Below are 70,391 nucleotides of genomic sequence, written 5' to 3' on the forward strand. Positions count from 1 at the left end.
TGCGACCTCGGGCAAGTCGCTTTTTCACAGTCTCGCCTTTCCAAAGATCCTGGGCCCCGAAAAAGGACTAGACAGGAGGATTCATGACAGCCATGAATCACAGCTGATGCAGGGACTTCTGCTTCTGACCACAATGGAGTAACGGGATCTGGATTTACCCCCCCTCCCCCGCCTGAAATGAACAAAAAATGGACATAACATACAAAATAACAGTTTTTAAGACGCTGGACATGAAGCGTGGAAGAAGAGTGATCTCCAAGAGTCAGAAAACCAATGTGGCCAAGATTACCGCCTTGAGGAAGTTCCTGGGCCACAGTGCAGGACACAGGGAGGGGAGGGAATGAGGCAGACCCCCAAGGCTTCTCTGAGTTAAAGGGCTGGATTGAGGATCCAGGCAGGCTAACGTGGTTAGCGATTCCTAAACAGAGTATTGGACTGGAGAGAGTTGCATAGAGAGAGAGAGAGAGCGTGCGTGTGCTCCCAGGAAACTCAGAGGGCCCCCTTTGAGTATTCGGCCCCATACTCACCAGTGCACACATGTGCGCAAACTATCTGAGCTAGAGAAAGAACCACCTGGAAGGATTAGACACAGCAGTGCTTGATGCCCACGCAGGGCCAGGAAAAGTGCCTCTTCTCACCAGCCAGACTGGAAAGCTCATGATTCACAGAGCATCAGGTAGGATACGCAGAAGGCTCGTAGCCTCTGTAGTGGAAAATAACTAGCCCCAATGAATTAATAATCCTATGCATTGCTTCAGTCTAGCCTAACACACCTTGAAAGCAGGACTCAAAAGGATTTAACTGTTTCTTAAAAATTTTTTAATGTTTGTTTATTGTTGAGAGAGGAAGAGAGAGACAGAGCATGAGTGGGGGAGGGGCAGAGAGAGAGGGAGACACAGAATCCAAAGCAGGCTCCAGGCCATCTCCACGGAGTCCAACGCGGTGCTTGAACCCACGAACTGTGAGATCATGACCTGAGCCGAAGTCGGGTGCTTAACTGACCGAGCCACCCAGGCACCTCTGGATTTAACTGTGTCTAAGTAACTTAATTTCACCCTAGAACACAGGAATACAAAAATATCCAGTCCCCGACAAGGTAAAATTCACGATCTCTGGCATCCAATCAAAAATTTCCAGGCATCCAGAGAGGCAAGAAAAGAGGACTCATAATAAGGAGAAAAAGCAGTCAGTGAAAGCTGACCCAGAACTGACACGGATGTTAGAATTAGCAGACAAGGACATTAAAACAGTTATTTTCACTGCATTCCATATGTTCAAAAAGTGGACTGGATACTTGGAAGACAGAAGACAAATTTCTAGAAATGAAGACTACAATGTACGAGAAGCCATGCGGGGTGGGGTTAATGGCAGATGATTAATAAATGTATGGCTGCACCAGTAGACACTACCCAAAAGGAAACACAAAGGGAAGAGACTTAGAAAAAGAAAGTGAGCATTAGTGAGCTGTGGGACAGCTTCAAGCAGCTTAATAGATGTGTGATTCTGTAGGACAGAAAAGTGTTTGAAGAAATAATGGCTCCAAATTTCCCAGCCCACGGATCTAATAATAGCTAATGCTACCAGGTTGTTTGCTGCGTGCCACGTGCTATTCCAAGAGCTTATGCATATCAAATCATCTACTTCTGATAATTCCTGTAAAAGCTCTAGAACTCTCCACGTAGCCCCATTTTGAAATGAAGAGACAGAGACACAGAGAGTTCACTGATTGCCCAAGGTCACACAGCTAAGGGGCTGAGACAGGAGTGCAATTCAGGGATTTTGTAGACTGTTTCAAACTTGGCTCTGCCGTTTGTGAGCGTTTCCAACGCCGGTGAACAGCATCCAAATTCATCTTAGTGGTTGCGTACTATTCCATTGCTGGAGTGGATTTAACAAATTCCCTGTGGTTGAACTGTGGCCTCTAGCTTTTCGCCATGACGGCAAATGCTGCTTGGACTTGCATAGAGCTGAATTGTTGAGACTCTCATCTGATTATAATCCTCAGGGTCTAAAGTTGAGCAACTAGGTCAAAAGTAGGCACGTGTTGAGGCCTTTTGCTGCATATTCTCACGTTGTCTGAAGGAAGTTTTTTCCTTTTTTTTTTTTTAATGTTTTATTTATTTCTAGGAGAGAGATAGAGACAGCATGAGCAGGGGAGGGTCAGAGAGAGAGGGAATCACAGACTCTGAAACAGGCTCTAGGCTCTGAGCTGGCTGTCAGCACAGAGCCCGACGCGGGGCTCGAACCCACGAACCGCGAGATCATGACCCAAGCGAAAGTCGGACGTTTAACCGACTAAGCCACCCAGGCGCCCCGCGTTTTTTTCCTTTTTTTTAAAAAAATGTCTTTTTAAATTTCTTTTTGAGAGAGAAAGCACGACAGGGGAAGGGCAGAGAGAGAGAGAGAGAGAGAGAGAGAAAGGGAGACACAGGATGTGAAGCAGGCTCCAGGCTCTGAGCTGTCAGCACACAGCCCGATGCGGGGCTTGAACTCACGAACTATGAGATCATGACCCGAGCCAAAGTCAGAGGCTTAACTGACTGAGCCACCAGGCGCCCCTGTATGAAGGAAGTTTGTACGTCTCCTTCAGAGGCCTCACCACCAACTTCCTGTGCTGCCTTGGGCCAGTCACTTCACCTCTCTGAGCCTCAGTGTCCTCACCTGTGAAAGAGGTACACTATTCCTTATCTCTCAAGGCTTTTGTGAGGATTAAGTGAGACGTCGCCCGGCCATGTTGAGCATGTCACATTGTGTGGCATGAAGTAGGTGCTCCCTCTGTGTGACATGCATGGTGCAGCGGGAGGGGGCCAGTGCTTCCTGTAGAGCTGAATCATGCTGAGGGTGTGGGAGGAGCACAGAGGGGTGCACAGCTTTGAGGCCAGCCCCCACGAGTCTCCCTCAGAGAACCGAGGGCTCCTTTGCGTGTCTCCAGCTGGAACCTTCCCCCTCCTGATCCGCCCGCTGACTCACGGTCTCACTCAAGCTGTGGAAAAACAACCCCTCATTGTTTTCTCTGTGTGTGGGTCCCTCCCCTGCTTTTCTACCGGCTTCGTTCAGGTAGAGGAGGTTTACACTTCATACATGTAACAGCCCCCAGACACATCCCCCACCCCTGCTCTTCCCCCACAGGGACCCATTATGACCAAAGAGCTATTTTTCCAGAGACTGAGCACAGTTAATGCAAAGGGGTGATGCTAACAACCAAGCTGTAGGCCCAGTGGGCACACTCTCTGGGTCCCTGTGCCCCGAGCTGCACGAGCTGGCCCTGGTCCACTGGCCACTCCCATCATGCCTTCTCCACAGTTGATACTCCTGGGTCCCAAACAAGAATCTCCTAACTCCAACACTGCTGCTCGTGAAATCAAATTCACAAAGAAAAGCCTTCCCTTCCCTTCCTTCCTTCTCTCCACTCAAGTACACAGGTTTTCAAAATACAGTGTTGGTGTGGTTTTTAAAGCCTGCTAGCCAATGCAAAGAGAGCTAAACACGTTCTCCCGATGCACTGACTACATTACACATTTATTGGCAGTGTGATGGGAATGAACATTTATCAAGCACCTACTGCATGCCAGGCGTGGGGCCTGACATTCTGCCGCTAATCACTCACTTCAACCTCCAACAAGGCAGAGGGCAGCTATGGTTATTTCCCAGACGAGGGATCTGAGGCCTTGAGAGGCCAAGAGACTTGCTCAGGCCACCCAGCCCAGTTTTGTGTGGGCCAAGCAAGTGCATCCAGACCTCTCTGACTCAGACATGGGGAAGGTTCCCCTGCTTTGGGGGGTGATAGGAAGCCAATGTCGGCCTCTCCCCATCCTTGCCGTACCCATCCACCCATCCACACCCCCCTGCTCTTCTCAGCTCTGTGCACACAGTAGGTCCTTCTTTCCTAATGACTTCTGTGCTTTGGCCATCCTTTCCTTTGGCCAGGCAGCCAGCATTTATTGAGCACCTACTATGTGCTGGCCCTGTGCCAGGAGGCAGGAACACAGTAGTGAACAGATTACCATTATGGCTGCTGCCTGCATGAGCTCACAGACTAGGAGAAAAGGCAACAGCTAAATGCTGTGAATGAATGCACCCTTGCACCCTCGAGAGGTGCCACAAAGGGAAAGTGGCACCCATGAGCCCACAGCAAGGTGAGAGAGAGGAAGGGTAAAGGCAAGGCTTCCCTGAGGCTTGAGGGATGTACGTAGGGAAGGGGGTGGTGGTGGAAATCATTCCGAAGGCAAAGGAAACAGAATGGAAGCAGAGCAGGTGCCTGGAGGGAGCAGGCTCATGGGTGGAACCAAGAGGAGTGAGATAAAGTCAGAAGGTGGCAGGGCTCAGGCTCAGTGGCCCGCAGAGGGGAACTTGGGTTGGATCCCCAGAGGACAGGAAACCAGTGAAGAGTTCTAAGGGGGAGTGTGGCACGATCCGAGTCGTGTAGAAGAGACTCTAGCTGTATTGGAAAGAGGTTATTGCAGGCGAAAGCTTTAGTGTGCACACGGTTATCGCTAAGTTTGAAGGTATAGCTTTGATCAGGCTGGATGGGAAGGCAGAAGGGCGGGGGCAACGACCACACAGTACAGTCTTGTGGAAAATCAGCCTCCTTCTCAAATGTCCCTCTTGCTCTGTCTGCACCTCCTACCCATTGACAGACTGGGTAGAAACGTCTGCTCCTCTCATTCTTTCTACGAGCGGGCCCTCTGGCACAGTCCCTGCCCCTAATCCATACAGGACACTTCCTTCACGTTCCAGGCATGGCCACATATCCGTTTCTTCCTCAGACGAAGACTGGGAGGTAGGTTTTCTTCTGGCGCCCATTTTGTAGAGGGAGGAATTGGGGTTTGAAGCAGAGAATCAGATTGTCCAAGGTCATTGGCCTCTAAGAGGGGAAAGAAGAGTGGAGGGAGTTCTAGAGGGCAGAGTCTTTTAGCCTCACCGTCAGCTATAAAATGAGTTGATGTTTCCTGCGAGAGTATGAAGGAACTGCCTGCTACCTGTCCGTGAGCAGCTGGGCTGTGGGGTCCGTGAGGGCAGGGACCTCCCTTATTCACCAGGAGGCATCCCGCAAATGGGGGATGGGTGAGTATCGCAACAGCCTCCTCACTAGGGTACGTGTCCCCAAACTCTCTGTCCTCCAACCCATCTGCCACTTATTCAGAATCCCTCTGGCTCCCATTACCCTCAGACGATGGCCAACCCTTCGGGCCTGGGGCTCTCATCGGCCAGGCTCCCACTCACCACTCCGGCCTCGTGTTTGGGTAAGTGATGTTGGAGAAGCTGTAGGAAGATCGAGTGACTCCCCGGGGGCCATCCTGCTGTTCAAGATGACCTCGGACTAAAGCCTAGAGCAGGGTTTGCAAAGTCTCCCACAACAGAATCACGGGGTGGGGTTGTCAGAGTGCGGATTCTGGGGTCTCACCCGGACCCGTCAAATCAGGAACTCCAAGGGCGAGGCCAGGGCTCTGTATTTCAAGCACGCTGCTCCTCGCGATTCTTGTGCCCATTGCCGTCTGAGGGTCCCAGACACAGAGGAAAGAATCAGCCTCAGGCGGTTCTGTCCTGTCGCTGCTGACAGACGGGAGGGAACAAGACTCAGTCATGGCCCACGAAGATGTGAAAAACCCCTTTTCACAAGCTGCCAACCAGAGGCTGGTCCCCAGAGTGCAGAGGCCACAGAGGGCCAAAGAGCGGGTCACGTCTGGGCTGGGCAGGGCCAAGGTGGACGGGAGCTCACCAGGGTGACGTGGGGCCAGTGACAGGGAAGGGCACTCCAGGCAGAAGCAGCAAGCCAGCAAGAAAGGCTTGGTGACGGGAAGCCCCGTGGAGAGGGTGAGGACTGGAGAAAGGCGGCTGGGAGGGCCACCGTCAGGGACCGTCGTGGCTCCTCTCTGAGCCCGAGTGTCTTTGTAAGACGAAGAGAATTCCAGGTTTCACGGATTCCATGAGGCGTATTTGTTCCCGCTTTGGTGCGTCTGCAATCAGAAGGCATCTTACGGTGGATGGCGTCCTAGGTGGGACATACGCAGCAGCCCCTGCCTCCCACAGGGAGGCTGTAAGGAGAGCACCTAGTGTGGCACTTGACACACAGTAGGAGCCCGGTAAGCGTGAGCTCCTTTCTCTCTGAACTGGTGAAAGATTTGGGGAGTCAGCACGAAAATTTCTAAAAAGGTTCCTCCCTCTCATCATCATCCCAAGGCCCTTTACAGTGACAGTCACGTCCTTTAATATCCTGACTTTATGACAACAAGCTGACCTGAACGGCACAACGGTCTTGTGGGTACAGGTGCTGCCTTGTCACCCGTGGGCTGTGGTCCAAGGCCTGCCCTCCCTGCACGGCACCCCGGCACTGGTTGACCTAAGCAAGCTTTGCTCAGCCTTACATCTCATGCCCCTCAAGTTTTATTCACGGAGGAGTAGGCTCAGTGCCGGAGTCCGCACCCCAGACCCACCAGGAGGACCCCCACATACAGATTGTGTGACCTTGGGCAAGTCTTTCGGGCCTTGCCTTTGACCCAGCAATAGCCTCTCCGGGTCTCGGTTTTCTCACCTTTAAAGTTGGAGAAATAGCAATAGCATTGCTGGGGGCTGTTGTGAGAACTCATTCATTCATTCACTTACCAGATGTTTGCTAAGCACCTACTATGTGCACATGAACTCTGAAGATGCAGCGGTGAACAAGGCAGACGGGATTCTCGCGGTCATGGTGCAGACCTTCCAGTGGGAAGGAAGACAATAAATGAGTAGCCCTATCAGGATAGTTTCAGAAAGTCTTTGAAAAAAAGAAAACAGAACGCTAACTTGTGCCTGAGGAACACGAAAGTTAAGTCCAGTTATTTAGGGTGGGGAGGATCTAGAGAGTCTCTCTGAGGAGGTGACACTTGAGCCGAGATCTGAGTGATGAGGTGAAGCCAGGCACCTAAAGGAAAAATCATTCCAGGCAGGTAAACAGCATGTGCAAAGGCCCTGAGGCTCGACGAAGTTCAGTGTGCTTAAAAAGCAGACGGTGGCTAGTGTGGTGGGGACCGTGATAAGCACAGCCCTGACTGGTGGGAAGGGGGGTGGCAATGGTCCATAGGAGTCACATCAGGGTAAGCCTTGTGGGCATCAGAAGTGGGCTCCTATCCTCTGGAGGGGATACCACTGGAGGGGTTCAGCCACGGTCAGAGTAAGACTCGGTGCTGTGAGCAGAATGGATGTTGGAAGCCCAGCTTCATAGCTGGTAGAGCTCACTGTGATTACTGGCCTTTCCCTGCAGCATCGGGGGTGGGGGGGCAGATCCCTCCCACAGAGCCCCAGGACTGAGCACCAGAACCCCCCACAGCCACCGAGCCCGCCAATGTGCTCTTGTTATCCTGACGCCCCAAACGGTGACTCAGGTAGTAAGAGGGTCAACAGCTGATGCACTTGGCTTAAAATTATGCAGACCACATGTGACATTAAAAATCCAAGGAGCGTATATTTCAAGCACAGGGGATGCCAAAATGCAGCAATTTTATTTAAGGAATTATTTGGTGGGTGTGAGCGGATGTTTATCCGAGATTTTGTTCCCAGTGTGTGTGAGGGGGAGGGAGGAACAGGTACGTGCAGCTTGGTTGCTAAAAATAGGGGAATCCTCAGCCTGTTTTCATGTGATGGGTCCTGAAATACTGCCCCCCACCCCCCGCCCTTCCCCTCCCTCCTTCAGGCTGAGGATCCAAGCAGACTCTCAGAAATCTGGCCGTGATGGGCTCTGCCTGGGAAAGGAGCTACTGCCGCAGAGGCCCTGCCCCAGGGGACAAGTACATGCCTTCGGGTCTCGGGAGTCTGAATTCTGGGCTTGACTAGCTCTGGGCCCCTGTGTAACCTTGTGCTGGGAGCTGGAACCGGAGCCGGAGCCGGAGCCGGAGCCGGAGCCGGGTGGCTGCTTCTGCGGCCCCTACAAGTCAGGGACCGTGACACCCACCCAGAGGGTTGGGGAGAGGCTGGCAGAGCAGGCCCTCAGGGCCGGGATCGGCCCTCCACCCCCCACCTCGGGGCTCCCCTCTTGTGTGCGGAGGCTTTCAGGTGGGGTCGGCAGCTCTCTGAGCCAGAGGGCAGGAGAGGCGTTCGCGGCCCACAGAGGCCACAATGGGTCCATTTCACACAGGGTGCGTCGGCCTGAGAGGCGGGTGTGTGTGTGTATGTGTGTGTGTGTGTGTGTGTGTGTGTGTGTGTGTAAAGGAGCCCCACCCAAGTCTGACCCTTTGCAGCACCCCCCTCTTCCACCTCCTCCCAGAGCCTGGCAGCCCACACTCCCCGTGTCGCCTGTCTTCTTGGCCATCCTTTCATTCAGACGGCCACCCTCTTTCATTCATTCATTCACTCGTCAGGACTCGGCAACTGCTCTTGGACCGTCTCAGGCCCCGGTTCAAGTCCTCAACTACAGGGTCTGAGGCCAGAGAGCGGCCTCTGCTGGCAGGAGGCCAGGCTGGGGAGGGCTTCACCCCCTCAACTGTCTGAGGGACCCCAGCAGGGCTGGGCAGGAACCCCGCTCTCTGACAGAGTCACCCCACCCCCAGCCTCCCAAGGAGGGGAGCAGCACTTTCCCCTTTCCTTGCCGAGAAGAGCATCAGACAGGCGTCCAGCTGCAGAAACCTCAGGGTCAAGAACTTTGGGGTCAGAAAGATGCGGCTTGAGACCTCTCAGCTCAGCTACTCACCAACTAGGTAGCCTTGAACCAGTGTCTTTGCTTTTGTCCCTCTGAGCCGCCCTTTGCTCGGGTAAGACCGTTGTCATGTGCAGTACAGGGAGCTGCCTCCCAGCTCACACAGCCACGCAGTCCCTTTGCCTGGTGCACCTTCCCCAGCCATTCACCTGGCTTCCGTCCTGTCTCCCTCCTCCCAGACTCCTCCTCAGAAAGGCCTCCCCCCAGTCACACACTGCTGATTTGTTTTCCCTCGTTCCACGCATCACCCCGACATTATGCTAGACATCTGGTTTCCTGTCTGTCTGTCTCGCCCACCAGGCTGGACCTTCCTCAGGGCAGGGACCTCAGCTGCCTCTGAGTGTGTGTGTGTGAGTGTGTGTGTGTGTGTGTGTGCGTGTGTGAGTGTGTGTGTGTGCGTGTGTGTGTGCGTGTGTATGTGTTGGGGGATGGTGACGCGGGAGGACAGTCCTAAGAGTGTCCTGCTTTCTTCCCAAGGTGGGGACCTACCCACCCTCTTCAAATTTGGTGGAGGCACAATGGGTGAAGGCAACGCACTGCCCTTGCGTCAGTACTCTAGGATGGGTAGCAGTCCTACCCTCTATAGCAGACAGAGCAGCAAGGCTCAGATAAGTAAAGAACTTGCCTGAGGTCACACAGCAGCGACGGGTCTAGGATGCAGCCCGCTGGCTGACCCTGAAGCCCTGGTGGTTTTCCCTCGGGGAGTATTTGACAAGAGGCACCAAGAGGACCCGAACACACAGCAAACTGCCTACGGTGGAGACCGACAGACAGAGCGATTTCACTCTGATCTTTCTGCCACTTTGGCACCATTTGAAACTTTCATCTTTGTGATAGCTCCTATCTTTGGGATCGACAATGTTCCTGAGAGAGATGCAAAGGATAAGGCGGCCCCCAGGAATCTCTGTCCCCAGGCAGAGGGCTAGGTGGCAGGGGGGCCTTCCACCTCCTTCCCCACCCCCCATCTGGTGAGGACGGATCCAATGTTGCCGGGAAACCCTGGCAATGGTGGGGGGTGCGAGCTGGCGGCAGACTGGTGGGCACAAGGCCTTTTCAAAGCAGCTGCTGGAATAGAGGGCCTGCTTTGTTGGGTCTTTTCAGGAGCTATGGCCACACACCATGGGGGGGGGGATCAAAGATGCCCCCCTTTCTTTGCTTTCTTCTTTTACACCTGCTCTACCACCTGTTCCTCAGAAGGCTCCCAGCCCCTCGCTTTTTCTTCGCCAGCCCCAGTGGGCTCCACCTCCCCAGTTCCCGGGCCCCTTCCCCTCCCCTTTCCAGGGCTCCCTGGCAGGCCAGATACCCATTCTCCTTCCTCCCCTGTATCCTTCCCAGCAGAGACTGGCTTCCAGGCCTTTTCCTGCACTCTTCATCCCCCGTAGGGCCCTCCTTGCCTCTCTCTACCTGACAGTCCACTCAGAACATCTATGAAAGCAGGGGGTCTTCAAATTTGGGGCTCACATAGCCCCTACAAGAACTTTGAAAACTACACACAACGCACATTTTTTTTCATTGGCATCGAAATGTGTTTCTATCGTAAATGTAAACAGTTGCAAAGGATGTAATTGCCAGCATGCCATATCCTGAACGAGAGCTTTAAAAAAAAGTCACCAAAACCTTGGAGCTGTAGATGCCGTTCATTCATTTTCCAGAAAACCCCATCATGCGAACTGAATAGCAAAGCCAACCCTCCCTGCCAAAGCACAAAGCCAGAGCAGCCCAACTTTTAGTCAATAAGCTGTATGAATTTATTTTTCAATTTGTAAACATGCTAATGCACGCATGACCCCTCTCTTTTAAATCCTATTTCTATTCTAAAATGGAGAAGGCATGGGACTCCTGGATAAAATAAGACTTTGGGGGCACCTAGGTGGCTCAGTCGGTTGAGCGTCCGACTTCGGCTCAGGTCATGATCTCATGGTTAGTGGGTACGAGCCCCGCGTTGGGCTCTGTGCTGACGGCCAGCTCAGAGCCTGGAGCCTGTTTCCGATTCTGTGTCTCCCTCTCTCTTTGACCCTCCCCTGCTCACACTGTCTCTCTCTCTCTCTCAGAAATAAATAAAACATTAAAAAAGTTTAAAAAAAAAAATAAGGCTTTGGTGGCTTCTTGTTTCTGACTAACACCATCTTGCTCCCCTGACTCAGGCGTGCTCCCTCAGGAGCCAGACTCTTTCAAATTGCCTTCCCTTTGGTGCCCTGGAAGGCTTTTTTTTTTTTTTTTTTTAACTTTCAACCTTTTTCTTGTGAACTATAACACAGAGAGAGAACTCATGGTGTGTGGCTAAAGCTCACATCAAAACTAAAACATGCAGTTCAGAAACGTTCCAAAAGCAAACACTTCGGTAAAGAAATAGAACATCTGTAGCTTCTCAGAAGCCCTGGGTCCGTCCTGATTCATATCCATATTTCCTATTCGAAAGGGGACCTCTCTCTTGAATTTTAGGGTGGTCATTCCTTGCTTTTCTACAATTTTATCACCCACAACACATGTCTGTGTTTGAGCGGCATATGAATGGAGTAAGATAGTAGGGGCTCTCTGGTGCCTGGCTTCTTTCCTGGATTCGGTTGGTGAGTCATCCGGGTGGGTGCGTGAAGGTCCGTCTTGTTCATTCTCATTACCGTATGGTGGTCCATTATATGAGTATATCCCAATGTACTGATCCATCCTACGGTTGGTGGACATTTGGAGTGTTCTCAGTTTGGGGCGATGTACAAAACTGCTCTGAACAATCACTGCAGACAGTATCTAAGTTCATGTAAATAGGCATTTCTTCTGGTGTATATTTAGAAGTGGTTTTGCTGGATCATGGGGATAGATAGATAGATGTTTAACCATAAAAGACGCTGCCAAACACTTTCCCAATGTGGCCGTAGCACACCGTATTCCCACCAGCACTACCTGCTCCACATCCTTGCTACTTGTTGGTATGGTCAAATTTTTAATTTTAGCTGGTCTGGCTGGGGTGCCATGTTGTCTCATTGGGACTTTGCTTTTTCATTTCTTTGATTATCAATGGGATTCAGTGCCCTTTTATATATTATTTGGTCATCGGAACATTCTCACTGTGAAGTCCCTGTTCTTCGCTCATTTTTATATTGAGTGGTTAGTCTTTTTCACATCAATTTGTAGTGTTTGTCCTGGAAACAAATAAGTCCTTTGTGGGGATGTGTGTGATAGATCTTTGACCACTCTGCAACTTCCTTTTTTATTGTCCTAGGAGTGTCTTTCGAGAAAAATTTTAATCTAGTGATTTTATTGATCTTTTTAATAGTCAGCACTTTGTGTATCTTGTTCACTTTGTGTATCTTGTTAAAGAAACTTTCTCCCACTCTGAGGTCATGAAGATATTCTCTTATGTTACTTTCTAGAAGTTTAATATTTTGCCTTTAACATTTAGATCTATAGTCCCCCTAAAATCGATTCTGTGAATGATGTGAGGTAGGAATCAAGTTTTATGTCTGTCCTATATAGATTTCCAATTGTCCTATATAGATTTCCAATTGATTTCATTGAAAAGGCCATCCTTCCCCCATTGCTTGGCGATGTCACATTTGTCATAAAACATGTGTCCATATATGTCTGGCATTTCTCTTCTAGTCCATTGGTCTATTTGTCTATCCTTGCAAAAATACCATGCTGTCTTGCTTACCAAGCTTTATAGTAAGTATTGGTGTCCAGTAAAGTAAATGCTACCACTTTGTTCTTTTTTAAAAAAAAAATTGCTATCCTTCATCCATTGCATTTCCACAAAGATTTTATAATCTGTTTTCTAAGTTATACTCACACACATGTGCACACACACACACACACACACACACACACACACACACATGCCTGTTAAGATTGTGATTTGGGTTGTATACACCGAATCTATAAATCAGTTTGCAGAGAACTGAATTCTTTAACACATTGAGCCTTGCCATCCATGAATATGGTATGCCCCCCCCCCCCCCATTTAGTTTAGCCTTTTGGGATTCCTCTCAATAACGTTTTATAGCTGAGTATTTTTAGGTCAACCAATTTTTTTTTAAACTATAAAGTGAGTAATAGCACAGGCAACATTTGGATATGGCAAAATCATGAAGACAGCAATGTTCCCAGAATGTTTTCTTTGTATGGCCAGCTTAGTATCAAAAATACTTCAAGCCATGCCCATATCTGGCCCTCTGCCCATACCCACTTCCCACACACACTCTGAAGCAGGCCCAGGGCTGGGGCCTAGTGAATATGGACGGAGTGAACACTACCTGTCATACTCCCGTCCCACAGCATTCAACCCACTGTGAGAAAGCTGATAATCCGATCCATGCCAACATGCCAAGAACAAATCAGGCAGCGTTTCAGCTCCAAGATTCTGTTCTTGAAAAGTAGTTTATTGAATTCTCCCCTTTTAAAGAAGTTTCATACATGCTAAATAGAGAACATTTAGAAATTGCCAGCAGGTAGAAAAAAGGAAAAAACATCACCCATATTCCTATTACTCAAAGATAATTGCTGGTCATATTTTGATGCATTTCCTTTATTCTCATTTCTATACACATTTTGTATTTGCTTATTTTATTTTTACAAGCTTGGCAACTTTCTGAGTTTACAGTTCTCTGTTCAGCCTTTCTTACTTAACATTAAAACATGCCATCTCTCTGTGACTCTATAAACTCTTTGGAAAGATCATGGCCAGGAGCTCTGTAAGCTTCTGTTGAGTGAGGCCTATTTACTAAACACTATGCTATGGTAGGAGAAATTATTTGTAATTTTATGCAGGTGTACACAGTGTGTAGTGAACATCTCTGGGTGTTTATTAGCTTAGTCTCTATCCATCTGGGATTACATCCTCAGGATAGATTCTTAGAAGTGGATTCTAGACTGGGAGAGTGTGAATAGAAGCTTTTGAACAGTTTAAGGCAGGAGTTAGAATCTCTAACTGTGGCTGTTCGGAGCATGTATTTCTTGAGGGCTAATTACTGCTAGGTCCCAGCATAAATGCTTCAGGCCTATTAAACTCCTTTGTCCTCACAACCCTCTTAGGGAGTTTCTATTATTTACCTCACTTTACAGATACAGAACCTGAGGCACAGAGAGGTCGCATGACTAGCTCACCAGCACAGCCATCGAGCTTCCAAACTGGGAGATACTGTTGGCTCTTGGAGACCCTCACGCCACCTCTCATGGGCTCCTTTCTTTTGACCGAAGGAGGCTCTTCCTTCTGGAAGTGAGGGGTCAGTGAGATGCAGGGACCCAGCTGCAGGGTCCCCAGGATGGGCTTGAGTCCACCACATCCAGCTACATGACCTGGGGTGAATCCCTCATTCCTCTGAGCTTCATTTTCTTCTTCATGAAATGGGCAAAGAGGCCATGAGAGGGAAATGGCTCTGTGAACTAGAAAGCACTCCCAGGGCTGGGTTTCCATACAGGGTTTGTCTGCATGAACTCTGGAGATGGAGGAGGAAGGAGGCTCCCTCCCCACCACCCACCCCCACTAGCCCAGGCCCCCCGCTCTTTCCACCTCACCTCGACTGACTGAGAACACGTTGGGATGCAATGGGCAGTCCTTGCTGGCAGCTCAGCAGGGATGCTCACCCTGCAATCCCCAGGGTCTGGCGGTGGGCCCGGCAGAGAACAGGTGCCCCAGCAATGCTCATGCGACAGAGGTTTAATGTTTATTTTTGAGAGAGCAAGAGAGACACAGCATGAGCCAGGGAGGGGCAGAAAGAGAGAGGGAGACAGGGAATCTGAAGAAGCAGATTCTAGGCTCTGAGCTGTCAGCCTGAAGCAGGGCTTGAACCGACAGATGCTTAACCGACTGAGCCACCCAGGCGCCGCTGATGGGATAGGGTTTTAAAGAGCCCTCTCGCGATTTCACCCAGTGGTGGCAGAGCAAGCAGGGACCAGAAACTGTTAGGGAGAGGTGGGAGAGAAGAGGGCAGCTCTCTTTCTAGATCTCTGTGAGCACTAATAGCCTCACTTATAGAAGGTCCTTGTTTCACAAAAGTTTGGCTTGTCACTGAGTCCTCATCGCTCTGAGACACGAAAGCACCCACGACATAAGTTGCAGGGCAGTTAGGATTTGAACCCAGGTCTATGTGACCAGAACACCTGGACCACCTACTTGGCCCATAGCTAGTATGTCACAGTCCCCCTCAGATCCCAGCTGATCCCCATCGCAACTCTGATTTTTTTCTTGGCCATTTTACAGATGAGAACACTGAGGCCTGCCCGGGGCCCCTCGTGGGTAAGTGCACAGCCCCAAGCTGACCCGGGGGCTTCCCATGTCCCAGCCAGTGCCTGAGCTCTTGCAGTCACATAGCACAGACGCGCCCCCTTGAGCCGCAGGCAGGGACCAAGGACAGAAACCTCTGGGTGAGAGCCAGGCCATGGTGGGAGCGCTCCCGCACAGGCGAGCGTGGCTTCTGGGCTCCCTAAATAGAAGTATGGTCCCTCAGCACAGAAAGCAGACGAAGGCCCCCTCCTTTCTCCTCCTGGGACGGTAATGGTGGCTCCTGAAGCTGAAAGGCTTGCTCTGTGCCAGGCTCCACACCAGGCTCGGAGGCAATAGAAGGACCACCTGGCCTCATTTACTTTTCCTAACAAGCAGGGAGACGGACCCTGCCGCACTTCTCATTTTTCAGGGGTAGAAACAGACACTGGGTGAAGGAAGACTCCTGCCAGAGGCCACATGGCCAAGGAAGGGCATCGTGGGGGTTTTGAGGCCAAGCCGGCCAGCCCCAGGGCCCAGAGCATACGCAGGTGGCCCACTGGCTCACGTCCTTCCTCGGGCTCAGCTTTTCCCACCCGGGTCTGCCTCCTTCCCCGGCCTTTTAACAGCCCCGCCCGGCTCCTGGCCATGCTTTAAGAAACGCAGCCGAATCCTGCTTTACGCTATACAGGTGTTTAGGAGGTAAGGGGTGCTTTACCTTGGATCTTATTCTAACCGTGAGGCTATTCTAGCAGCACGCAGTGGCACTGAGCCTCGGCGCTGCACTGACCCCTTTCCCAGGCTGCTTCTCATTCCATTCTCACACCAGATATTATTGTCCCCATTCTATAGATGAGGACGGTGAGGCTGAGTGACATGCTCAGGGATAATTCCCCCCCCAACCCCCACCCGGCCCCAGGCTGGGCAGTCGCGGGCCAGATATGCACCAAACCCAGGGGCCCAGAGCTGGACTCTACCCTCTGCAGCATCATCTGCCAGAGTGGGGGGCAGCCCCGGGCCTGCCCCCCCTCTGGAGCCCACCTGAACCCACCCTGTCAGTGGTAAAAGGGGCCCTGCCCTCGGAGCCAACAGAACCCAGCACACTAAGCTGTGGTCTTGGGGGACACACGTGGCCCCACCAGCCTGGGAGCCCAGTCTGCTTCGAATCCTGGCCAGCAGCTCGCACCGCCCTGGTGCCTCTGTGACCCCCTTGATGCTCCGGGCCAGCTCGCGGCTGGCTGAGGGCAACGGAAACCGCCAGGGACACCACAGGGTGACAGGCGTCCACGTGTCCCAGGGTGCCAGGTGGGACCCACTCAGCCCCAGCTGGCACAACGCCTCTGGTCCCCTGCTCAGGCTCTCCAGACCTGGCTGCTCCCGACCTGGCCCGGAGGACATGACCCAAGACACGAAGACACGTATTCAGGGCCAAGAGAGGCGCCTTCTCCCACTGGGCCCACCCAGGGTCCTCTACTCTGCTCCCTCCTCTAGCAAAACGGGCCTCTTTGCTGAGCAACTGACCCCAGGAATAACAATAATCAACCATTAATAAGAATGATGGCTTCCTTTCATTGAGTATTTACCACATGCCAGGCACCATTCTAAGCATTTGACATGTAAGAATTTAATCTTCAAAACAATCTTAGGAGGCTAGTATAATTAGCCCATTTTACACATGAAGAAAGTGAGGCACCAAGAAGTTGAGTAAGATGCTCAAGATCACACAACTAGATAAGAGGGAAGCCAGACAATGAACCCAGTACCCTGGGTCCAGGGCCTGAGCCCTCTGCCAATACTTCATGATCTGTGAGTGAGGTCCAGTCCCTGCCTCTGGGACTCATGCGTCCATCTATTGGTCAATCCATTCATTCGTTAAACATTTATTTAATATTGACTGACATTTTTAAAGCTTATTTTTATTTTGAGAGAGACAGAGAAGAGTGGGGGAGGGACAGAGAGACAGGGAGACAAAATTCCAAGCAGGCTCTGCACTGTCAGCACGGAGCCCCATGTGGGGCTCGAACTCACCATGAGATCACGACCTGAACCCAAGTCAAGAATCGGAAGCTTAAACGACTGAGCCGCCCAGGCGCCCCATCATGAAACACTTATTGGGCATCTGTTCTGTGCCAAGCATATTCCAAAGACAATCCCACTGAAAGATTATATCCCCTATTAGGTTGGCATTATTACCACCCCCTGCTTTAGAGATCAGGCGAGTGATGTTCAGAGAGGTTCAGTCACGGCAAAGACACACAGCCAGCGAGATGCGAGGCTCAGCGTGGCCGGCAGCTTAGGCCAGGACGCAGTGCACCAGGTCTGGCCTGCTTGCAGATGATCTCTCCACTTTACAGAGAAGGAGGTGAAGCTCCAGGGGACTGAAGCAACCTGCCTAGAGTCACCCAGCCAGGAAGAGGCAGAACCAGGACTTGAGCTCAGCCTGCTCTGGCCCTTTCTGCAGTAGAAAGGGTTTGAGGCAGAGAAGGGCTTCAACCATCTTGTGGGCCTGCATGGGTGAGGTCAGGAGCAGGAGAGCAGGGAGAAAGACAAGCCCTTCCCAAGCTCACCCCTAGCCTGACCACTTACGATATGCCAGGCCACTTTGAGGGACACCATCTACTCTTCCGAATACCCTACGAAATACAGACTATTAGCTCCATTTTATAGATGCAGAAACTGAGGCACGGAGAGGCCACAGAATCTTCCCAAGGTGGCCTAGGTAGGAAGGACCAAGCTAGAATTTGAACCTGGGCCCTTAAGTGCTTCACCATCCATTATTCCAGTTTTTCTCTGAAACTGACTTCCAGGAAGTCAGCAGGGAATGGTAGTCTCTCGCAGGGCCAACCCAGGGCTGGGCACTGGACTCTGAAAATGGATCGGAAGTGGAGCACGTCGCTCTAGGTAGGATGGGCTGGGGTCTGCAAGCTCTCAGCCACCTCAGGGGCCAAGAGGAGGGGTGCGCAGATGGTGAGGTCAGAGTGGGCTGGGTCCCCTGCCCTCTTGGCCGTGAGTCCTGGGCAAATCACTTTACCCCTCTGAGTCTCAAAACATGCCCCACAGAATGGAGATGAAGATCTTAAAAAGCAACCAATGCAAGGGCTGGAATGCAACACCTTAACACTTAACTCCCTTCCTAGCTCACAGGGTTGTTGTGAAGGTTAAGTAAACCAATCTCATATTTCAGACTGCTCTCTGCCTGTACGGAGGTGGCCAAGCTACCCGCCCTCAATGAGCTTTGGCTTCCCCATCTATAAAATGGGCCTCTTAATAGCACGACTGCCTAGGGCTGCGGTGAGCTTAATACATCTAAAGGACTTAGGACCGCATCTGGCACTCAATAAATGTTAGCTATTACTGTGTCATAATTTTCATTGTAACTGCACAGTAAATGTAAGTTATGGGGCTCATAAATTAATTTCAGTTCAGCCCCTGCCGCGGGGCTTCTGTGACACAGCCCTGATGACCATGAGTTTCAGAGTGTCTAAGCTCTGTCCCAGGGTTGGGAGAAAGCTGAGTTCCGGGCGCCTGTGACCCCAGCCTCTTAACAGAGACTTTTCCGTTGGATTCCAGGAGATTGTCAGCCCTTGATCTTTTCTGATGGCCAGCATGGGATCCATCCATCAGAATGTTGTTGATGTGTCTCTGGGCAAACTCGGGAGGAAGATTCCGCCCACTCGGCCTTCCCAGGCACCAAGGATGAACTCTCCTTTGGCACTCGCTCCAGCACGCAAAGTGCGTCTGTGAGGGAGAAACCAGGACGCGGAAGGCCACGGGATGGGCCTCTTAGCCTTTCTGCCTTAGCTGTCAGGGGATGTGCAGCAGATTCGGTTCCACACTAACGTCGCTTGCTCACCGAGTGGCTTCAGTGCTCTGAGCCTGTTTCCTCCTGGGTAAAAAGGGAGAACGGAGAACCCTCCGGAGTTCTGCCTCCCCCTGGGCATGTGAACCGGGCAGCTCCCTCCTCTCTTCTTGCCGCAGCGTCCTCTCCTGCAAGATGGGAATTGTGTTACTAACCACGCGGTTCAATTGGGAGAAGGGCTGCTCCCAGGGCACAGCCTGGTGCCCACTACCCGGGAGGCGCTTTGTAACTGGGAACGGAAAAAACCTCGCTGTCGTGGGTGAAGACCTGCTGGGTCTCGAAATTGAGGATTTGCTAGGCGGAGTTTACAAAAAAGTGGAGCCTGCCCGTAGCAATTAAAAAACCCAGCTTTGTGGTTTGCTTGCAACCTGGATTTTCTGTTCTTGAGTGAGTTGCGGGGAAGGGTGCAGGCAAACACCACTCGTTCCCTGGAAGAAGAGGTCTTTGCACACACACGCTCCTCCCCCACCAGCTCAGTGTGTGTGCCCTTTTTACGAGGTGCACCTGACTGCCTGCCACTGCGTGGGGCAGGGCCTGCCAGGACATGCCCTGAGGGAACAGTGCCCGCCAGCCTGGCCAGGGCCATCCCTCTCCCCACGGCCCTGGGAGACTGTGCCAACACTTGGCAATCCAGAGAGCTGGCCCCACCCAGGGGCCCCTGCAGCCCAAGCACAGGTCTTGGTGCTAAGGGAGGGTGGCATAGTCTGAGGGATTCTGGGCGTGGTTAAGGGAGAGGGTTGAGGGGGGGCATGAAATTCAAAGCCGGGAGAGGTTATGGCCAGAGGCTGCTCCCTAGGCCCACGGACGCTCCCCTAACCCCTGCTTCCTTTTGCACACCTCCTGTGACAGGGATCTCTCTCCCTTACAAAGCCACCATCCCCATCTTTGTGGATCAGCTTTGCCTTGCCACTCAAGTCTGGTGCTCAGAGTCAAAGCACCTTCTCCTCAAATGGTCTAAGCAGCATGAGCTGGAGCAGCAAGCCCCTCCTCTGTTGTAAAGACTACAACTTCTGTTAATGCATCCCTATTTTGTCTGTTTCTCCCCACACATACCACTATGGATCATGCCAGAGTCCAGGGCTACTATCCACTAATTCTCATTCCATTCCAGCTCTTTCCTCCCCCTTCCTCCCTCCTTTCCTTCCCTTCTTCTTCCCTTTCTTCTCCCAGTTCATGGCAATGCATCTCTGCAGCCAGTTTATTCAAATATAAGGGAACCCAAATAAAGGTGAGAGACAACCCCTCTTCCGCCAGTGAGAAGATGAGCAATAAAGGTGAACGATATAAACTTTAAAGAGTGGAGATGAAATACACGTCTACTTGCAATAATTAGTTTTTTAGTGCGAAATACGTATTTTCAATAATTGTTACATGTAATATTAATTTGGAAAGACGGCTTTTGTCCACTCTCAAATATCAAGAAGCTATTTGGTTCAGATTCTTTATGTGTGGCTTTGATGTCAGTGTCCCCATCCACCTGGTGTGTGTGGGGGGGGGCGGGGGGAGAGTGCTTTTTAAGCTTTCCACAGCACATCTCATTCACAGGGACCAAGATGCTAAAACATAGCCCTTTTAGATTCACATATCAGTGGCCACTGGACACTGTGTCCCCTCCACAGGCACCATCTGCACAACATTAGGGCACCTGAGGCTTCATCTGCCGTAGCTATGCATTCGTGGTCTGCACAACACAGCCTCTTAGCTGGATGCTCTGAAAGTACCTAGAAAAGGTCTGTTTACACCAACCTCCCTAACAGTTACCCTTTGTGACCTTCCCTTTATAGTCACAAAGTCCCCTTTGCACAGCACTGCTTTACATGAGTAACATTTGCTTGACTCCTTTTATAATAAAGCTGGCCTCTATAAGCATCCCAAACCCGCATGGATTGAGGGTGTTTTGAACTAATGTACCTTTCCGGCACAGGACTTGTGTCTAAAAATTAAGTAACTGAGAGAGCACCTGTAATATGAGAAACTAGTAAGTCAAATACAAGGCAACCTTATGTTCGGACATACATGAGTCAATGTGGGTGGGGTACAGAGAAGGCTTCCCAGAGGTGGAGGCTTTGAGCTAACTAGAAGGAGGAGAACCCTAGGCAGTAGGCACTGGAGAAACAGGGCCCAGGAGGCTCTTTCCTGGATACCATTTCATTCACATAGCTCCAGGCCAGCTTTGCCCCTCGCCAGCTGGGAGATTTGGGGCACCTCTTTTCTGTTCCGTGAGGCTCAGTTTGCCTATCTGTGAAGTGGGGATAATAATACATATTTCATAAAGGATACGAGAGCATGGAAAGTAGAGCTGGGGAGAAAAAAAAACAACAACAACCAAAAACCTGGTTTAGAATTGGGTTTTCTTGGCTAAGTCAGTGCACCTCCTGAGCCTCAGTGTTCCAGTCTGCAAAGTGGAGCCCAATGATGGCAGGAACTAGCAGGCTTCACTTCCCATTGAGTTTGGTCTGGGTTCTTACAAAGGAGATCTGCTCAGAAAATACCTGTGGAGTGAATGAATGAATGAATGAGAACTGCCTGTTACTCCCTCGGCCAAGAACACTGTCCCCAGCTCTTCCCATGGCTGAATCCTTGCTGCTTCATCAGATGGAGCTAGCATGCCCCTAGGTTCCCTGAGCCCCTCAAAGTTACAATATCACTGTTATCTTATTTTCCTGCCGACTCTGATCATCATATTGTGAGATCTGAATTGCTTGTTATTTCTGTTTTCACCGTGTGCATGCCTTGTTTGTATCTATAGTGCCCAGCACGGTGCCTGGCATATACTTACTAAGTATTCTAATATGTTCCCTCCTCCCAACCTTTGGATACTGCCTAGGTTTCTCTTATTTGTAGGTCTGTGACCCTACCCCCACCGCAGTCACCCTGACTGGATTATCTTTACACTGCCTTAAGCGACCTCCTGCCTGCGTGTACTTCCCCACCCCCCGCACCCCGCATTAGTGCACCGCCAGGGTGAGAGCTTGACTCCCTACGGCCCGGCGCATGGAAGGGGCCTGGTATACACTAGGCCTTTTCTAAGCGTTGGAATAAATGAGCCAAAGGCCAGCCCGATGACGAGCCTGGCACCCCGAAGGCACCCGGCTGCCAGCGCGTCTTCCCGCCCAGGGCGCGGGAGCGGCGAGAGCGGGAGGCTCGGCGGTTCCGCTCCCCGCCGCCGGGTCCAAACTTTCAAAAGATGCGGCGGCGGCGGCCCCGCCCCTCCCTGCTTGGTTGGAGGCGGTGGGAGGCGGAGGCGGAGCCGGCGGGCTCGGGCCGGTTGGCTCCGCCTCCTCCCGCTGCCGCCGCCTCCCTTCAGGCGCCCGCCCCAGCTGCCGCCCGCCGGCTTGCCGGTGCAGCCGCGATGCCCCGGAGCCCGACCCCGGCCCGGGTGCCAGGCCCACCGCGTTATTAGGCTCCGTGCGCCCCGAGCGCGCCGCCGCCGGCGCAGGGCCCCGACGCAGCGATGGGCAACACGGTGCACCGGACCCTGCCAGGTACGCCGGGGAGCCCTGCCCGGGAGGCGGGCGCTGGGGTTCTCTTCTCCCTAGGAGACCCGCTGGGTGACTTCCGGAGAGCCACCCCACCCCTTGGAGCCCTCGGCGCGCAGCGGACTGGAGCCTTTGGTGCCTCCCGGACCCCGGCTAAGCGCACGCCCCTCGGCTGGGTTCTGCGCTCCGGGAGGACCGGTACCGCGTCCTGGTTACCTTGGGGACCCCAGTCCTCGTTCGCCCTGCTTGGCCGGCTGCGCAAGGGGGCCGCTGGGGCGATGCCGCGCGCCCCCTCGCCTTTGTTTCAGCCCGAGGGCGCTGAGGAGGAGGGAGCCCGGGGCTCCCTGGGTGGGGGGTGACTGGAGTAGGGCTCCCCAGGGCTTCCGACGGCCAGAAGCCAGCCGTTGTGCCGAGGCTGCAGCTGCTGAAAGTGGGGGGCGCTTGCAGAGGTACCCCAATTTCCAGCCGCCAGCGCCCCCGCGGCACAAGCTGCCTTGGTTTGGCCACGTTCCCACGCGCACCCCGGCTGCGCCCCCCTCTGGTGTCCGCTCAGCTGGGGGCTCTCTAGTCCCTCAGAGTCACCGCTGCAGAGCGCATCGCCCCCTAGTTAACATCACCCTAGAATTTCCGGGGCCAGAGTAAGGGGATGGGGGTGGGGTGCGAGGGTGGGAGTTGGGGAGCAGAGGAGGCCTTACTAGAGAATACCTGGTAATTTAGGGAGCAGACCACTATGCCAGGGGCTCTGTGTCCAGCGCTTTGCATACCCCAGCTCAGCATACAAAGTAGCTTTTCATTATAAAGATGTTTATCCCAAATTTACAAATAAGGAAATTGAGGCTCATTGGAGGAGAAATGACTCACCCAAGGTCATACCGCTAATAGGCGGTGATCTGGATTGACCCGTGTCTGCTTCCCTTGCCATCCCCCACACCCCAGGTCTTCAGAAAGAGTCTTTATTCTGGCTTAAGGCTGGGCATTGGTAGCATCCTTTAGGCAGAAAGTGGGAGATGTGTGTATTTTTAAAGTACAAAGGCCCAGCTCAGTGGGGTAGCAAATCGGCTGGCTGTGGGGCAAATTTAGTGTGAGGTTTTAGGAGCAGAAACCTCACACTGGTCTGTGCTCTAACACTCCCATATAGCACCACCCCCCCCAGGCTTTATATCAAAAAATAATTGTTTCATTTCCTGGAGGGGACTGAAATGGGTGATGCTGTGGTTGGGATTCCCAAGGCTGCTTTTTGGAAGAAGAGCCAACTCCTACTTTATAAGCTTCTGGACAGCTTTAGGGCCACTGCTCTCAAAACCTCTGTAATTTCAGACAGTGAAGTCACCAGCAGAGGGTCGTTAGCTAGCAAGAGGCAGAGGTGGGATTTGAACCCAGGTCCACTTACTGGCGGGTGGCCTCCATCTCCTATGAGTAGGGATTTTGGCTGGAAGGGGATGGAAGAGCCCACCCACCTAGTCTGGAGGTACCCAGGGATGCTGACAAATGTGGCAGCAGATATTCTGCTGGCCACGATGACACCTGGCTGCATCATGGGCCCCTCTGTAGGATTTCTTAATTTAAAAAAATAGTGATGCTATTCTAGTAAAAAAAAAACAAAAAAACAAAAAACCATTGTGCCACCTGTGGGTCAGCTTTAGGGTGGGTGAAGGGTCAGACACAGCCAGGCAGGCTAAAAATAGCTTGAGATTTATATATTCTCCATCCCACTGAGCTCTTGCTCTGTGGACTGGGCCACAATGGGCAAGGAGCTGGGGGGTTACGGTTGTTACCTGCTGCAGTAGCTAAGTGTGGAAAAATTAAAACTCTCCACTGGGGCTGATGCTTGCACGGAGCTTGAGGAAGGGGCTAGAAATGGAATTCCTGAGACACATCAGGCTGCTGGTGCCAAGAATGTGAAGGGCCATTAATCGTTTTCCAACCTGTTCTGTAATTAGTTTCTCACACACACCGGGCCATTCTTTACAACTCTGTGATCCGTACATGCTGCTCCCCACTCTTGGAATATCCCTTCTTGGCTGGTCCAGCTCCTAAAATTCAGCTTGGTTGTCACCTCATCCAGGAAGCCCTCCTTGAACACCCACACCCAATCCCACCCTTTGCGAGGCTTCTTAGATACCTCTCGCGTCTCTGCTTGTACACCTGACCACACTGCATTGCCGTCGCCCCTCCCCACAACTTGCCTGGAGGCCACCTGAGGACAGAAACCATGCCTGGGTTATCGTGCATCTCCTGGTTGCCCAAGCCAGAGCCTGGCGGCTGGCAAGGGCTCAGAAGCCGGTGGTAGGGCTTACATGCTGCCTGCATCCTAGGCTGAAAGAAAGCTTGGCGCAGTCTTGCCCTGTAGAAATCCTTGTGCTTTCTTTCTCAGGAAAAGGACACATGCGTGGGGTTCCTTCTAGGGGACTTGAAATAGAGAGCTGGCATTTGCTAAGCACCTGGATTCCATGCCAAGCATGCTCCTCCTTAAGGCTCCTGCACTTGCCGCGCCTTCTGCCTGGAGGCTCCTTCCCCCAGCTCTCCACATGGTTTCCCCCTTGCTGCTTTTTGTGGGTCCCGGCATTGCCCCCGCCCCCAGCGTGCCCCCGCTCACTTCCCCCCACTTAGTGTTTCTACACGGCATGATCGCCATGTGCCACACTCAATGTGGAGGTAGCTGTTTAATCATCTGTCTCCCCAGGGAGGGTTTAGTCTGGCTTACGTACTGCCGTACATTCAGCACCCGGAGCAGTGGCTAGTGCATAGCCATTCGGTAAATAGCTGTTGAGCGAATCTATGAATTTAATTCTTGCAACAGCCCTGCAAGGTGGAGATCATCATCTCCATCTACAGATAAGGAAACTAAGGCTCAGGGGGAGAAAATGACGCATCCCAGTTCACATGGCTCATCCAGTTGGTAGAACCAGGACTGGAATCCAGGTTTCCTTAGACCCAAAGGGCTGCATTCTTCCTCTGACATGCAGGATCACCTCAACCCACGGTTCAGATAACCTTTGTTGGGGCCCCAACGTGAATATGATTGTGGTGTGCCACGATGACATGCCGAAGAAAGGGAAGGTCCTTTTATGATTGCTGTAGGGAAGCCCCTTGCTAGTCTTCACAAAGGGCATGTTCAGATGAATGCCCTAGAAATAGAATTGTCCAGGAATCAAGAAGGGCATTCACATTTGCTAAGTTCCTACTGTGTGCACTGCGCATTCAGCACTGCAAAGTAAGATGCCCTGCTTCTCCATTTTATAGATGAGGAGACTGAGGCAGAGAGGTTACCAGCACTGGATGCAACTCACACAGTTAGCCAGGGGCAAAGCTGGGTTTAGAAGACCCAGGTCGGTCTTCTTCCTAATACCACATGGTCCTTTTCTCTGGACTCCGCTTCCCTTAATCTTGGTTTTGTAAAGAAAAATAATAAAAGTATAAACGAGTGGGGCGAGGGGAGGCTACAATTCCAGGGTGGCGGGGGGGCTCTCCCACCTTCTTCTCCCACCAGTTCATTGCAGCCCCTCCTTCAGCGCGCCTCTGGAGCTCACTCATAGTTCTGGTTGGAGAAGAGACTGAATTCAAACTGCCAGTTGGGTTTAATCATTAAGTTGGTCCATGCTTGACCAAGTCCATGGCCCTTTTTAGTGTTAGTTCAATAGTTAGGCATCCTGGAGCCTGGAGTGAGGGACGTGTGTTGACCTTGTTCTGTGCCAAGCTCTGAGTCAGGGCCTTCGCCCACATTATCTATTTTAGACCCTGTAACAGCCCTTTAGAGGGGCTACAGTTACCCCATTTTACAGGGAGGCAACATCTCTCCTTAAGTACCATGTGCCCAGGCAGGAGGGACTCTGGGTCTGTCCTGCTCTGCATCTTCCTGAGTGTGCACCTTCACTGGCTTAGCGGACATCTGTTAGGCACCGGTCATGTCCCAGGCCCTGGGGTTCCAGCTTGAGTGGGACGGACGGCCCCTGGAGGTCCCCCACGGAGCCGGCCTCTAGTGAAAGAGGAACAGGCCACACTAACACAATAGGACAAGTGGCTGGTTGTAGCGCACTAGGTGTTGCTACCCTGTGCCTCGGAGAGGGAGGGGTGGGTGCCCAGTGCCCCAAATAAGGTGGTCTGTCTCCTGGGGGTCACATCTGACCAGCGTTTTAAAAAATCTTTAACAATGTAGAATAGAATAAAAAATAAACTACCAAGCGCATTGAGGTAGTAAGGAGTATTTTGGCTTCATAGACTTTGATTCAGTTGTGTGTGCACGTGTGTGTGTGTTGGGCCCCATGGGCTCCAGTGGTTAGGAGTTGTGATAAGACCATTCGCTGGTCTACAGCAGTGGGAGATCTGTGCTGGGTCCAGGACACAGATCTTGGAGTCAGCCTGCCCGGTTTCAAATCTCAGCTCAGCCACTTCTCAGGGGAGTGACTTCAGGCGAGGTCTCTCTCTGTGCCTCAGTTTGCTCACTGTGAAATGGGGACTCTAGGGGCGGCTCCCTCGGAATTGTCGATAATTAAATGGAATAGGGCAGGTGGTCTTGGCACAATGCCCGAGGCTTTGGCGATCATGGTTATCGTTGCCCTTCACTTCCTGCCTTGAAAACCCTGCCTTGAGCCCAGTGGCTGGATTGGGAGGCGTCCCTTTCAAGCGTACGGACAGCAGCAGTTCCTAAGCCTTCTCCAGCTCTGTTCGGGACGCCACATTTCCAATGAGAAGAATCTTCTTGGCAGGTTGCATTTTGCCATTTTCAGTTTGTTCACTAGACCTCCAGGCTGGGCTCTGTGCTGAGCCTGGGGTCACAGTTTGGATTTAGGGACTCAAGGTCTAGTGGGAAAGACCAACAAGGACAGGGCAGTCACAGTAAAGTGGGGGAGGGGGACCCTGGGAGCCATGAGAGCCCAGAACAGGAAGCAGGAAGGCTTCCTGGAGGAGGTGCTGTCCAGGGAGACCAGAAAGCAGAGAAGTTAGCCAGGGGAAGGAAAGGAGAAAAACTGTTTAAGACAGAGGCCTGAGTGGAGGGAGGGGAGGGGAGGGGAGGGGAGGGGAGGGGAGGGCATCTGTGGGGAGCTGTGGCATCCTGGGGTTCCCAGGGCAAGCTGGGGGTGGTATGCGGGGTTAGTGGTGGACAGAGGCCATGTCAGAGGAGGTGATGGTTTCTTGCAGGCCAGCCTGAAGTCAGGAGGCTTAGATTTCTGAGCTGCCACCCTCCCTGCCAGCGTGACAGGCCCAGTTTACCAGCAGGGGCATGGCGTTTTCACTGGGCTTGGCTGGAAGGACTGTTTAATCTTCCCTACAGACAAGAGTCAGCTCTGCCCTCTTTTGGACCAAAGCGTTTTCTGTGTTTAGTGGTGCTCTGTGAGGGCTCGAAATAGAAGCCCAGAAGCCAGGTGTGTGCTTCAGGCAGCGAGGGGGAAGGAAGGAGGCCCGGGCACAGCCCTGTAGGTAGTAAGTGCCCCCTGAGCTATCGGAGAGTGGTCCGAGCTTCAGCATGCTTGCCCCACACCAAACCCTTTATCTATTTCATCCTATTTAAATGGTCGGGATCAGCCTTCCAAAAGTAGTCTCCCATTTCTCAGATGAGGAAACTGAGCTCAGAGGAGAAACGAGACCTTCCTTGGGACAGGCAGCCAGGAGGTGGCAGAGTGGAAGCTGACCACAGGGCTGCCCAGCTCCAGAGCCCCTTCTCCTCCATCACCAAGGGGCCCTGCACCCTGAGGCCCCTTGGGGCGGCTGCCCTTTGTCCCCATCCTGAACTCCACCCCTCGCAAGCTGCCCTGCCTGCAGGTGCATCTTCTTATCTTCTGTGTCCCAGGAAGATGAACTACTTGAGTCCGCAGCGCCCAGAATGAAGCTGCCCATGGGAAAGGTCCATCCCCTCACCCCTCCCTACCTCACCCCAGGCCTGGAGACTCAAAAGGCGGCCTCTGGGAATCCTGCCCTGGAGGAGGGTGAATTTGAGCTCCGTACCCCTTCCTCCAGGCTTAGGCTCCTGATGTTTCTGCCTGGTAAAAACCAGCCTGCAGTCGGCCACCCCCACCTGCCATTGGCAGGGGTCACGGTGCACCCACACCCTTTCCCCTGAGTCCAGCTATTCGAGGGCCTTCCCGCCCAGAGGCAGCACCCTCCCCTTTCAGTCAGCAAGGGCACCGGGCTAGGGTGCAAGCCCTTTGTCGTCCCGCACCCTCCTGCGGGTGAGGAGCAAGCAGCCCGGTCTCCCTGCTGTGCGGTCATCCTCAGCACAGTTGGTAACAGCACAGGCTGAGGTCCTTCGTGCTCGAGTCTTAGCCTTAGCCCCGTATTAGCTGGACAAGCAAGCTAACCTCTGCACACTGCAGTTCCCTCTTCTGCCGGTAATGAGGTTACTCGCAGGCATGCAAAACAGGTGGCAGAAAGTAAGTGCTTACATGGGGTGCCTGTTAGGATTGTGTGTTCGCTGGGAAAACAAGCCCCTGCCCTATGCCGGGCCCACTGCTCCTGAGGGAGACAGACCCAGGAGAATAGTAACCACTAACTTGTCCCACGCAGCCAGTCTGTGCTAGGCGCTGTTCTACATAGGTACCTGCATTGGACGCTCAGAACAAGCCCCATGAGAGAGCTATTATTGCTAGTCCCTTATAACTGTTGAGAGAACAGAGAGGGAAATAACTTGCCCAAAGGCACACAGCTAGGGTAGTTGGACAGGATTCCTGCCAGAAGGTTGACTGCAGAGTCAGGGTGGGGGTCAAGTGGGAGGCAGCTCACATTTGCACTGGAAGCCTTCAGAGTCTGGAGCAGAAATCTGTTAAGTGTTTAGAAATCCCGACAGGCTAGTTTTTAGTTCTTCACCTACTTTAGTTGTCTGTCTCACATCCTGCCTCTAGGCATGGCAGGGTGGGGACTGCGTCCAGGTGGCCTGAGGGTTCACGGAGATGACCCCAGCTGATATTCCCTCAAGTCTGATGTGTAGAACTCCAACCCCCTTTCAAAGCAGGTCAGGGGACAGGTGACATCCTGAGGGCTTTCTAAACAACAAAGCAAGGGCGATGTCATCTCCGGCAGAGCGAAGAATCCCTAGCAACATAGCCTGAGGTCAGAGAGCAGACCTGATGGGGAAGGGCACTGTGGACCAAACGTAGACATGACTGGTATGTGGACATCATGTGGAGGCAGGTATCAGCTCAGTCAAAGGAAGAACTTTCTAACTGTGGAGTCTGCAGGTGGAATGAGGGCAGTGGGGAACAAGTGCCTTTGCTGGAGTGGCACTGTGTTCAGCCCACCTGGGACATGAGATGGACATTGTAGAGGCAACGGAGCATCACGTGGGTCCGGGATGAATCGTTCATTAAGGTGCCTTTTGACCTGGGGTCTGATGGGGTGTGCAATCCACTGTTCACCTGCTGAATGCCTGCAGAGCCCTTCACAATCTTTCATATATATATATACATATGTATACATATATACACGTATATACATATGTATACATATATACACGTATATACATGTGTATACATATATATACATGTGTGTATATATATATATATATATATATATATACAATCCTCCTAACAGTTCTGCGGTTGGAAGGTCTTCGGCCCATTTTATAGTTCAGGAGCTGAGGCACAGACAGATGAAGCCACCTGCCCTCGCCTGGGTCTCTTCGCTCCCCCTAGTCTCCCAGCCTCAGCATGTTTGCAGACTCAGTGACAGGTATTTCTGAGCGGGGTTCAGGACCGCCGTCCTTGGACACCAGTCCCAGCTCACCCTTGTTTGTCTCTCTTCATTCCTACTACCGGGGCTCAGCTGGCCTCTGGCCTCACCTCTGGGCGGTGGGGAGAAAGTTCTTTTATGAGTAAGCCATTTGGGGAAATGGGTGAGGTGGGGGTATCTGGGGCAGGATTGGCACTTGGCAGGATGCCCACAGCTATTAACAAGTGTATTCTGTTTACGTCCGCAACATTACACATTGTTTACATTACAATTCTATCCCTTGGGAACCCGTTTTCTTTCCTCTTCCCCCCAAGGATCATGGATTTAAGAGATAGGTGGGCACATGACATCCCCTGTGTCTCCAGAGTTGGGTCTGCTTGGTAACTTTCCACTTCACACAAGAGCTTCCCTTCCCCTCCCCTCAAGGTTTGGGGGCGATTCAAGGTCAGGAGACGGAGAGCGGAATTTCCCTCACTCTGAGGATGGCCCAGACCTTCATCCCTGCAGATAAGTCTCCCAGGGACTGTTGCTAGGACCAGAGAGTGCTTGGAGCCTACTTCCTACTTGGCAGATGGGGACCCCAGGGACCAGAGTGCAGGGTCACACAGCAATTACATTCGAGGTCTTTGACTGGAATCCCAAGAGAGGTGGTGCAAAGAGCGCTGGTTTTAGAGGCAGTCCTGAGTTCAAACAGTTCTATTCACCTAACCTGTGTCACCCTGGGCAAGTCATTTCCCTCTCTGAGCCTCCATTTCCTCAGCTTTAAGGTGGGATAACGAAGGGGCACCTGGGCGGCTCAGTCAGTTGGGTGTCCGACTTCGGCCCATGTCATGATCTCACTGCTTGTGAGTTTGAGCCCCGCGTCGGGCTCTGTGCTGACAGATCAGAGCCTGAAGCTGGTCTTCGGATTCTGTGTCTCCCTCTCCCTCTGCCCCTCCCCCGCTCACTCTCTGTCTCTGTCTCAAAACTAAATAAAAAACATTAAAACATTTTTAAAAACAAAATGGGGATAATGATGCTACCTCCCTCATAGGCTGGCAATGAGGTATAAATAGGGAACTGCGTGAGAAGTCTGAGCCCAGCACAAGTCTCCTTGTGGGGAGTCTCCTTGAAAGGAAAGGAGTCTGCACTCCTGAAATTGATTGGGGGTGGGGGGAAGGAACAATAGACACAATAGTCCAATAGTCCTGCTCCGCTCAGGTCCCTCTGACAGATCACTGATGCACCCACTGGTTGGCTAGAGAAGCAATTCTGTGTAACGGCCAAGGGCACCCATAGATTTTGGATTCCCATCTGAGTGGAATCCTGACCCAGCTGTTTTCTGGAACCATGCAGGCTTCCTGCAGTATCCTCAGTCCTCACCCACCTCCTCCCATGAGCCCTCGGGGATTTGTAGGATGGTCAGCATGATGGAGGAGGTGGAGGGAAAAGTGGCAGCTGGATCTTCAGACAAAGAAGCAGAGTGGGAGGGGCACACTCCAGAGTCACTTCTTGGTGAGCCTCAGAGTCCAACATGGCAGGGAAGGAAACATTCGTTGAGGACACACTGTGCACCAGGCACTGTGCTCTGCTCCTTCTCCACAGGGATGCCTTCTACACCTTGACTGAAGCAGCCCCAGCATCTTCTTCCTAGCCTTGTGAGCCAGGCTAGCATGGGTTCAAATGCTAACTCCACCACGGTCTGGCTGAGTGGCCTTGGGCAGCTGTCCCGACCTCTCTGAGCCTCCCTGCCTCACTGGCAGTCACCTCACCCAGAAGGATCATAGGGGGTCTGGTGAGTGTAGGACAAGTTTCAGTCTCCATATCGCCCCCTGGGAGGTCTGTCTCTCTGATCAGGTCCCACCCCCAATTCCTTTTGCAGGCCTTGGGGACATCAGGCACGGGGGCTCCCTCCCTGCCCCGCTGTAATCAGTCACCCGCTTTCCTTTTTTAGATGCTGCTTATTGTTCATCTCAAGTTCCGCCAAACTGTGGCCTTTGAGCAGCTCAAAACAAGCTGATTGATGATAGCCACCACCTCCCCCCCCACTTCCTCCCTGAGACCAAGCCAGGGCGTCGCTACACTTCTTTCCCAGAAGGTGGCTCAAGCTGCTTGCACACAGTCTAGCTTTTTTTTTTTTTTTTTTTTCTGGCCTGTCCAGAGGGAAGTGAGAGACCTTGGGGTGGAGTGAGGCATCAGCCAGGAAAGATGCAGCCTTTGGCATCAGACAGGACCAGATCTGGAAACAGACGCTGCCCTCACAGGCTGGGTGGCCTCCATAAGGATGTGCGCCCCTCTGGGCCTCGGTTTCCTCATCTGGAAGCCACCTGGCAGGAGGCGGTGAGGGGTGGATGGGCCGCATGGCAAGCACGTGGCACACATTCCCTGCACCAGAGCTGGGCTCTCCGCCCCCCCGGAGCCGGCAGACCTTGCCCAGCAGCGGGGCTGGCGAAGAACATGCCTTCAGCTCCGGGAGCCAGGACGGCGTGGTTCAAGGAGAGCGTCCTCCTTCTCCAGCGTGGCGTTGGCCCTGAGAAGCAGGACCCGTGGATCTACTACCGCACAAAGTCAGGATGGGGCCCTGCAGGTTAGTGAGCAGTCAGGCTTCTGGGCTCCGCCCGGGCCAGGGGAGTGGCCGCCCTCCAGGCAGAGAAGGAGAAAAGTTGGCAGACTCAGCCAGCTTATCAGCAGGCAGCTGCCAGGGGCTGGAGGAGCAGGTGCCGAGGGGCAAGACCGTCCCAGCAGTTGGAAGCAAGATTTGAAACCCAGGCTGTTTTCTTACTCCCGCTATGCTGGGTCGTTCTGATAGGCAGGAAGAGACACAGGGACAGTTTCTATGGGAAGAAACTGGGCCTGAATCTCCTTCTTTGGAGAGAAGGAGTTATTTGGAGAGAAGCTGGATCCTTAGGGGTTTCCTACCAGCTCCAGACACTTCCGTGGTCCCCTGAAGAATTTAACCCCCTCATCACGGCCTTTAAGACCTTTTGTGATGCAGCCCCTGACTCCCTCCTCCAGCCTCTCTCTGCTCCCTTCTGCTCTACACTCCTTATAGTTCCTTAAGTGCATTCCACTCCTCCTCACTTCCAGGCCTTTGCCTGTGCTATTCCCTCTGCATCAAACACACTTCCCTATCCCTTCATCCTCCCAGCCATTTCTGCCTCAGTCTGCAGAGTGGCTCCTCTGAGATGTATCCCCGTGGCCCCCGCCCTCCCTACCACCCACCCCGTGCTGTCCTGGCGTCTGTGTCCGTCTGTCCCCCTGCTGGTCTCTCAGCTACAGGGCAGGGCAGGGACTACGGTGGCTTGTCAGTGCATGTGTCCCTGCAGCAGGGCAGGCCCTGGCATGGGGCGCATGCTCCATAAATGTCAGATGAAGGAGGAAGTGATGTACTTGGGAAAGAATGAGGGCACATCCCCCACTCTGGGCCCTAACTGTGGGAGCTGGCACGTCTAAGGTCGGAGTTTCCTGGGGCAGTTTATCAGGAAGAGACCCCAGTGCAGAGGCCCAGCAGAGAGGGTCAGAATGGACTGGGAGATCTTGACCCCACTGAGCACAGGAGGGGGAGTTGGGATGACCTCAGCTCCTGGGAACTCGGCGCATCTGAGCCCACTTCAGCGAAGAGGGCTGCCACTTAGGCCCGGAAGGAGTGGGCTTTTCTCCCGACCAGTGGTGTCGCCTGACCTCCGGCCTCCCTCCCCTCCCCAGCCTCCTTGCAGCTGTTGACAGGAGTGTGGGACCTTCCCGGCTGCACTGGGGTGACCGGGTTTTATTTGCAAAGAAGGGAGGGGAGGAGCAGGGTGGCGGTTTCCCATGTGAGCTGGCCGCCTTCCATCCTGGGCGCTGGCCTCCCAGGCCTCTGAAACACAGAACAAAGTCCCATTACACCGGCGTCTGTCTCCTGGGCTCATGTCACTGCCCCATTTGGCAGAGGTGAGGGGAGGCTGGTTTTGTTTTTTTTTTTTTTCTAGTCCACTTTCAAACCCACCAATGACAAAGGTACTTCCTGTTGCCAAAGACGGCTGATATTCTCACCCTGCCTTGGGTGGAGGGAAGCCTTGCCAAATACCAGCCTTGCCTTTCCCTCTCGAAATCACACGCTGACACGCACTTACGCACCATGTTGCCTCTGACAGCCAACAGCATTGGTTTAAATTGTGGACCTGGCCAAATGTCACTTGAACCAGAGACTTCTCGCTGGAGGTACTCGGTCTGAGGTTAGAGGTCATGTGTGTACAGGAAGCCCCTGAAATTGCATGCCAAATTGTGTGCACGGAGGGTGGGTGTTTTTGGGGGGGATGGAGGCCCATACAGTTTTTGTCGCCCTTAACAAGAGCCAAGTCCCAACGGTCACAGGGGACTGCCCTGGAGAAGGGGTGGGCTGTGGGAGGGAGGGAGGGCCCAAGCCTGGCCCAGCCTGGTGGCTTCCCTTTCCTCCTCTGGAAACTGAAGGTGGTAAAACCAATGAAATAAACAGAGGCACGTGCCGGCACGTAACGGGGGCTCAGCAAAAGGCTGCTTGCGAAAGGCGGGGTACAGAAGAGACCGCTCTCCCGGCTGGCGATTCCCTTTCCCTGCGGAACGGAATCTGCTGACAGTTTCAGCCAGAAGGCCATCTGTTGTACGCCAGCACGCTGGAAGCTGTCATCTCGGGGGCCAGAGAAGACGGAGTGTTGCTTCCTGCCGTCCTCCTGGCGGCAGAGGCCATTTGCTGGGGCTCCTTTTAGATCAATGGAGAGGCTGGGCTGGGGCAACGAGCAGGGAGCACTCAGGGGGCGACCCAGTGCACACTGTGGACGCCGCTGGGATGGCTTAAAGATGGGCCTCTGCCCTTGGACACCAGGGGAGGGTGACCCCGGGGATTTCAAGAGGCCTTTCCTGGCCAGGGTCACCACTAGCCCGCCATGGAGAAACGTGTCCAGCGGTATTTCCCCAGACCCCCAGGTAGAGGTCTCTGAGGTCAGAGGCCGCCAGAAACCTTTTCGTGTCAAAGGAAGGAAGGGAGGTGGCTGGAAGGACCGGGTGTTTAGTGACCACCTCCTGGGCGCCACGCCTTTACAGCAGTCCCGCAGGGCGGCCAGGACTCACCCCAGTTCTCTAGGGCTGCTTGGGGAGACCCAGAGAAAGCAAGCATGGACCTTCCTGTCACACAGCTGGGAAATGACAGAACAGGATTGAAACCCAGGATCTGTCTGACTGCAAGCCTGTGTTCTTTTATCATGACCTCTCCAACTGAGAGTTAGAAAATAAAACTCTGGAGAGCCGGAGGTGAGGGCTCACCCAGGGGTTGTGTCTGCTGCTTCCCACCGGCAAGGAAAGGAATGTTTAGCGATCATCTGCTGTGTGTTGGGATTCGTGCTGGGCTCTCTCTGTGCTCCCACGGCCCCTCAGCAACCCGAGGCCACACACCATTCCAGATGAAAACCTGCAGCGCTGGGAGGCGACTGAGCCACAAAGCATAGGCTCGAACTCAGAGCCCACGAGGGGCGTTCTAAAGCGCTGATGCGGGAGGACCACATAGCCACCACCAGAACTGCTCTTCTGTCCCCCACTGTCTCACCGAAGGACTCATCCAAGGCTAGGTGGTGGCAGCATTTATGTAATCAGAATAGAGTCCCATCCAGGGCACCTGGGTGGCTCAGTTAGTTAAGCATACGACTTTGGCTCAGGTCATGAACTCACGGTTCGTGGGTTCTAGTCCCGCATCAGCCTTTGTGCTGACAGCTCCAGAGACTGGAGCCTGCTTCAGATTCTGTCGCCCTCTGTCTCTGCCCCCTCCCCCGCTCATACTCTCTATCTCTTTCTCAAAAATAAATGTAAAAAAAAAAAAAAAGAAGAAAGAAAGGAATAGAGTCCCAGCCTCCCTAACCATCTATAGCCCCTCAGTGCCCACCCACACCCAAATGTCTGCCCATACATTTAAAGTCCAGGCCTTGCTTCCGTGATGAAACGCCAGCAAGACCCTCCCCTCTGATCTTGGAGGGGCTGGAACAGCCTTGGGTCAACTGTGAGGCTGGGCCAGGACCATTTCCTGCTCCCTCCTACGCACGGGATGGGCTGCTACAGCGGTCTCCTGGGCTCCCACTCAGAAGACTCCCTCTGCCCTGCCTTGTCCTTCGAGTCCCCGGGTCTGATTTCTGGCCAGAAGAAGCGGGGGCTCGCTGGCCAGCAGTGGCACCCTCACAAGCTGGCGGGTACTCAGCCTTCCGTGGAAGGAAGGGGGCAGGGGGCCTCGTCCTGGCAGAAGGGTTTCTCAGCAGCGACAGTGTGCCCATTCAAATCTGGTCCTGGCACCAGCAGCTAGGAACCTCTGTGCCCACAGATTCAGCCATTTGGGGGAACAGCTGAAGTGATCCCCAGGAGGGGAACAGTCGGGGACATTTTGGCCCTCAATGGAATATTCTGCAGCCATGAAACATAAGCACTGTGCAATGCTCGAGAGCCATGTGGAGAAAATGCTCTTTATGTAACACTGAGTTAGAAAAGGGAAGGCAGGAAGCGAAACGGGATGGGGGCTCTGACTGCAACGAACGTGGAAAAGGTGCTCAGTACTACTCAGAACTCAGTACTTCTGCACCGCTTACAGAAGAAAGCTGGGACAGGAGGAAGGAACGCTAGCTTGGGGTCAGACATTGCTGGGTTTACACCTCAACACTGCTTCTTGCAGCCAAGGGAAGTGTCTCCACTGCCTGGAGCTTTGTTTTTCACCTAGAAAATTCTGCAGGTGAAGACTCATTTGGAGAATTAGCCACAAGCCCAAATGAAAAACATCTGGCACAGGGCACAGCACACAGGGAGGGCACAGTCAATGGTCCTTACGTGGATAAGGGCCGGGCAGGGCGGATGAAAAATGCCGTGGGAGTTAGGATGTGAAGGCAGGGAGAAGGGAGGGGTTCTTCTCATCCCTGCCAAGCTTCCCGTAATGTGGTCGTGGGGTTTACTGCGGTAATTAAAGTGATAAACTTCAGGTGCTCGGGTGACCTCTCTGAACTGGGATGTTCTGCAGGGCCCTTGGGGTCCGCACTGGCGTTTTCCTGTTTCTCCTGGAAGCCACTTTCCCCCAGCCAACCTAACAGCAGATGTTGGTGTACGATTTGGAGATCGCTTATTATTGTTCTTTCGTCTTAAGCATCTTCTATTTGTGTAAGTAACGCAGCCTCTAGACGCTTTTGCAGTCTGGTCTTTTTGCCTCACATCAGGGCACTGGCCTCAAGGGGCTAGAAACTGTGTATCCCTCACTCCCTGAAGGAAACTGGATCATATGACCAAGACTCAACAAGTCTGTAAACCTCGCTGGTCGCTTGGCTATATTTCATCCTAACAGATAGCTGGTTTTACAGGAAACTTCCCGTTGTAGTAACAAAGCAGTGTGTCCCCCAGGCCGGCGTTCATTTCAACCCCTAGGCCACTCCGACAGATCATCTACCTAAGGACTCCCAAGCTGTTTTGTAAAGAAGCTCTCCGATTAAGAGAGAAGGCTGGGAAAACCAAAGTGATGTCAGAGGAAAAACAATCACTTAACGGCGGCTTGTGGTCTTTGGTGCTCCGAAGGGCTTTTGAGCTGTGGTCCTGCTGAATGGTTCGTGGGGAGTTTGCCTTCTGGGGGGACCGTGGGGGAGAATTCGGCCTGTGGGCAGTGCAGGAAGCTGCAGCCCAGAGGAGCCGAGTGGCTCACACGAGCCTACCGCACGCGTGGAGAACGCAGGCTCGGGGTCCCCAGGCTGCCTCTCCGGGTGGCTTACACCTGGGCATTTCCCTGGTCTCACTTGTGTCCTCCAAAGTAGCTCTCCAGTGGGCCCTCGCGCTCATCCTTGTGGACCCGGAGAGGACCCACAGTCTGGCGCCGGGGCCACCCTCCTCACTGCCTGGGGGGCACCTCCCTAGCTGCGCTGCTCTGCCGGAAGCCCTTCACAGCTCCCTTTCCTTCATGTCCCACTCAAGGTTACCGAGGGACTCCTATCAATCAAGGAAGTTTGGATTGCAAATAGGAGAACCCAAGCCAGCCTGGCTTATAAGCAAAAGAGGGCTCGCCTTAGCCTCCTTGGGTAGAAGTAACCTGTGTGACGTTGTTTCCTTTATCAGAGGTGGCCTGCCGAGACCCCTACTGACCTTGAGCTTGGCAGACCCCTCTCCCTCTTTGGGCCCATTTCCCCACCTGTAAGATGGGCTTCTCAGAGATGATTTCTGAGGCCTGCTCTAGCTCTAACAGAATAGAGGCAACAGTTGGCATTTAGCAAGGACCTGGTAATGTGCCAGGGCTTTGCTGAGCACGGGGCGGGGGTGTGGATCAAAGATGAGCTGGAAAAGCCCCTGCCCTCCCAGATCCAACCTCGGTATCTCCCTCTCCCTCTTTACCACCTCTCTGCTTCCCCTTCTGGTCTTATTTATTGAATATGTTTTCAACATGCAAAGCAAGTATATTGAAGGTTTCTCCTCATTAAGACCTCAAAACTCTACTACTTTCCAAGACATCCAGAATCTGACCCCTTCTCGCCAGCCTTTACAAGTACGTCCCCACCTCCCGATCTCAGCCATCATCATCTCTGCCTGGAATAATCCAGTCGCCTTTGTCCTCCCCAGGCCCCAGCTTCCCCGCCCGCCCCCTGCCGCAATCCCCTCTCTGCCCAGCAGCCTAGCAGGCTCACGTTTCTGCTCTGAACCTCCAACAATGTCCCTCTTGTTCAGACGAAGTCAATTTAAAGCGGCAACCACGGATCCCCTCCCCACCTGCCACCCCCTCGTGGCTACCGCTCTGCTCTCACTTGCTCTCACCTCCCCCACATGCTCACACCATCCCAGCTGGCTTCCTTGCTGCTTCCCAGCCACACCAGCACGTTCCTACCCCGGGGTCTCTGCATTATGTTGCTGGAATGCTCTTCCTGCCCGGAATGAGATACCCTCAAGGCTCACTCCCTTCCTCTCTGCTCAAAAGTCACTCATCAAAGAGGCCCTCGTGGAAATGCTACTGCTTCTTTCTTCCCCATGTCTTGGACTACATTTTTCTCTAATGCATTCCCCCCTCCCCCCGCCCCAGGTAGAGTAAGTTTTCCTTGTTGCCCACCTTTGCCCCAACCCCCCAGAATGCCCATTCCATCAGAGTGGGAACCTTATCCCTCTTGGTAACTGTCATATTTCCAGTGCCTAGCATGGTGCCTGACACATAGGAGGTGCTCACTAAACATTTGTTAAATGAATTAAAGTCTCTTAAGTTTTTTTCTTTCCCCATATGCAGGACCTTGGCTTCATGCCTTGTTCTCTGTCTTCTGGGGGTCTGTGGCTTCTGTTTGGAGAGGGGCCTCCAGCTTCCCAGCATGTCTTTCTACCTCCGTGACTGGGTGGGGGGGGTCCCTCCCCACAGGCTTGGGGAGGGGAGCCACAGCTTTGCCTGCCTCATCATTGCCTCTCCCTCTTCATTTTCCCCAGTCCTCACTCCCACTAGGCTAAGTATTAATGAACACCCAGCAAGATGCCCAGAGCACAGTTAAGCCTGTGGGTGGGTACAGGACGACTGGTCCCTGCAGCGGCCTCCCGTTCCTAGAGACGGCCATTTTCCTCCCACCTCTACAGGCCATTGTGTGCTGGGGCTGCTGGGCTTGCCGGCAATTTATGAGCACTTGCCATGAAAATTGTACTCAGCTGCTGTTGTGAATGAGCGGCAGAGACTCGTGCAGTAATTACCCACCCCGCCGCCTCCCAGGCTTCCAGATCCTCTCAGGAACTGCCCTGGGGATGGAAGACAGGTGGGAGGGATGAAGCCCCCACCTCAATACTAAGCCACCTGGGTTTGTGGCCAGCAACCAGCTCTTTTGAAAAGAGACCTTCCCAAGATCCTCCAGGTTCTTTGGGCAAATTTCCCTTAGAAATGAATCTTGAAAGGTGCATGTTCTAGAAAAGCTAACCTTGTTTATAAAGAATGCCTTCCTTTTCTGTGGGTAAATGGGAGGGGAAGTCACAGAATCCTGGCTGGAGTTTCATTTGGAGCCTCAGTATCATGATATTATCACACTGTGCCAGCCAGTATTCTAGAAACTTCAACCTCATCTTTCAGCAGCTGTGTGGGTTAAACAATGTCCCCATTTCACAGGCAAAGGAACAGGCTAAAGAAGTGACAAGGTCTAGGGGCGCCTGGGTGGCTTAGTCGGTTAAGCGTCCGACTTTCGCTTAGGTCATGATCTCGTGGTTCGTGGGTTCGAGCCCCGCGTCGAGCTCTGTGCAGACTGCCAGCTCGGAGCCTGGAGCCTGTTTCAGTCTGTGACTCCCTCTCTCTCTGACCCTCCCCTGCTCGTGCTGTCTTTCTCTCTCTCCTAGAAATAAAAAAAAAAAAAAAAGAAGTGACAAGGTCTAGTGCAGATCACACAGCTAGGAAGCGCTTAGGGAGCTGGGATTCCAGGCTGCACTCTACACTGCCTTTCATTCCAGCGTCAGGGGATCGATCCAAGACTGCCTTCTTTCTGTCGCCTATTCTGCCTTTTTGCTTTTGAACAAAATTCCCACAGAGAAAAGTAGTCAGACTCCCACCACTCCCCCAAGAACCTAAGACCCCAGTTGCCTTTGGAAGGACTCCACAGCCCCCAAAGTGGCCCTTGGAGGAAGCTTCTAGATTTGCAAAGATTTGACAGGGATGGAGAAGTCATTTGACCCTAGCCTGGTGGTTGTGGCACATTCGTTAGTGTTGGCCCCACTGGGAATGAAACAGCTCTGAAAAGGTTTTCACTACACACATACACCCTAAGCCTAAATTTGCTCATCGGTGAGGTGGGTATAGCGACATTGTGGTGATAGTCGTGGGCAGGCTGGCGGTAGCTGGAACCTTCCCAAAGTTTATCAATTACCAGCCTAATTAAGATAGACTTTAAAATGTAAATGATTATTGAAAGTCGAATTGGGGCCGTGAAGTTCTGAGGGGCCCTAACCCTGCTGCCCGTCTCTTCCCGCAGACCCGAGTCCGCCGGCACGCCTTCTGGCCACCCGCCCGTGCTGCGTCCCGGGGCCCGAGAGGCGCCCAGTCCTGGGCGAAGCGCCGCGCTTCCACGCGCAGGCCAAGGGCAAGAACGTGCGCCTAGATGGCCACTCGCGGCGGGCCACCCGGCGTAACAGCTTCTGCAATGGCGTCACGTTCACGCAGCGGCCCATCCGACTGTACGAGCAGGTGCGGCTGCGCTTGGTGGCAGTGCGCCCCGGCTGGAGCGGTGCGCTGCGCTTTGGCTTCACGGCGCACGACCCATCGCTCATGAGCGCCCAGGACATCCCCAAGTACGCCTGCCCTGACCTTGTCACGCGGCCTGGCTACTGGGCCAAGGCGCTGCCCGAGAACCTGGCGTTGCGCGACACCGTGCTGGCCTACTGGGCGGACCGTCACGGCCGCGTGTTCTACAGCGTCAACGACGGCGAGCCGGTGCTCTTCCACTGCGGTGTGGCCGTGGGCGGCCCGCTCTGGGCGCTCATCGACGTCTACGGCATCACCGACGAAGTGCAGCTCCTCGGTAGGTCACGGTCCGGACCGAGCAGTAATTCTCTGTGCATGGCTGTGGATTTCTTTCATATTCTCAAACACGAAGGGCTCCCTTTGCCAAGCCTTGTTCTAAGCAGTTTACACATTTTCACGCGTTATTTATTTTATTTTATTTTATTTTAATTTTTTACCACAACCCACCATCCTCATTTTACAGACAAGAAAACTGAGGCACGGAGAGGTTAAATAACTTGCGTTGCAAAGCCAGGCCTGGAACCCACACGGGTTGGGTCCAGAGTCCATGTCCTGGTCCAGGTTCATTCATACTCCTTCATCACGTACTTGCTCCTTCACGCACTCATTTTCTTATCCGTTCCTTTCCTAATTCCTTGTCTCCCCTGTTCATTTGCTCACTCAGTCATTCACTCACTTATGCATGTATTTGCTCACTCATTCATGCACTCAGTCATTCACACATCCACTTACTCAGCAATCAGGTTTATGGCCCAGTCTTCACATATCTACAGCGTCCACTGCTAAGGGGCTCAAGGTCCACCGTGGAGGCAGCCACTAATGCTGAAATCCTGGTGGTGAGAATTCATGGGTGTAGAAGCCCTTACCTTGAGACTTTTCTTTTTCCTTTTTTCCTTTTAAAATGATGTAAAAGTCACGTAACGTCAAAGTAACCATTTAAAAATGTACAATTCAGTGGCACTCAGTTGGTAGCCATCTCCTCTGGTTCCAGACCATTTTCATCACCCCAAGGGGAGTCCTATCCATTAAGCTGTCATTCCTCATTCTCCCCTGCCTCCAGCCCCTGGAGACCACTGACCTGCTTTCTATTTGTGACCTTAGCTCTTGAACTCACAGGTTACACGTGAGCCAGCCCAGCCTTGGTTTCTGGGGCGGGAAAGGGAGATCAGTTTTCTGAGAGAATCTGGACATAGCTCTATGTGTCACTGACTTACAGTGAATGCACAAATCTAAAGTTTGAGTTTTGACAGGCTCACACACCCGCCCATGACCCAAGAAAGTTCCCTCTCTTGGAAGCAGCCAGTGTTCTGGCTTTTCACCATAGATTAGTTGCACTTATTCTGGAACTTCATATAAATGGAATCATGCAGTATATATGCATTTCTGCCTGGCTTCTTTTCTGCAGCACAGTATTTGTGAGATTCATCTCTGTTGTTGCCGTGTAAATCGGTAATTTGTGCCTTTTTAATTGCCGAGTAGGATTCCGTGGTATAGTTGTACCACAGTGGTGTATCTGAATGTCTGGGCTGTTTCTGGCTTTCCTGCCTTGCCCCCTAAAGGAGAACTCTGGCCTGGGCTCCTCGCCCACCACTTCCACCCATACCACCATCGGGCAAGGAGGGAAAATGCATGCATGCCGGCTGTGTCCTCCTTCCCAAGAAGGAAGGAGGCAGACCTTCTGAATGATTAAGAGGATAGGGTTGGGGGGTGCCTGGGTGGCTCAGCCGGTTGTGTCTGACTCTTGAATGCATCTCAGGTCATGATCTCATGGTTTGTGAGATCAAACCCTACATCGGGCTCTGCTGACAGCATGGAGCCTGCTTGGGATTCTCTCTGCCTGCTATTCATCTGCTTGTGTGTGCATGAGCGCTCTTTCTCTCTAAATAAATAACCTTAAAAAAAAAAAAAAAGAAGCAAGGGTTGGGAATCACACAGAGCTCTGTTCTATGCCTGGATCTCAACGTGCCAGCTGTGTGGGCTTGGCCAGGTGACTGAACCTCTGTGTGCTTCAGTTTCATCTATAAGAAAGGTTCATGGTAGCACCCGCCTCATGGCATTGTTGGCAGGATGACATGATATATGACAGGGGTACAGTACAGTGCCTGGCACATAATAGATACTTAAGAAATCTCTGCCCATTTCCATGTAGGGGAAAGCACACATCTGAATTCCAGGCATATGCAGACCAGACTATGAATAGCTAACCACCCTGTAAGCGGGGACCTTACCTGGGCATTTTACCCATGTGCCCCCACACTCTTTTCCAAGGAAGGTCCTGCAATTCACCTCCAGGAGATGTAGATTTCTAAAGCCTCCTGGATCTCCCGCCACTCTTTTTCAGAGCTCTTTATGCCTACAGAGCAGGGAAACAATCACCCCTCATTCACCTGCTCCCACACAAAGCCTGTGTGTTGAGGGAACAGCCAAGAAATCCCAGCCACCCTATCATCAACGTAAGTGGCTTGGGGTTTTTTGAAAATACACACTGGAAGCAGCCTTTGATGACTTGGTGAATCCGAATAAACCTGTGAGGAGTCCTGGACTCCTCCCTCATCCGCCTATTCACTTAGCAAACGGTTAGTGAGCCTCCTTGGATGCCTCAAGCCCCTTGGAGGAAAAGGAGAGCGCCCCCTGGAACACTGGTGTAACATGGTAGACTTGAGCCTATCTCCTGATCTTCAGGCAGTGCCTGAGATGTGCTGGCTGACAGGAAGCACCTGTCGACAAGTGCCACAGGGCCAGGTTTACAAGTGAGATTCGAAGGAATTCTATCTCTGAGTGCTGGGACACCAGGTGGATCTCATTTTTTTACCTCTATTAATTACCTTTAAAAAAAAGTGTGTGTGTGTGTGTGTGTAGAGCTCACGGTTCTTTTACAATCAGAAAAGGAAGTCAAGTTATTTTTCTTTGTGAAGGTTATAGGAGATCACAGGGATGTTTCTGGCATGTGCTCAAAGCTGAATGTTTCCTTAGTGGGGAGAGCAGATTGACATTGGGTACATCTGGGTAAAGGGATTATGGGTGATCTCCATCCACCCCCCACCACCACCAAAGTTGCCTATGGTTCATGATCAGAAAAAAATAGTTATAATAAAAATAAGACGGCTAAGCTTCCATGATTTATGGCTGGGGTTCAGGCGACAGGTGCCCTGCTGCTGCCAGCATGAAGGGAGGCCAACAGAAGGACAGAAATTCCACCATAAGTGGGATCTCCCTCTCCCAATTCTCGGGTGAACTGGGCTTTCTAATGGTGGTGTCTAAGGAACCGAGTGGATAAATACAAGGGGGCCAGTGTTTGTGTGATCCAGAACCTTCTGATTCCCTTTTCCTCACAAGGAACAAGTAGGGGCCATAATTCCCTTAGAGACTGTTGGCTGGAAAACTCCAGAAATAGGGACCCCTCACCTCAGACCCCACCAGACTGAAAACTAACAAACACAAGGTCATTGAGTAAGGTTGTCAGCTTGAACAAATAAAAATACAGGACAACTCCTTACATTTGAATATGAGAACAATAATTTTTTAGTACAAGTATGTCCCATGCAGTATTTGGGACACACTTTAAGAGGAATGTGTTTTTCTGAAATTTGAATGTCCCCGGGCATCCCGTATTTCATCTGGCAACCCGCATCTGTGAAGCATTCTCCCTGTCTTGTGAGGTAGGGGTACCCTTTATTTGCCCTGGAACTTGAGCTAAAGTGAAGTCTGAGAAATAAAAAGCCTTCACAGGCTTCACGTATTTCATTTACTTGATGGAATTATGGTCCTAGCCCAGCCTCTTTCTGCAAGGGTGTAGGGTGGGAGGTGGGGTCTGGGGGGGGGGGGGGGGGCCCAACTGCAGCAGAGAAAGCTACATCTATGTGGCCAGACCCTGGTGTGCCTTGTCTCTTGACATTCTCACTCTTTCCTCAAGACAGGGTGATTTCNAACTTGAGCTAAAGTGAAGTCTGAGAAATAAAAAGCCTTCACAGGCTTCACGTATTTCATTTACTTGATGGAATTATGGTCCTAGCCCAGCCTCTGGGGGGGGGGGGGGGGGGGGGGGGGGGGGGGGGGGGGGGGGGGCGGTCCCAACTGCAGCAGAGAAAGCTACATCTATGTGGCCAGACCCTGGTGTGCCTTGTCTCTTGACATTCTCACTCTTTCCTCAAGACAGGGTGATTTCACCCCATTTAGATATAAAGAATTCAGGACTCAGAGAAAGGAAGTAACTTGCCTAAGAAAACCAGGCTTGTGAGTGGCAAAGGCAGGATTAGGACCCAGGTGCATCCATGTCTTTAGTTCAGTGGTTCTCAGCTGGGGCGGCACATGGTGATCCCCTGGGAAGCTCTGGAAGCCCCACCTAGCAGGCTGCTCCAGACCAGTTCAATCGGAACCTCTGGGAGTGGCCTCCAGGCAGCTAGATTTCTTAAGGCTCTGGGCGTGATCACAACAGTCTCCTTTGCACTGGTGCCTTGTCCCTCCTCCCTGCTGGGTGCCAAGCCGGGTCCTTCAGATGTGCCAGTTCAAGGCATGGGGTCATCCCTGGACCTTGAAAGCCCCTTCTCTTTTCTGCCTCATCCCCAGCTTCCCCAACTGCCACTCTATACTCCCATTCACCCCCATCCCCTGCCCAGGCAGCCACCACTCTGGTGTTTAGTGTAAGCCCTTGGATGTGTGTACCTTAAAAAAAAAAATACGTACAGTTTCATATGCATATATGGATGGGACTATACTAAGAATCTTACTCTTTTTTTTTTTTCCACTTGCCCCATTGTTAGATTTATACATGCTGCTGTGGAGCTGTCTGTCCCTTGTTCCCTAGCAGCTTCCACACTGATGGACTAGGTGCCACGAGTCCCCCCACCCCACCCCCACACACACACACACAAAAGTAAACTACACTGCAATGCATTCTCCCACGGGCTGCACTGTGGCCACTAGGGTTTACCATTTTCCGGGGCACAGACCAGGATGGCCTTGCAGGATCCTGGGGCAGTCCCATCCTGAGAACCCATGATTTCTCTACTCCTCTGAGCCAACGAGAAGGGGCTGAGCCCAGGCAAATTACTATCTGTTGAATTTTGTAGTTCCTGGACCCATGAGAGGGATGGGCCAGATTTCCCCCTCCCTTCCCCGGCTCCCCTGAGCAGCTCTTTCCTGGAGCTCTGGGGTTCAGGCCCCACGCTGTCCTGAGGCAGCTCTGTCCCTCTTTTAGACACCTCAGGAGTGGTCACTGTCATAGCCCCTTTGTCCTTCCTCTGCCCAGTGGTGGCTTTGGCAGACCAAATAACACCAGTCCAAGCCATGGCAGTGCAGGCTGTGTTGTCAGAAATCTTGGTTATAAGTGGCAAAAAATGGTTCAGTCTTGCTTAAGGAAAAAACAATGTCTCGTGACTGGAAATGCAGGCAACACCTGCCGTAACCCCAGCTCCATGCAGGGCCTCGATGAATGGCACCTGAAATACTGACCTGCCTTCATTTCTTACCCTGCTATCATCTTTGTTAGCATCACCCTTAGCTGTGCTCTCCTTTGGGGACGGGGGTGGTGTCGGAGGGCGGGGGGAGGCCACCAGCAGCTCCAGTACCGTGTCCCACCATATTAACAAAACCAGCAGGAGAGCTGCTTTCCTGAAAGGTCTAGCTAAAGTTCAAGGTTTAGAGTCACTGCTCTCCACGGCCGGGAGGAGGAGATTGAGTGGCCAAGTTAAGGCCTCCTCCACAAGGTCAGCTGTGGAACTGGGAGGTGGGTGTGGGGCAGTTCCCTCAGAAGAAAGGCTGGGTGCTGGACCCAGAAGGGGAGGGTCAGATGCCATGCAACCAGAAACAACAGCTCTGTATAGGCCCTGGAGGGGAGCCATTTACTCTTGAAAGCTTTGAGCCCCTTTGTTAATGTAGTACCTACTATGTGCCAGGCACTATGCCAGCTTTTCCTGGGTGTTATCTTCCAGCCCTCCCAAGAACACTATGAGGCAGGAAACAGCATCACCCCCATTTGCTGATCAGCATGGATGGATAATTTGGCCAAGGCCACCTAACAGTTGGTGGTGCTAGAGTTGGTGTTTATTGTTTAGTAATGTTATGAACAAAGTGTTTGACAAAGATTTGAATTTATGGACCCAGATGCAGGGCCTAGAGATCATGTACCACCCCATGCTTCAAGTGAGGAAACTGAGGCCCAGAGAGAGGCAGGGACTTGCCTAAGGTCGTCCAGCTGATAAGTGGTCATGACAGGGGTGGGGGTTGGGCTCAAGGCCCTAGGCGGTGCCTCTGCACAGACCTGTGAGCACCCCACATCACACGGGGAGGGCCAGCTGCAAGTGGCTACATTCAGAGCCTCACTGGGGAGCAGCATTAAGTAACTGGCTTTTGCAGTTAATATTTTCTTTCCAAATAGTCCAGGCCAGCACCCACCTCCCTGCCCCAATAGTAAGGCATGCGCCTGGCACGGTGGCCTGAAGGACTGTCCTTTCCCAGTCTGTGGCCACTGGCCTATCCTATTAGGGGCCCCTGAAGGCCTACTCTGTGCCAGGCCCATGCCAAGCACACTATTATTCCCCAGATCTGCCATTAACTTTCCCCACAGGCCTATGAGATAGGGCTGAGGGTCCTTACATTGCAGATGGAAACTGAGGTCACCTCCAGGACTGGCCAGGGTCCAAAAGAGGTCGGTCTCACCTGGTCCAGTCTTCTTTGGTCGGAAAAGCATGGGCTCAGTGGCCCACAGACCTGGCATTCACACCAGTGTTCCTTAAACTCCAACGCCCCTGCCCTGCTGCCTGCGTTCCTGTGGCCAGGGCTGAAGGAGCTCTGCTCCTGTGTCCTCCTGCCTTTTGGGGACATGGCTCCTATCATTTGTCCCTGTCTCCAGCCTCTCTTTCTCCCTCTCCACGGGATTATCCCCATGAGCACACAAAAGACGTCCAGTAGTTTCCATTAAAAAAAAAAATGCCCTTGACGGTCTCTCCTACCAGCTACTTTCTCATTTCTCTGCTCCACTTCAGAGCAAAATTCTCTCAAAAATACCTACGCCATCCTCTCCACTTCCCTCTTCAGCCCATCCCAATCCTCTTTAGCTCATCCTAGTGATCTGTACTTAATTTTAAAAGTCTAGTATGAAATTTAAAATACAAAGGGGTCCACTTTCTTTAATGTACAAAGTATGAGAACCAGTACTAAAGTATACATTTGCTCACACCATTTACATATATATATTGGTCAGACATAATACAGTTCTCTATATTCTCCATATTAACTTTACTATTCTTTTTTAATTTTTTTAAATGTTTTTTTATTTCTGAGGGAGAGAGAGAGTGTGAGCAGGGAAGGTTCAGAGAGAGAGAGGGAGACACAGAATCTGAAGCAGGCTCCAGGCTCTGAGCTGGCTGTCAGCACGTGGGGGCTCGAACCCATGAACCGTGAGATCATGCCCTGAGCCGAAGTCATAGGCTTAACCGACTGAGCCACCCAAGTGCCCCTAACTTTACTATTCAAACACTAGAAAGTGGGTAGCAATTTAGGGAGTGTGAAAGGGGTAAACCTCAGAAACACTTTTCTACCATGTTTACTCTACACTGTGTATGGCTGTGTGCTCACTTCTCCACTGCACAGAATTCAGCTGTATATAAAACCGAACTTGGTCAGAAGTGAAGGAGACCAGAAATGATAGGCCGACAGCCTGGTGCACTATCAGACAATTCAAACGATGATAGTACAGCTACCGGCTTGTAATTTTTAGGCCCCGCAAATAAGGCTTTCTCTTGAAGTTGAACCAAAACCAGCTTCTGTTCCTTAGGCTCTATAATACGTACATGAGGAGGTTCAAAATTTGGTCTCTACCAGTTACCAATGCGGTCAGCAGTCACCCAGTCTGGCAGGACTCCGTCTTGAGGACCAGCATTTTAGTCTTTCAGTTTCATCTTCTGGGTTAAGTTCGCCACCAGAACCCATGAACAAAGTCGTTCCCAGCTGATAACAGTGACAAGTGGGGTGGCTGGTGCCCACATACCTCCTCACAAGGATGTTACTCACCCCCTCCCTCGTGCACTGAGAGCTGGCCACTACCACGCTGTCCTCCAGGACAACAGGCTGCCGGCCCAGCCCCGGCCTCTTCCTCTCAGCACAGGGGACCTCTCCCGGCCTCTCTGACCTGCTCGTGCCTCATGGCTTCACAAGCCCCTGGTTTTTCTCCTGCCTCCCTGGCTGCTCCTCCTTGGCTTCCTTTCTGGCTCCTTCCCTGCTTGTCTCTATATGCTGAGGGCCCCAGGGTTCTACCGTCAGCTTTCTTCTCCATCATGTAGTATGACATGCATGTAGAAAAGTGTACAAAACATAAAGCAAGACCATTTCTCCATCTACCTTCTTTCTCCAATGACCCGAGGCCGTCACTGGGACCTTGAATCCCACTTTTAAGCTGTTGGTGCCCAGGTCCATATTCCCAGCCCTGACGCCTACCCTGGAGTCTAGACTTCCTTCTACCTACTCACGTCTCTTCCTGGCACCCAAAAGGATCCCACGCTGAACACATTCAGGCAGCCAACCCCACTGTCGGTGGAGGGCGCCACCGCTCGGTTGGTTGGTCGCAAACCTCCCAAGCCGTCCTTTATTCCTCTGTCCCTTGCCCTGCAGCCACTCTGTTAGCCTCCGGTGCATGTCCCGAGTCAGTGCTTTGGAGACAGTGAGGTGACTGATGGGTGGTCCCTTCTGTCTCTAGCTCTTCTAGCCTTCCTTCATTTTCGTCTTCACACAGAGATGGGTTTCTCTTGGGACATAAATTCTACTTTACTTCCAATGCCAAGCATATCTGACCTGAGAGAGCTAGGGAAATAAAAGAAAGAACCCAGCTTTCTCCCAGGTCCAGAGCCAGGCTCTGGACATGCCCCAGCAAGAATGGGAGAGCTAAACAAGGACAGCTAGTGGTCATGGGGTCGGGTCCGGAGTCACATAGCCTGAGATGGAGTCCCATTTCTGGGATCACCTCTGGCTGTGCGACCTTGAATAATCCACTCCACCTCTCAGAACCTCGGTGTTCTCGCACTGTGAAAAGTGCCCATTTTACAGAGCTGTGTGGGACAGTGGTGGAGTTGCATCTGGTAGGTTGTGTCTCAAAACAAAGGCCGTGTAGATTTTCACCAGGCCCAGAGAGTGGGTCACAGGCTAGAAGTCTTGATAAGCTCCCTAAATGGCCTATAGATACTGTGGGATTTCTGCCTGTCACCAGCTGGTTCTCCACACAGAATCCTTTGAGAGGTGGATTCTCAAGTGTCAGGCCTAGGCCAGCACTGCGCTGTCCTGGGCCTACCTCACTCAGAGACCCCTGGTGGGGACAAACCTCCTGGCATAAAGTGAGGGGGTCCCACCTTTTCTGAGGTGCTGCTGTGTTCCAGGTACCAGGCTAAATGCTGACACACATGCAGTTACCCCAGCCTCACAAACAGACCAAGCCTCACCTCAGAAATGCCATTCCTTCACACAATCCATTCCTTCTGCCTGGAACGGTTACACCCCACTTCCCAGGCTCCACTCCTTTGGCCCTCAGGTCTTCACTCCGTCATCACTGTCCGGGAGGCCTGTTCTGACCAAGTGCCCCTTGTACACTCTCAGAGAACCCTGTCACTCCCTGGCTGCGTGACGTGGGGTAGCTCACGTTGCACTGCAGAGTCTGAGTTCCCCCACTGAAACGTGCCCATTTGACAGAGCCATGCAGGACAGTGGCTCTTAGCAGCATTCATCACAATTTGTACTTAAACAGTCTCATGTCTAAAGTCTGTCTCTCTCACTGGAATTGTAGGTCCATGGGCACAGGGGCCCATGCCTGCTCATTCACCGCCCTTCGCTCAGTGCCCAGTACAGCATTAGGCACAGGACAAGCACTCTATACATTTTGATCAAAAAATGTTGAAGGGATGATGATAATAACATGTTTTAAGCACTCACTTTGTGCCATATTCTGTGCTACACTCTTTATAAAAATACCTAATTTTATCTCTGTAACAACATGAGACCAGGATTAATCCACGTTAAGCTGAGGAAGCTGAGGCTCTGAGAAAATATGTGATTCACCTCAAGTCACAGAGCCAGGAGGGGCTGAAGCCAGGACTTGAACCATCGCCACAGGCCATGCTCTTAATCAGAATACTGCACTGAGGGATGGGCTCCTATGTGGAGATGTGAGGGGCAAGGAGGAGCAGCACTGGGGCGGGGACAGAAGCAGACCCTGCAAGGACAGAGGCCCAGGGCGTGTAACAGCCAATGCCTTTGAGCTGGCCCTCACGGGACGGGTGAGGCAGAGAGCCCTGGGAAAGTGCATCACCCTCCATACCCGGTGAGGCTCCACCAGAAAGTGGACGCTACACCAGAAACATCCACTACCTAAAATGCCTTTAAAAAAAAAAACAAAAACAAAAAAAAACTTTAGACTTTCACATGTCTTTGTGTTACTGATTACAAAACCAATACACGTTCATTAGAGAAAAATGAGAAAATCTAAAAACTTTATAAAGAAGCAAATTTCCACCCAGAGAGAACCACATCAGATTGTTACGTGTATGCTTTTTCTTTTTCTATGCGCTCTACACATACATTTCCCACACAACGAAAATCAAATAATATATTCACTTTTATTTCTTCTTTTGTTCACTTATGTTCTTATGTTCACACAATGTTATGCCATGGGTGTTTTCTCACATTATGAACTATTAATTGAAAAAGATTTTTTAAAATACTGGCATTTTCTGGTGCCAAAACTTTGTAGAACACGTATTTATCATAGAAGTATTGGCTAACACACCAGTAGGTTACACAAACAGGTCTGTGAACCAGGATGTGAACTTGGATGGCTAGTTTATAAAATCCGCCCTGGAGTGTGGAGTTTTGCAGGCAGGGTAGGTAGTAACACATCAGACTCTCACTAGGGGCTACGGCATGCTTTTCAAAAAAGCATGTCCATTACTAGGACTTAATTTCATATTTGGAAAACTAAAGAGAAAATCCTTTTTTCCATGATATGAAGTACAGAAATACAGTAGCATTTAACAGATCTTAGCTAGAGCGGTCTGGTTAGAGAAGCCTGAAAAGCACTTTTTCTTTCATTACTTATTAGGGTTAATGAGAATATTTTTATCACTAAAACAAAAACTTCCCAATACTTTAATGACTGCTTCTTTCTTCCCCTGATTTGTTATTCAGAGTGGTAGTCAGCATCTTTCAGAGACCTTATTCATTCATTTATTCATCCAATAAACAGTGAAGGTTCTTTGCCCAGCAATCTGCTATCTTTGCCCAGCAATCTGCTAAGCCCTGACCACATGGTGGTGGACAGACAGGCAAAGACTCCCATTCCAGCTGCAGAGACCACTGACGAGGAATTTACCAAAGCATAAAGACCTGTGTTACCTAAATGAAACACTGCTTTTGCTTCTTTTACCTAACGATGATATGTAGCATCATTACATATTTTTTCTATCACTAAAAATTATTCAAAAGTATTTTCTTGACCGTGACTGAAAACTGCTCGTTCTCTTTCCTATAAAATGAGGCCATCTCTTATAGAAACCTTACATCTTCAATGCTTATGCGCACCCCCCAGGCACTGGGCTCCGTGCTGCCTTCTTTCAGAGTCCGCATGTGTTGAAGAGCCAGGGTTCCCGTTGTGGCTTTGCCGCAGTTGCTGTGTGACCTCGGACACACTCCTTAACCCTTCTGTGCCTCACCTCCCTTCTTTGCTAACTGGCTGGCAGTAACAGAACATAACCTCACAGGCTGTATGAGGGCTGAGACAACACGTGAAAGGAGTTTTAAGCTTTAAGTAGCACCTGTCGCAAAAGGCCACAAATAACAAGCAAAAGCATTCACTTTTTCAGAGCTTCTGTTCTAGTTGGGAGGCTGACAATAAAGGGTTTTCCAATTTTCCAAAATGTGAAAATCTCTGGAATGGGGGGGAGGAAGGAGGGAGAAAAAAAGGGGGGAAGGAAGAAGGGAGGGAGAAAAAAGGGAGGAGGAAAGGAAAGAAAAAACGCAGGAAGGGCTGTATCAGCCCATCCCAAAGTCAAAAGGGTTATGGTTAATCAGATTCCGTGCACCTGCGGTTCAGTCAGTGCGCACGTGAACTTGAAAGGGGGAGAGGGTGCGGGGGTGGGGAGGGGTATCGAGGCCTCCGGGTGGCCGGGGATTCCCCGCCGGCGGCCCGCACCCTCACCGCTCCCCTTCTGCCCCGGCGCAGAGAGCGCGTTCGCCGACACGCTGACGCCCGCGCGCCTCGGCCAGGCCCGCTTCAGCGCCTGCCTGCCGCCCAGCAGCCACGACGCCGCCAACTTCGACAACAACGAGCTCGAGAACAACCAGGTGGTGGCCAAGCTGGGCCACCTGGCGCTGGGCCGCGCCCCGGGCCCGCCGCCCGCCGACGCGGCGGCCGCCGCCGCCATCCCGTGCGGGCCCCGCGAGCGCCCGCGGCCCGCGTCGTCGCCGGCGCTGCTCGAGGCTGACCTGCGCTTCCACGCAACGCGCGGACCCGACGTGAGCCTGTCCGCCGACCGCAAAGTGGCCTGCGCGCCGCGGCCCGACGGCGGCCGCACGCTCGTCTTCTCCGAGCGCCCGCTGCGACCCGGCGAGAGCCTCTTCGTGGAGGTGGGCCGCCCGGGGCTGGCGGCGCCAGGCGCGCTGGCCTTTGGCATCACTTCATGCGACCCGGGCGGGCTCCGGCCCGCCGAGCTGCCGGCCGACCCCGACGCGCTTCTCGACCGAAAGGAGTACTGGGTCGTGGCGCGCGCCGGGCCCGTACCGAACGGCGGCGACGCGCTCAGCTTCACGCTGCGGCCCGGCGGCGACGTGCTCCTGGGCATCAACGGGCGCCCGCGCGGCCGCCTGCTGTGCGTCGACACCACGCAGGCGCTCTGGGCCTTCTTCGCTGTGCGCGGCGGCGCCGCCGGCCAGCTGCGCCTCCTAGGTGAGTGCCCCGACCGCGCGTGCGCGGGGTTCACCGGGGACGGGGGGTGCAGACCCCGCTGCCCAGACCCCGCTGCCCAGACTTGAGCGCGCGTTAGCGCCCTCCCGCCTCCACGTAGAGTTTCTTGATTCAGTAAGGGCCGCCCCCGAAATGCAGTTGTAACGCGTGCGTGCGGATGTCCTTGTTGCTGCCGCCCAACCCCACCCCAGGTTCTGCACCGACGCAAGTTCCCGTCAGGGTCAGGGCCTGGGAGGCTTTATGCAGTCGGTAAATGGTCAGTACACTTTTTATTTCTGTTGCTCATTAGATCACGTATTTGTCTTTTACATATGTAATGCATATTAAGCGTAGGAGAAAACGTAGATACTATACTTAAAAGAGTATATAAGGCTAACCCTGCCCACGGAAAACGGAACGGAGGCTTGAACCATCTTATTTTGAAATGATTCTTGCCTTCATTCATGCCGCAAATGAACACGGAGCACCCACCAGCCGTGGGCCAGGTCCTGGGCTCCAGGATGGGGCTTGGCAGAGGACAGGACGCAGGCCATGCACGAGAGGCGCCTACAGACACCCCTAAATGGAGAGCTGCACCGTGTGATGTGCGCCACCGCCGAGGGACTTCTCTCCCACTTGGCCAAACGAGGATGGTGGTCAGGTTCCCAGAGAGCATAGCTCCGTTTTCATGATCCAAGAAGTAGGCCAAAACGGTAACAGAAACGATGAACATTTCATGTTACCTCGTTCAGTTTTACACCCCTGATGCTTCTTTGAAACCAAGATCATTATCCCATCTCCAGATGAGAAAATGGAAGCACAGATTAACTGACTCTCCCAGTCACATAGCTGGTCAGCCATGAAGATGCTGGGCTGACATGACAGACCTTCTCTGAGCCTCCCTTCCCTTCGGTGTAGAGAGGGAGTGGTCCCTGCATCCTGGCATTGTCGCAAGGATGAAATGATGGGGGGCATATAATGCTTTCACCTACAGCAAGGTTAGTGAGCAGTAATAACAATGACTGCTGTTTGCAGGCAGAGGGGGAACAAGGGAACAGTGGTCATCATTTGTTGGTTTTTTTAAGGGATGACCAGACAGAGCCATCATTTACCCTGAGATAAGTTGCCTAAGTTCCCCCTGGGGCTTTGGCAAGAACTAAGCTGAGAGTCCGTCTTTCTTAACCTCCTCCCTGGCACATTCAGAGGAAGCAGGATGAGCCCTTGAGTGGTCAGAAAGAGAAGGTAGAATGGAGGCCACTGCTTTTGGAGGCCCCTAGGGATTTGCCCTCCTGATTTCTCCCTGACAGCAGCCGCAGCACTGCATTATCTGTCCATCCATCCTCAGTTTGGGTAAGGGAAGGAACAACTCTCTCACCTAGAAAATAACCCATTATCATCTGAACCAGCTGTGAATGCAAGGAAGAAAACTCATTAGTGTTGAACCCTACTAGGCAGAAATTTTGTAGTTGCAAGTGACAAAACCCCACTCAAAGCGCCCTGTACTGTAAGGGAAGTGTATGGGTACACCTACCTCAGAAGTCTGGGAATGTATTGGATGGATTCGGGAACAGCTGGATGTAGGTGTTGGAAGCGTGCCATCGGGCTCCTATCCCAAAGCTCACTTTCCTGTGTTGGCTTCACTCTCAGGCAGGCTCTTCGGTGCCAGGCTTACCTCCCAGTGGATGGGTGCCTTCCTGCCCAACAGCCATAGTGTTTTAGTGAAGGCCCCTTTGACCTCAGTTGGGTTTTGTAGCCTTAATCGAACCATCATTGAGACCCAAGCGTGGAAGTTCTTATTGGCCTGGCCTGGATCATGTGAGTGAGGGTGAAGTAAGTGCCCCAAAACAAAATCCTGGTACTATTTCTGAAATAAACAGGAATGGAGGCTGGGCACGCAAAGAACAGGGGCCCACCGCACATGTATGATTCCATCAGTCCTCAGCAGAACCCTGGGAGGTAACTCTTATCCCTCCCCATTAGACAGATAGGGGTGCTAAGGTGCAAAAGAGTGAGGAGCCAGGGACTAGCAGAACAGCACCCGCCCCCCAGCCTCCCACCACCCCTGATGGAGTCTCTTTGGGTCTCAGGCACCCTGCAGTCCAGCCCTGCGACTACGTCTCCATCAGGGTCCCTCAGCGGCTCCCAGGAGGACAGCGATTCTGACATGGCCTTCAGTGTCAACCAGTCCTCCTCAGCATCTGAGTCATCCCTGGGTAAGGAGGTATAAGCCCTCGAGGGGGTAGGGACTGGCAGCCGGCCCAGCTCCTTCAGCTGGGCCAGAGCCTCCTTGGGCTAGGCAGGAGGGCCACCTTTCCCCCTGCATCCTCCCCTTCCTCTGCGGTATATTCACCTGGAGGGAGGAGAAGTCTAGATTCGGCATCCCAAAGGCTAATAACAGGGCCTGATGCCTGGGGGAAGGAAGGAAGGAATGGGAGCAAAGCCCAGAAGAAAAACCCCAACAGGGTGTCTCGCGAAATTGTTTCCCTACAAGTTCGCTCCTAGAAGCCCTGCCTTCCTGGGGCCACCCCGGCAGCGCCCACCTGAAAACCACATTATTAAGGTCTGTCCTGTTCTCCCTTCCTGCAGTGACGGCACCCAGCTCCCCGCTGAGCCCCCCAGTGTCTCCCGTGTTCTCCCCACCAGAGCCGGCAGGCAGCAAGAACAGCGAGTGCACGGTGTGCTTTGACGGTGAAGTGGACACAGTCATCTACACCTGTGGACATATGTGCCTGTGCCACGGCTGTGGCCTGCGCCTCAAGAGGCAGGCCCGGGCCTGCTGTCCCATCTGCCGGCGGCCCATCAAGGATGTCATTAAGATCTACAGGCCGTAGCCTGGCCCGCCCGCGGGCCTTGGCCAGAGCAAGGTCACCTTTCTGAAGGCCCCCTGGGCCAGGCAACCACCATGGCCGCCAAGGAATCCAAGGGCAGTGGCCGTCCCATCGTCTGCCTCTCTCCAGTGGTGGGCAAGACGCGACAGTCATGGAGCTGAGGCCCTGGGGGTCTGAGCCCAGACAGGGGCTGCTTCTGGCTCAAAAGTGCTTTGCCCCCTAAAAGGCCGTCCCAAGAGCAAGCTCAGGAACTGCCTAGCAGCCCACTCTGTCCCTCGACGCCCTCTCAGCTGGGAAGCAGCATTCTCTGTGCAATGCTTTTTGCTGGGGTTGGGTTGAGTGTGTGTCGGGAGCGGGGGAGGGGAGGGGAGTGGACAGAGGAGAGGGGGTATGTGTGCGAGAACGAGAGAGAGAGAACGTGTAGGTAATTTATCCAAGGATCCTGGCTCCAGAAGGTTATTTAACACTAAGCAATGTGGAATCCAGAGCCCAGACAGTGCGTGACTAGAAACCGTTCGCTTTCTGGGGAGGCCACGTCAGCTGGTTTTGAATGTATGAAGCCTGCACCTAAACAGAACTCCCTTGGATGATATAGAAAAGGGACGCTCAGATTTTCTAAAGGAAGGCAAAAATAGCTCATTGTTTACAGCTCCAAAGCAGCAACGCCTTGGGGGAAAGGTGGGTGGAGAACATAAAAGAACAATTTGCTTTTTTAGTTTCTTGCTCAGTGCTGGAGGGGAGTTTTGAGGGGTGCTGCGGCCCCACCAAGAGCTCTGGGAGGTGTCACCCCCAGAAGCGCTTTCACCCCCTTCACCCCCGACAGCCTAATAATAAGCACAGTGCACCTTGACTAGGTCCCTAGATGATTTTCATCTGTACCACCCCTTGCTGCCCCAAGGAGGAGACAGGCAGCCGGTTCTCTTTGCCCCGGGGTGTGGGGGGGGGGGGAGGGAAGCAATCCTGGAGGCAGAGGACTCACCTGGAGTTGGAAAGGCCACTCCGTCTCCCTCCCAGACAGCCCTCCACCTTTCCCACTGTAACGCCCTGGCCTGGCATTCACCAGCAGCCGTGGGGCATCACCAGGGCAACCTGCTGGTGAAGCGGGAGGAGGAAAAGACTTTGCAGCCCATTCTGACGCTCACCTTCTCTTTTGCTGCTGATTACTAAGATGTTAATTGATCATTAAGATGTTAACTAATAGCTTAGATATTAAAATGCTGACGTCGGGACTCCCCCCTCCTTCCCAGGGCTATTTGCAGGCATTTCCTGGGGCCTGGCCCTGGCCCTCGCCCTCCTCACCCCTGCCTCGGCCCATCTCTGTAGACTCCCAGGCCATCTCTGAGCTGAAGGGCCAGCCCAGGCCCCGCTCTTTCCTTCTTGTCCCCGGCTCTGGGCCCAACCTCTGCCTGGTCTTGTGCTGTATCTTGAGGGAAGCCCCTGGGCCTCTCTGATTCTCAGTTACCAGTCTGTCCAAGATGAAGCCCAGACCACTGCAAGACACCCTACAAAGGACGCGTATCATTTTTGTTCTAATCCCTAATCTGTTCCTCTGCCGATCCGACGATGGCAGGGAAAGGACATTCAGAGGGTTAGTGCGTTCCCATAACACGTTTGCTGCGGCTCCAGGGACCCAGAGCCCATCCCAGTTGAGCCCTTGGCAAATCAAACCCTATAAAACCCGTTGGTCTTTGTGATACTCTAGGTCTTGGGGCAGCTGCGTCTCTGCCTGGAAGTGGCCATAGTGTTCTGACCCAGCCTCAACTTCAGAACCCGCACTCTTACTCCTGCAAGAACCCATGATGGGTTGTTTTCCCCAGTGAATCTGGGAAACTGGCCCACATTTCAGTCTTGTGATGAGAGAGATTTTGGGGAGCTCCTGGAACCCCAGCGTTTGCAAGGATTAAGAGCTGGAGAAGCAAGGCAGCACTCCGTGGCCCCGCTGAATGTGGCCAGCGGGGGCCTTCCATTTCCCCCACGGGCGATAAGGGCACAGGCCTTGTGGGAGGCGACTCGTGACCTCCCCCTCCCCAGACTGGTTCTCCAGGCAGCAGTGCCCCTGCCTGGATCGAGCCATTCACAAGCTCTGGTGGTCTCAGCAGCTAGCGGGAGGCAACTCGCCTTTCCTACCCCTTGCCTTTCCTGCCTGCCCCGCCTGGGCTCTGGCCAGGGTCATGTACAGCCACCATCAGGAAACCAGTGGCTGAGGGCCCGGACCTGAGGTGGAGCAGGCCACGCTCCCGGTGACCTGTTACCTGGGACAAAAGGAGAGCTGGTGGCCTGTTTAACTCGCTCCGCAGCTGCTATAAATAGCCTCCCTGTTTCCAAGAGGAATTAAGGGGGTGTTTATCTTCTAAAAACCAGACATTTCCTGATGCTCTAAACTGATTTATTCAGTGCTCTAAAGGAGCTAGCTGCTCACATGGCCCTCACGTGGCGGGAGAAAGAGGAAAGGGAACCCCTCTTTTTTATGTCACATCATTATGTGCCTTGGCATTGGGCTAGAGAGGCGTCTTCATGCATTAGTCCTGTGAGGCAGGCCTTAGTATCGAAAACACCACTGATTATAAAATACACCATTTTATATACTGCTAAGAGGGGAAAAGGCTGCCAATTTTAACTGCAAGATGCCACAGCTGTACAATTCATTCTAATCGGAGACTTGAAATGTGGGAAAACTGCGCAGCTTAGGACTGATGGAACACGGGGTTATCCCCATCTCACGGGTAAGAGAACCAAGGCCCTGTGAATGAAGTGACTTAAGATCAAACGCACTAGGTGACAGGGCTGGGATTCAAACCCGGGAGTGCCTGGTGCTGACTCCCACACTCTCCACTGCCTGGCCCCAAGCCCCAGAAAGCTTGAGACTGCCTTGAGTTTTCCTGAAACTTCTCTGGGCAGTCCCTGGGGAGAGCCTGCACCTGTATGGAGAGTTCTAGCCCTAGGCTGTGGTCCCTCTGCCACCCATTCCCTGGAAGGTCAAGTGGCCTGCCTTTCAGGCTCATCGTCCCACTGCCCACCTGCTCCTGGCAGAGCTGAGCTGTGTGAGGTCCTGAGTCCAACCTGAAGGCCGCCTTTTGTTACACAGGAGCGCACCTGTGGGGCAACTTGGGGAAGCAGGGGAGCGCCTGGTCCCGCCACCGTCCTGGGCCTCAGCACCCAACCCCCCGCAAGAAGGGATTCCAGGGGTAAGAAGAAGGGAGACCACAACCTCCCTTGTTGTGGTCTTGTGGCTGTTTTGAACCATCAGAGAAACTGGGCTGTTTGCAAGTCAAAACAACCTTTTTCTAGTCCGTGCCCAGAACTGGGAGTCTTCTGGGATTTAGCTACACGGGACAGCTGCTCCTCTAAGTGCAGCAACACTTTGCTCAACACCCACTCATCAGCACGGCCTCTTCTGGAGCCGGTGTTGGGAATTGAGACTAAAGACAAAGCCTGCAGGAAGCTAATGGTCCAGAGCAGGAGATGGACAGATTTGTAAACTTTGAGTTGATCCCCCTGGTGTTGGGTCCGATGCTAGCGTGTAGTAGGTACGCATTAAAGGTTACTGAAGAAATCAGAAATCAAGTTATGAGTGCTCAGGGGTTGGTAAAACATCACATACACACACACACACACACACACACACACACTCACACACGAAGTCATTCAACAAACATCTGCTGAGTGCCTACAAGGTATGGGGTGCAGGGAATGAAGAGCTAAGAGGACAGAGCCCTATCTCTGCCTTCAGAAGGAGAGACGTTAACAGGATAATGAGACACTGGGGATAGGATCCTTTGGGGTTTCTTGGCCATCCTGTCGCCTTTGGGGATCTATCTTGGTGCATGCCCACAACTGCTCTCCTGACCCAGAGCCTTCCGCATGCTTCAAGAAGCCTCTTCTGCATTAAAAATGCCAGGCACCTTGCAGTCAGTGAGCTGCCGCCAAAATGGCCTTGGGCAGAACCTTCAAAGTCTCTACTGCTTGATGCCCTCAAGTCCTGCCAGGGAGACACGTGGGGAGATGTCTACCTGCTACTTTGAGGCTTGGGACCAGTTGCTGGAATCAGTCCCCAAGTCCCAGAGAACCCCATCAGTTTCAGTTGAGAATGGGCTTGCACAAAATCTTGGAGAATGAGAGGCAGTAGCCTCCCCCTGCTCGATCCCGTCTCTGCCCCAGTTCTGGCAGAGGGACGCGCGCTCAGGAACACGTGGCCTCCTGGCACTTCTCAGTATTTAACTGTCTTGTCTTTTCCAAGCCCGTAATGATATGACTTGTACAACAATCTGTCTGTGCCTTATGAAAGTGTCTGTGCACTTTTTATCCTTTTTAAAAGCAACTTTAAAAAGTGGGCTGGGGACTAGCATACACGGTAGTGTTCTAGAAATATGTGCTAATCACTTAAACCCTTCTGCATTACGTTTTTGATGTAGGAGTGATAAAGTGTACGTCTCTCATCCCATCCCCCCACTACCTGTGTACAGACCTTTTTAAAAATGTCTCTTATTCTTATTTTTCTGATTCAATACTGTGACTTCTCTAATACAATCTAATCTTTGGGGATCTGTAATAAAGGTTTTAAAACTTGGGGAGGGGAGTGGGTTGGGAAGGGTTTGCACTGGTCCTGTGTGTTGTGCTTTGCGTGTTGTGTGTTTTGGTTTTTGTCTATTTTTATCTGTTTTATATTAACATAATTTTTCTGTTTAAAAAACAAATACAACTTTGGCTTGTTAAAAAACAGTTTCTTCAGAACTCAATTTTATTTTATTTTTTTTTTAAATATTTTTATTTATTTCTAGGAGAGAGAGAGAGAGAGACAGCGTGAGCAGGGGAGGGTCAGAGAGAGAGGGAGATACAGACTCTGAAATAGGCTCCAGGCTCTGAGCTGGCAGTCAGCACAGAGCCCGACGCGGGGCTCGAACCCACGAACGGCGAGATCATGACCTAAGCGAAAGTCGGACGCTTAATAGACTAAGCCACCCAGGCTCCCCAAAAACTCAATTTTAAAAATCACAACTGCACATACTGTTGGGGAGTGAAGACGAGGCCTACAAAGCATTGCCAGCCCTGAGGAAACAATTTACACAATGTCCAGAGTCCTGATAATGTTTGATCCTTTTGTCACCTAATTTTGTGAAACTATCACACAGAAAGAGCTCTGTATGTAAAGATATTCATTGCAGCAATACTTATTAAAAAACTGTTTTAATGTTTATTCAGTTTTGAAAGACAGAGCATGAGCAGGGAAGGGGCAGAGAGAGAGGGAAACACAGCATCCGGAGCAGGCTGCAGGCTCTGAGCTGTCAGCACACAGTCCGATATGGGGCTCGAGCCGACAACCGTGAGATCATGACTTGAGCCCAAGTCAGGTGCTTAACGGACTGAGGCACCCAGGCGCCCCAACAGTAGTATTTATAAAGATAAAAAGTTATATAAGCCACCCTAACTTCCAACAAATTGCCAGAACTCTTGGTTGCAAGTAACAGAGACCAAACTCAAACTGGTTTAAAGGGATTAAAAAGCCCAGCTAACTGAAAAGGCCAGTATCACGAACCCAAGCACCCACTTGAGGTGCAACTGGATCCAGGATCTAAAACGCTGCAACAGGTCTCTCCCCCTTCTCGCTCCGCCCCCCCAGAGCCACTCCCAGGCAGGTTCTCAGCATAGCTCGCCACTGTGCAGGCTCAGCCTACAGCCTCCCCAGTGTGGACCCACGTGGATCACGTGCCCCTTCCTGAGCCAATCACACAGGCCAGGGAGATGCTCCGCTCTGATTGGCCAGACCTAGGACAGGGGTTCACCTCCATAGCTGCTCCCCTAGAACTGAGAGTAGAGAATCGCAACTCCTGGGAATACTGGCCCAGTGAAGGCGGAGTGTTGGGCAGGGGAGAACAGGCTTTTCTCTGAGACAGGTTGAATGAATCAAGATACACATGTAGATCTAGTTAATAGTATGCCTGTGAATCTTGACAGCCTGGTCCTCACCATGACGTTGGGCAAGACACTTAACGTCTTTGTGCCTCAGTGTCCTTATCTACAAAGCAAGAGGAAGAGCTCCAGATGTTTAGGATGGGTGTGAATTATTGAGATCATGCTGGTGATGTGCTACTCGGCAGAGAGCCTATAACATGGGAACGTGTTCATGTCAAAATACGGTGGGACAATCAAGATATAAAACTGTGGATACACTCTGATCTCCCCACCAACAGTCCCCAAACCTGCCTGTGCATTGGAATGACCAACAGGAAAGTAACAAAACCTCCATCGGGGGCTGTGTCTGCATCATGGTATTCTCCGACTTTCCTCCCCGCGTTTTCTAAATTTTCTGTAACGACGTATTATTATTTGTAATTTAAACATGTTACTTGGAAAAATTATCTCCCTTCTCTGCAAAAACCGATGAAAACAGCTAGCCCTTACTGGAATTCGTCAGGAATTCCCAGGCTGATTGTCTGAGTTTGAGATCCAAATTTAGTCACAGTGGAGATAAAACGCCTGCAAGCTTACCGTGCAGGCCAGGCCAGGCTCGGCTGGGCTGACCAGTTTGGCTGGGCTTCCTCCAGGCCAGGCTTCAGGGCTCAGATTTCTGGAGGTGGAGCCTTGCAGTGATATCAGGATGGGGGGGAGGGGGGGGGCAGGAGAAAATTGAACTGCCCAGACCTGCTTTTGCTGGCTTGCTAAAACAGCCTGCTTTGGTGACACTGAGCTTTGGGAGTAATGGCATAAGAGAAATTAAGTTGTGTTCATGAAGCAGAAGAAACCAGGATGTTCATACTCCTCTCCATGAATCTTCAAAACAATGTTGGTCTCTTCATTTTACAGGTTAGGGAATCGGGGTCCCTCCAAGGTAAAAGAAGGATTGGACCCTAGGTGTGCCCATTCCAGAGCTAAGGCAAAACGTGCCTCAGAAAGATCTCACCCATTTCTACTAGGCCAGGGGACATTTTCATAGGTGCTGTCAAGATTTTTTTTTTTTTTTTAATAAAGTGGGGAAAAGACCATACTAACCTAAACTTTGGGTTGTAAGAGACTGAAACTCAAGAAAAACATCTTAAGAAACAATTCACACAACTCAACAGGTCAACTCTTGCTTCAGGAATGCCTGGATCCAGGTGTTCACATGATATCAGGCATCGGCCTCTGTCTCAGTTCTGCTTTCCTCTGAATTGACATCAGTCTCAGGCAGGCTCTCCCTGGGTGGTAACCAAGAAGGTCTCTGGTAGCTCCTCACGCATATCCTACGAGCTTAGTGATCCTTTAAACCCTTCTAGGAAAAGTCCCAGAGTGTCTTTCTTTTGACTCCTTGAATCAAAAGCCCACCCCCTAAATCACTTTCTGTCACATTCCGCACTTGACAGGAAACCAAGTATGACATGACCCTTGCCCTCAAAGACCAACCAATCTAAAACTTTTAATGTTTATTTATTTTGGGGAGAGAAAGAGACAGTGTGAGCAGGGGAGGGGCAGAGAGAGGGAGACACAGAATCCAAAGCAAGCTCCAGGCTCTAGGCTGTCGTCACAGAGCCTTGACACGGGGCTCAAACTCACAAACCATGAGATCATGACCTGAGCCGAAGGTGGACACTTAACCGACCGAGCCACCCAGGTGCCCCAAAAGACCAACCTACCTAGAGGGGAAGACAGACTCCTAAACAGAGTGTTCAGACCGGTGTGGCTCTGAGGCTGCTAGGACAGATCAAATTCAAGGCATAAAGGCTGTAGATCATTCAGGGATATAGTTTAAACATCCTTCTTTCTCTTGGCTGTTCAGGCTCTCACTAATGCCTGGGTCATGCTTCCTGGCACATCGTATTTCTCTTCTAAGGTCTCAATGCACAAAGCCTGTGCCCTGACCCTCCCCACCCCCTGACCCTTGCCTTCCTGAAGCACAGCCAGCCTCAAAGGAATTCTGTATGGAGACATCTCTTTCCCCCATTCCCTGGGCGCCTGCTGGACAAACAATCCTCCCCAGAGAGATTCGCATCTACTGAACTCGTACTATGTGATCAGGACTTCCATTACATCTCTGAATCCTCACTACAGCTCTTTGAAGTAGGTCCCATAATTACTTCCATTTTATAGGAGAGGAAACCAAGACCTCAGATTAAGTAATTTCATGCCATTCCCATCTCTCAAAGACCAAAGGATTTCGTCTTCTTTCTGTTTTTAGTTCCCAGGATCTAGACTCATTGGTTTTCAAGGACAAACGGTCCCAGAACCTACGCACTTGTGAGTTCATTGGTCCCGCAAAGAGCCCGTGAGGTAGATATTAGAATCCCATTTTACAGACAAGGGAAGAGAGGCTCAGAGAGGGCAAGGACCTGCCCCAAATCACACAGGTGTGAGCAGTGGAGTCAGAACTTGACCAGGTCTGACTCTTTCCACGGCATCACTGTTTGTCTGTAAGTAAACTGTCAGAAGGAGTCTCTGGGGGCAAGAAGTAAGAGAAGGGGAGGAGAAAAGAGACGAAAGGTTGGGAGAGGGGGGAGGGAATCAGGCTGTGCATCTAGGACAAAGAGAGAAAGCCGCGCATCAGGGTCCTTGACTTACATAATGACCACCAGTCCAGTTTCAGGGCCAGGGAATCTTCCCCTCTCCCTTCAGGCTCAATTCTCCTGGCTCTTGGAAGCTGGTTTTGGCTCTCACACAAGGATGTGGAAAACATGACTATTCCAGGCATCCACAATAGGAACAGAATCCCAACCTTGGCTGTTGAATACACCCAGGGGAAGCTTCCAGAAGCCCAGGGGCAGCTACATCAATACAAAGTGCCTGGGGCAGCCTAGTCTTCTTTCCTGAGCCCTCTCCTTGCCTGGCTGTGGCCTGCCCCAGTGTAAACCTTTCTTCCTGGGTAGCGAGCCTCAGACTGCCCTCTCCTGCCTCTTCCGGCTGCCAGGGGAAAGGCTTTAGCCATCCTCCGAGGAATCCAAAGGGCCTACTTAGGAGTCTGCAGAGCAGGCCTGATTTCATGCCCACACTCTGCTCCAACAAGCAGAGGCACCTGGCCTCCCCAAGGGGCCTCCAGGGGGGCTGTTCATCCCAAAGCTTGCATGGATGTGGCCCCTGGATTTGTGCAATGTGAAACTCCCTTCCCTGTCTCTAGGTGGGGCCCGTAGGGCGACCTCCTCAAGCCCTGGGGGAGGAAGAGAGGCTGACTGTGGCAGAAAGTGTCTCCTGGGGACCTTCACCCAGGGAGGCAGCATCCTGGCATTGCAGCTCGGGGCAGCTGTTTCCAGGGTGTTGGTGTCGAGCAGGGAGGTGGGGGTGGAGGTGAGGGCATCATGAGAGCACAGCACAGAAGACAGACGAGCCTGGGGTCCAGGCTCGCCTCTACCGCGGCTTCGTGAGCAAGTCACTGACCCTGCCTAAGCCTGTTTCTGGATCTTTGAGTTGAGAGGATCTCAGCCCCCTCGTGGACTGTCAAGGTGAACCAACTGAGTCGGGAAGTGGATGACACTCAGGAGGTGCTCAGTAATGGCGGTTATTGTTTTTACCCGTGTCAGAGGCTGAGCTACACCGCTTCCCTTCCTCGTCCCATTAGCCCCCGCCCCAGCTGGGCCTTCCTTCAGGTCCTCTGGCCTTGGCCCCGTGACCCTGTTAGCAGCACCTGCAGGTGACCAGCACAGGGTCTACAAATAGTAGAACCGCACTATTTACATCCCCCTCCCCCAGGATGGAATTTCTGGCGTTAGCACACCTCCTTCCCACAAGGAACGAAAGCAAGGGGCAATCAGATGGCGGGGCGCCTGCCGGGCCTCTGAGCTTGCCCCCCGCCCTGGCCCCTCGCCCCTTGCTGGTTTTGGCTCCCCATCAAGAATGCTGGCCCAGGCCTGGGAGGCTGGCTGACCTCGGCCTCCAGAGGGAAAGTCACACTTTTGCTCAACTCCCAGGAGCAGCCCTACATTCCAGGAGGGGCGTGGGAAGGGCCAGGCCTTCCCCCAGCTAAGCTGAGGGGGGGAGCTGCCTGCAGCCTGGCCACGCTCAGAGCCTCAGCACTGACCATGCCCACCCCCGTGTCTCCCAGGGAGATCTGCCCCAGCACGTGGAGGAAGGGGGTGGGGCACGGAAGGTGCCCATTGCCACCACACGAGGGAAATGTAAGAAATTTCCGAGATGTCTCCGCCTTCCCCATCTACCCCGGTCTCCCTTGCTGACTAACTCTCCTCTCCCTTTTCTGTTGCCACCCCCCCTTTCAAAAAAAAAAAAAGAACCCTCATTATTCTGAGCAAGTCTAGTCTCCCTTCAGTCTCTGCCATCTCACTGAGAGATGGTCCCAGGTGGTCCCAGGGCTATGTAGGTTTGACTCCAGGGCCATCCCTCCTGGCCAAGTCTGTCTTTCTCCCCTGGGGGAGGTTCAGCTGGAGTTGTTCTTACCAGAGGCCAGGGTACTGAGGGAGGCTCCCCTGAGGAGGTCACACAGGCACAGGGCCTGGGGGGTGGCTAGCAGTGGGTGGGCAGGGACTAGCCCAAGCTCGCTCTGCAGAAGGGAGCCGCCCCAGCACAGAGGACACAGGGCAGCATGCTGGAAGAGCAGACCAGGGCCCCAGGCTGAGGTCCCCAGGAGACCTCTTCCTTCTCACCTTAAGGCCCAAGTCCTGGGGTCCAGAGAAGAGGGCTTTCTGGGCTCCTGGGAAGGTCTGGCCCTTTCTTTGCAGAAGGTGGAGCGCTGTCGCCCTCTCGTGGTCATGTGAGAGGGAGCATAGACTTGAGCAGAAAGAAACTGCCGGAGAGGCAGTCAAGGTCCAGGCGTCTGATATAAGCCTGCTGCCCTCACCCCACCTTCTAGCAGATCCTTGGGAGGTCACCCGATGACCTGAGAGTCCAGTCTCCTGCAAATGGCCCTGTGGATCCAAGTAAGCTTGAGAAGGGCAAGTGAGGGTGACCCTGGGGCCGGGCTGAGGTTACATCAGCGCCCGGGGTTGGGCTGAAGCTTTGGTGAGGAAGGACTGAGGCTGGGAGCTTGACGGGTTCCTTCCCCAGACCCTGAAGTACTAGGAGGGTGCTACCTGGCCCCTAACTCTGGTCCGCATCTCAGGCCACTGAGCTGACTGGCCCGGTCAACCTCCCCCCGCCCCACACACAGCCGTGTGTCAGGCACACTGAAATTAAGCAAGCAGGGGGAAACAATAAAAAGGAACCCTCAAGACATTATGCTAAGTGAAATAAGACGGCCGCAGAAAGACAAATACTATATGATTCCATTTACACGCAGGCTCTACAGTCGTCAAATTCCTGGAGACAGAAAGCCGGATGGAGGCTATGAGGGGCTGAGGGAGGGGGCAGTTAGTGTTTAATGGGCACAGAGCTTCTGTCTGGGAGGACGAAAAGTGTCCAGGAGGTGGACGGTAGTGACGGCTGCACTTAATGCCACAAAACCGTACCCCTTAAAAATGGTGAAGACGGTACCTTTCATGTTATGTGTATTTTACCACAATGTTTTAATTGGAAAAAAAAAATCCTCAAATATAGATGAGGAAAGTTAGCGCTGCTAAAACTTCCTCTTTGGCCATGGGGAGGGTGATACCCATACACTTGTGTCCCCATCTTCCGGGACCACCATGCCACTACCACAGATGGTGGCGGGGGGGGGGGAGTGTTGGCTTAAACAACAGAAACGTATTTTCTCAGAGTTCTGGAAGCTGCAGACCTAAAGGTAGGGTGCTGGCAGGTGGTGGTGTGGGGACTCTCTTCCTGCCTTGGCACTGGGTCCTGACATGGGCTTCCCTTGGTGCACGTGCAGAGTGAGCGATCTCTGGTTCTCTTCTTCTTGTGAGGACACCAGTCCTACTGGATGAGCCCTCCCTTATGACCTCATTGAACCTCAGTTACCTCCCCAAAGGCCCCATATCCAAAGGCAGCCCCACTGAGGGGTCAGGATTTCAAAATATGAATCCTGGAAATACCGTTAACATTGTTTAATGCAAGAAGGGTCTGGATACTGGGTGGAAGAGATCTGACAAGGTGGCCGTCTAGAGAGAGAGTTGGCCAAGGGGATCCCAGCCCAGGGAGCAAATTTATCTAACACTGCACACTTTCTGCCTCACCAAACTTGCAGATGTTATAGGAGAGAGGCCCAGGGTAACCCCAGGTGAATGTGGGTGCCCTGATCTAGACTGAGAGAGTTAAGGGAGGTTTCTGGGAGGAGGAAACTCCTGAGGAGCATCTTGAAGTGGGGGGCAGATGGTCTACAGATAGAGCAGAGAAAGAAAGGTTTTCTAGGTAGCTGGAACAGTAGGTGCGAAGGTCCTGAGGCAGCTTCATTCTGGCCTGGGTGACTCATCGGGCGAATAACAACAACAAAAAGTATACAAAGGAGCTAGTTTGGAGGGGATATATTCTCCACCTTGTGGATAGCTTTTGAACATTTCTTTTTAAATAGTCTTTGTTATTTTCCCTTCCTCCTTTACATAAAATAGAAAACACCAAAGCCCTGATTCACCTGTTAAGCATCTCCCCAGAGCTGTGGTTTTCCTGATAAATTGCATAACTGCCTGGCTAATGCTAAGCAGTAAAATTAGATTAAATCTCGACCGACCGTAAGTCTGCAAGGGCGCAAGGGAAAAAGGAGCTGTGCTCTGGGTGGAGACTGAGATGTAGCCTGTTAGCTCCATGACCCCAGCGAAGTGATTGGCACTTGTTTGTTACCCTTGGTTTCTATAGTAACACAATAGTCATGCAATAGCCCCAAACCACCTTGACCTCTCACTGCAGGGTCTGGGAAGAAACTGCGAAACCCCCAGGAGGCCTTCAAGAGCCCACCCAGCTCTGCTAGAGAGAACAGTAACCCTATCAGGCTCAGGCCACCCCCTCCTTTACAGAGAAAAGAGAGAGGCTATGTGGGGTCCACGCTAACTCTGCCCCTCTCTTGCCCCGCTACACTTCCCACCGCCACGACTCCCACCCTGCACTTTGCTGTGCTCCAGCCAGAGTAGGCCACCTTTACAAAAGTGGAAAGCTCTTAGCTGTTAAATATTAACTGAGTCTCCTTGACCCCTGGCACTTCCCTCCCCCACCTGGGACCTCCCCTTCCGTCCATACTCACTGGAAAGATGCCACAGGGCAAACAGCAGATTGGGGACAAGGGTTCAGCATGTAACTGATGCTCTGGGACCAGCCTGGGTAGTGGAAATGAGGATCGGTTCCTGAGTCCTACGCCCACTCCCCATCCACGGCTTGGCATGATACCAGCCCCTGACACTCGGCAACGACCTTGGGGGAAAGGGACGACTCCCCAGTGGAATGGGGTCTCAAAACAGAAATGAGGTTGTGAGGAAAATAAGCTCATTTCATGTTCGCCTGGGTTTACAGATTGAGATTCACACGCGTTGTGCACAGGCTTCCCTCTCCCACTGGAATGGCCTCCCCACCCCCACTCCAAGTGCATCCACTGACACACATTGCACCTGGGTCACGCCCACTCACCTGCTCTCCATTCAAACCTCACAGTTTGCACATGACCTCCCCCAGAAAGGCTCCCCTGGCAGACCCCAGCCCTCCCCGCTGCACCGCCAGGCTGGGTTAATCTGTACCAATTGCTTACATCTCTGCCTCTTTTGGTGAACCATTAGCTCCTCAAGGGCAGGGATAGGATTGGGTTCACTCTTGTATCCCGGGCATTGAGA

General features: G+C 52.5%; 1 protein-coding gene across 2 annotated transcripts; it reads left to right on the forward strand.

Moving 5' to 3' along the window:
* The first annotated feature begins 22,050 nt into the window (after positions 1-22,050).
* Positions 22,051-57,177, forward strand: NEURL1B (neuralized E3 ubiquitin protein ligase 1B). 2 transcript variants are annotated; one of them, XM_039235736.1, is made up of 7 exons: positions 22,051-22,205; positions 31,446-31,635; positions 31,795-32,427; positions 40,775-41,320; positions 53,243-53,965; positions 56,050-56,175; positions 56,549-57,177. In XM_039235736.1, the coding sequence occupies exons 3-7, from the start codon at positions 32,049-32,051 to the stop codon at positions 56,791-56,793; spliced, it is 2,019 nt and encodes a 672-aa protein (XP_039091667.1). In that variant the 5' UTR covers positions 22,051-22,205; positions 31,446-31,635; positions 31,795-32,048; the 3' UTR covers positions 56,794-57,177. The 2 variants fall into 2 exon arrangements, with proteins under 2 accessions (XP_039091667.1, XP_039091668.1); XM_039235737.1 differs by lacking the exons at positions 31,446-31,635; positions 31,795-32,427 and having other exon boundaries at positions 56,549-57,175.
* The last annotated feature ends 13,214 nt before the right edge of the window (positions 57,178-70,391 follow it).

This window comes from Hyaena hyaena, unplaced genomic scaffold, assembly GCF_003009895.1.
Source record: "Hyaena hyaena isolate Hyena2069 unplaced genomic scaffold, ASM300989v1 scaffold_102, whole genome shotgun sequence".
NCBI lineage: Eukaryota > Metazoa > Chordata > Mammalia > Carnivora > Hyaenidae > Hyaena > Hyaena hyaena.

Excerpts from the sequence above, each read along its gene's own strand:
- NEURL1B (XM_039235736.1), top strand. The coding sequence starts at position 32,049 with ATGCAGCCTTTGGCATCAGACAGGACCAGATCTGGAAACAGACGCTGC. Across the intron at positions 41,321-53,242 it reads CGACGAAGTGCAGCTCCTCG|AGAGCGCGTTCGCCGACACG; the intron begins GTAGGTCACGGT and ends GCCCCGGCGCAG. Across the intron at positions 53,966-56,049 it reads CGGCCAGCTGCGCCTCCTAG|GCACCCTGCAGTCCAGCCCT; the intron begins GTGAGTGCCCCG and ends TTTGGGTCTCAG.